Source organism: Cyrtonyx montezumae, unplaced genomic scaffold (assembly GCF_038088225.1).
Source record: "Cyrtonyx montezumae isolate F1298 unplaced genomic scaffold, pur_monq_1.0 scaffold_3, whole genome shotgun sequence".
Taxonomy (NCBI): Eukaryota; Metazoa; Chordata; class Aves; order Galliformes; family Odontophoridae; genus Cyrtonyx; species Cyrtonyx montezumae.
This window is the reverse complement of record NW_027072034.1, coordinates 19,170,359-19,242,447: the sequence shown is the minus strand read 5'-3', so window position 1 is coordinate 19,242,447 and position 72,089 is coordinate 19,170,359. Positions and strand designations below refer to the sequence as shown.

Genomic DNA, 72,089 nt, shown 5'->3' with positions numbered 1-72,089 from the left:
TTGTGTGTTTTTATTTTAGTCGATGCAAACTGCTTCACAGCTTGAACAGCTGATTTACAGCAGACTTATGATTTATCTATAAAGAAGAGTAGCCAAATACAATTGGCATTTGAAACAAACAACCCTCTGGCTATTAAATGACTTATGCATCTAACAATTTCCAGTGAATAAGTCATCCATAGTTTGCAAAAGTAAATTAAATTACAAAATCTATTTAAAAGTTCACTTTTGCCATTTACTAGCAGGTATCCTGTACCTCTTATCTTGCAAATTTGTCTTTGTACAGAATACATCAGCGTGGCTGATAGTTGTAAAGTGAATATGGGTTGAAAATTTAAAGTGAAATTGACTGAAAGAAAATTGTCACTGAAAATAATAAACTGACAGGGAAAATGGAAGGGAAGCAAAACAAAACAAAACAAAACAAAACAAAAGAAATCACAGAAGCAGGAATTAGAATTCTGAAGTATTTTTTTTCTGCTTTATAGATATATCTATGGAAACTAGTCACATGATAATTGGCTGGAAGCAAATGCTGATTGCTTCAGCTGTGGTGTTGCTTTCCTTATATAGTCTTGTAGAAGTGCCAAAAAATAGCCTACCCATCTCCAGAGCTGGCAGAAAAAGTATGAAGGAAATTGAAGGGGAAAATAACAACAACAACCAGCAAGCCAAAGCAATTAAAACTAATCAGATTTTCAAAGATTGGAGCTTGGTTTTGTGATTGGACCAAATTCTGAAAATGACCTCTTCAACCTGATTTCATGCTGGACTTGATGTGGCTTTATTTCTAGGGAATACTGAGCAATTACAGCCTTCTAAGAAGCTCTCCTGGCGAGGATGTCAATTTTGGAAAAATCATGCTTTGCTTTGTTCTGATGTTATGCCGGAGTTGTAACACTGTATTTAAAAGAGAAAGAAATGAAGCAGAAACAATTGAGAGAGCTGCTGTTACTACTGACTAGAGAAGTCATCACTTATAGGGCTGAGTGTCTGTTTAAAAAGTACTAAACTTTCATAAATTTTTCCTTCATAAGAAGGGTCAATATTTTATTGAGTATTGTTTTTTGTTTTTTTTTTTATTTTTTTCTCAGAGGAGGGAGAAAATAGGCTACATTTTCATCTAAAATTTTGACTTCAGGATACTCTTATCACTGTGCTCTCAGTCACAATATTTGGTGGAATTCATTTTAAACTACATTGTATTGTCAAAGATGAACATTGAGCATCTCACTATAAGGAATCTCACTACTAGGATATACAATATATATATTTTTTTTTGCTATAACCCTAAGTGTTAGCCATAGAAGAAAAGCAAACAAAGAAACTTTACACAGCAAGTATATCCATAGCTTTTTTTGTTGATGACAACCCTAAATATGTCTCATTTGGACAGATATATTACTTACAAAGAAAGCAAGAGATGTATATTTAAGCAGAATGTGAAACCACTGATTAGAATGAGAAAAAAAGAATATCAAGTGTCTTCAGAGCAGAAGCCAGTGGATGTTCTCAATCTAAGAAAATGAAGAAATGGTGACTAAAGCTTTAGAAAGTTGTTTTCTCATCAAGGAATAAAAAACACTAGGCTCAGTATAGCAATTTAATCCACAATAAATCATTCCTTATAGTTAAAAATACTGGGGTCAATCCATTGGTAAAACAAGTGGTCAGAAATCTATTACACTTGTCTTTACACTTATGGGAATTTCACATTTGTCATACTTCCGTAACAATGAGCTTCAGCAAGAACAACTATGCTGGAGAATCTTTTTGAATTTTCTAACTGTTAAAAAGACTTTAGAATGGGAAATAACAAAAATTTTAAAAAGCACCAAAAATAGAGAGCTTAAACCTGTTCCTTCAATAATGTAAGCATAACACTATTAAAGTTTCTGGGACCTCACTTTTATGATGCTATATTAACTGCATGGGCCAGCATGTCTGAGAGAAAGTAAGGTTGCAAACCTAAAATAATTCCTGTTTCCTGTGAAGATATTTTTGGAGAAGATACATATACAGAGATATGTACATTATCAATTCTATAGTGCTTGCCTGATGATTGTTCCCAGTGCAACAATTCCTACAAGGCAGAAGTTCAACAGGAAAAATTAATAAAAGTCAGCACAGAATTTCCTATCTCCTTTCTCCTCTGATGTTTAAAAACTGATAATAGTTCCAAGTTGATTACTTTCAAAAGATGAAACTAGTAGCCCAGGAACCTGATTATTTTCCCTGATTTTTATAGCCTTGTGGTAGAGGAAAATACTGCTAAAATACAAATATCACACTTTCAAGTATTTTTAAAGTTTGTAACTATATTATATGGAATAGTCTAGGCAAGACATACAAGACTTTTTGTTTGTTCTGTTGTTTCTTTATTCTATTTACTGTTATGCAATGGCCCAATTTCACTAGAAATTTAACAATTGCTATACTCCAACCTGGTGATTGAGTCATGTGTACTTGAGTATAGAAATTATGCTTGATTTCCTTGGGATGAGCATGCTCAAACCTAGTAAAGCTCTCTGGCTGGTACAATATTAAATACCAGGAATCATCTATACCACTCGTGTTTTGATTTAAATGAAAGGGGCCTGAACATTTTCTTGTTTTTTTTATTTTTTGGCTTTTTTTTTTTTTTTTTTTTTTGGCAGCCCAGTGAAGTCTGTATACACAGACTGTTTTCAGAGCATTATTTGCCATCTGCATCCCTCAGGATATTAAACTCTTGTCAGTCTATTTTCTAATTCTGTTGGGCCTCATCTGCAGAGTGAATAACCTGACTACCCAGATTAGGGTAGTTATATCTATTGCTCCTAAAACTCTTGAGGAAAATTTCTGTTCAAAAAGAGAAGAACCTACAGAATTTAGTTAGCCATTTAATAGGTATCTTCAAAATCACAAAAACCGAACTGGAGTATTTAAATACATTAAAGTTTTTCTTTTGATTTGGCTTGAATATTTTTTAGTGTTAAGACACCATTAAGTTCAGTTTTGGTCCCTTCACCTCCTTTCTGCAGAATAGAATGCTCATTAGAAAACCTCATCTGTTCATTAAGACTGGGTTATTGTAAAATCTGAGTGCTATACTTTAATATACCACCTATGTTCAGCAACACTGGGACTTCTCTGAAGGCAGTCAAGATTTCTGTCAGTAACAATATATTATGAGCTTACTTAATACACGGTACATTTACGCAGTTTTAATGATAAAGAGGAACCTGAGTGACATCTTAGGTGTCAAACACAGCTGAAGTAACTAAACAATTAAATTTTAATGCATAATTATCACACAGTAATATCATTTAATTGAACTGCACTGATCTGCCTTCATCTATGTCAGCTTTGAGTGCTGTTTTTTTTTTTTTAACTTCTGTCATAAAGTTGCATAACTGGAAATCTAATGATATTCACTCAAGTTATCATTTGCTTCTTTAAAGGTGTCCTGTAATTAAATAATTGCCTAAAGGTTTCCAAATTTATTTTTGGACTTGCTCATTTTTAGCTATCATCGTATAGTTCATTAGCATAATATGATTGCTTCACCAGCTTTAATTAATTCATCATTATGACATGTTTATGAGGTAATGGTCCCTGCTTGATACACCTTGAGGATAAGGCCAAATATGCAACACTTACTTGATTTGAAAAATACGAAACAAGTAGAAAAAAATGATTGGATAATTAATTCAAACCACTGGAAATGAAAATCTGACAATTTACAATTATATATAATACAAAATTTTAGGTAATTTTTTGAAAATTATACTGAAAGCCATATATTTTTAAGAAATAAATTGGTGCAATCTTTTCACATACATGGAATAGAGAAAGGATTTATTCTAAGTCATTTTTTTTACTGTTTTAATAATAATATTAACTAATTACAAAAAGCAAAGAAAAAAAAAAAACAAATAGTTATTTCCTCTTCATCCTATATATCATATTACTGTTTTGACTTTGCACAATTTATTTTTAATATTATTATTGTTATAAGCTGCAGTTATGCAATGTTACAATCTTTCTTATTATATTCTACTGTCGTATTTTAGTATGATAGAGTTGCTATAAAAATATATGTAATCTCTTCAAAAACTAGAAGAGCAATTGTTTTCCTACTAGGTAATTGTGCTTTATATTCATTATAATTAGCAATTCTTATTACTGCTAATGTCAATTTAAAAGCTCAGCAAATTTTAATATATTTTTAATAATTCTATCCACACAGTGATAATTGATTAATTCAAGTACATCTTTTCCATCACATTATATATACTTGTTCATGAAAATCATTCTATAGATTTTCAAGATCAAACACTCAAAACGCAAAGCCTAATGAATCATGCGGTGTTGTTCTGTTAGTAGAATCTACTTCTGGTCAATGCTAGAAAAGAGTGGTGGTCAATATTATGACGTATGAGAGGTGAAAGCAGAATAATACTTAACAATCACAGACAGAAAAATCACACAAACAAGTTTACAAATAATCTATTTTTTCTCCTATCTGTTTTTACAGACCAAAATACTGAAATGACAGTACAGTACCAGTCCTAAAATTTTAATTGTATTAGATTTAAAGAACTGCTATGTAATCAACTGAGGTTTTTGTTCAGTCACTAGTTGCTATACTAACTACTGAATTATCAGTATTTTAGAGTCTATGCACATAAATTTTACTTCAAAAATTGCTCCACATAGAAATTAATGTAATTAATGTACATATATGGAGAATAATAACAGAAGACCTTTCAAAGGAAAGCTTATTTACTCCAATTTCTGTGTGTAGAAAACCATATATATATTCATTCTATATATATATATATATATATATATATATAATAAGATATTTTGTTATAGAATATGTATATATGGAATTTCATGGTGATGAAATGGAAATTTAAACATCTATTTTTAATCCTAAGAATTTAGGCAAGGAAGTTGAGTAGATTTTTGGTTTTGAGGTCTTTCAATAACTCAAAAGAAATATATATATATATATATTGTTCTTTTTAATTTGTTTTCAGAATACAATTATTATCCAACACAGGTCTCTGAAGAATCTAACAGAATGTAAGATAACCTGCATATTTGTGTCCTTGCTCAACAACATTGTTATGTTACATCAGGATGAAAAAAGGAGCTATAAATTCCAACAACTCAGTAACTCATTCAGCCTGAAAGATGGCAAGAATGTCTGTGTTTACTAGACTTCATTTGTGTTTACAATTTTATACTGAAAAAACATCAGAAAAACCTCATTAAGAGCACTTGATGCTGAGATTTCAGACATTCTGGATGAGCATTCAATGCACTAATTTGCAAAAACAATACACTAGCTGAATGAACCTTGAGTTCTCATAAGTATAGAGCAAAGGTATAATAAGAGAGAAGATTCCTATTTGGAGTAGCACGGCTCTTTTTTCTCTCACATGTTCATACCTTATGCTAGATTCTTATCTCTAAAAAGTATGATGTAGCCATTTTTCTCAAATTCAGATATCAGTAGAAAATGAGTCAAGCTTCTCTTTTGAATTTTCTAATGATATATAATTTCTCCAAACTGGAAATCTTATGAAACTGAAGAAAAAAACGTCCAGCTTCCACACTAGAATTGAAAACATGCTATCAAGTAGCTTCTGTGCTTAATACTTAAAGTTATATTATTGTGTTGCATATGAGGAAAATTAATATTTAAAAAAAAAAGAGAAGAAAGAAAAGAAAAAAAGACAAGTTAAAGGCAGATTATTAAAAGTCCAGAAGCGTATCTTACAGTCTGCTACATATATGTCAGATATCTCAGTGAGAAAGTTGAGTCTTCTTAAAACGATTTGAGATTCTACTGAAATTGCACAGGACAATAAATCCTTTCTTGGTAACTATGGTCTTGTTTCACAGGAAAATACCAAAGACAAACAATTATCTTCATCTTGTTTGGCTTGAGTGCCTGGGAAACAAAGTTTTTAGTTCAGCAAATAAGATGACGTAGCATAACAACATCTAGATGGTTCATCAACTCCTATGTATGTATTGTTTCTGATCCTTTTAATCTTAGAGTTTTAATGGTCTTAGAGAAGTCATTATCATTTCAGTCCAAGGTTATGTCAGTATTTCAGTAGTGTATCATTTGATCACTCTCTGTTCTTTGTATGCAAGTTATTATGCCCTAGATAATTTAACATGTTTTTGCCTTGTCTCTGAACATTGGATTTCAAAGGCACTTTTGATCTTGGTTGGATGTTAGTTAGCCCAGAGGGGTAAAATGTCTGGAAACCCAGTTTGTATATAAATTATTCCTTGATAAAGTGTTAATGCGCATCAAGTGCTATGTTTAAAGTGATGAGGTTGACATTTTTTCCCAATTTTTTTTATCCTTTTAGAAGTATTCCTTCTTTACATCAGAAGAAAATAACTTATGCATAGGTAAATAGAACAGTGCTCTGTAGACACATGCTATCCATTGCTGCTACTAATGAAGTACCATTTTTCACATAGTTATAGACTGATTTGAGTTGGAAGGGACCTTGAAGATCACCTAGTTCCAATACACTTGCCATGGATAAGGATACCTTCCACTACATCAGGTTCTTCATACAACCTGACCTTAAGCATTTCTGTGGATGGGACATCCACAACTTCTCTGAGCAACCTGTTCCAGTGTCTCACCACACTCACAATGAAAAATTTCTTCCAAGTAGTTAATCTAAATCTACCCTCTTTTAGTTTGAAACCATTATCCCTTGTTCTATCACTATACTTCCTGATAGAGTCCCTTCCCATATTTTCTATAGGCCCCCTTTAAATACTGTAAGGTCACTGTAATGTCTCCATGAAGTCTTCTCCTTTCTATGCTGAGCAACCCCAGCTCACTCAGCCTCCTTTCATAGGAGAGGTTTCCACCCCTCTGATCACCTTCATTGCACTTCTCTGGTCTCAAACAAGTCCACACTTTTTTACACTGAGAATCTCAGAGCTGAACACCACTCCAGCTTGGATCTCACGAGGTCAGAGTAGAGGAAGAGATGCATCTCCCTTGACCTGGTAACTCTACTTCTTTTGATGTAACCCAGGATATAGTTAGCTTTCAGTGTTTCAGGCGCAAATTTCTGACTCAAATTGAGCTTTTCCTGCATCAGTAACCCATTCTCCACAGGACTGCTCTCTATGCACTCATCATTCAGCCTGTCATTCATTTTTGGGATTGTCCTGATCCAGATGCAGGATGTTTTGTACATTGATATACACTCATGAGGTTTACATGTGCCTACTTCTACAGGTGCTCAGTTTGGTGCCACCTTCAAACTTGCTAAGGATGCAGTCAATCTCCCTGTCCACATCACCAATGAAGTTGTTAAATAATTCCAATCCCAATAAAAGCTCCTCAGGAACACCAGTCATCACTGACCTCCATTTCATCACTGAGGCACTGACTTCAACTCCTGGAGTTTGCATGAGCTGTCTATAGACAGCTGTATTGTAACATAGTTCATACTAAAGAGAATAGGCATACAAATGAAAGAATAATGGTTTTATGTTAATTTTATGGTTATGTGTCCCAGAAGAATATTATTGCCTAAAAATTTTGCTTTGCACACTGACTCCTAGAATTTTATTGAGGAACACGGTTAACACCTCAACTATCTCCTTTAAATGTAGCATTAAACTTCATCCACCTTATTGCAATATTAAGACTAAGTTGTTCACATGACCTGTACAGCTGAGTCTGAGTCCAAGTAAGTTCTTGCATGTCCATTCATATTTGCTTTTTTTTGTTTGCTTTTAAAGGATTCAAATTCAAATTTACAGGTAAGTATACGAGTAAATACTTGTCAATGCTTTACAGGCCAATTTAGCCCAGTTCTGTGACTAACAGGGGAGGTGAGACCCATGGACCCACACTCCATGAAAGGGAACAAGGGAAGAGAGAGACAGGCCTAAAATAAAAATTGTGGCAACAATCTTAGGAGGAAAATCTACTGAATAAGAAATCAGAATTCAAGATCACACAAAATAATGCAATGTAATTGGAATTGAAGCTAATAAATAAAATAAAATGAGAGAGTGTCCAAAAACCAAATGCTTTACACTAATGCAGAATGCAAGTTGGCCAGGGAGCATGCACGATGCTGAGACAAGCAGAAAGGGATAAAGGGGACATCTCATGACATGCCAACAGTTCTATCTCTCCCTCTGAATGGAAAACAGGAACAGAACATTGAACAGACCTCTGGGGCATGTAGTTCTACATCTCTTCTGAGACAGGTATACACAGAACTATCAACAATCCACGGAAGCATAGCATTAACTCTTTGAGTTGCAGTGCACTACATGATTATTATCATATTATTATTATTATCATCATCATTATTATTATTATGACGTGGAATACCAATAACAAAAAACATAAAACCATGACAACAATTAAGTGTACCAGTAACAGTCCACAGACCTTGCCAGAAAAAGAAATCTAAGAACATTTTTAAGTGTCTTTGTTAACTTCGAGGGACTAGACATTCTCTACTGAATGTTTTTGTTTCCCCAGAAAAAGATATCAAAATCAGATTTTGTTATAACATATAGCAAGTTACAAGAGCATTACTGAGAGAGCCATAGTAAGTTCTTTGTTGCAGAAACATCAGCAACATGTATTAATGACTGATGTACAACTGCTTTAACTAACCCTCAAACCTGATATAAAATTAGTAACAAATAAATAAATAAATAAAATGGCAGAATATTACAGAAGATTTTAGAATATTTACTGTTCAGTAATGAGACATCAAGAAGTTCATACTGAATAAAGTTTTAATCCTATTGTTAGGTTTTATCACTCAGGCCAGGAGTCTTCTCTCAGAAAGTATATTACAAATAAGATTGTAACTGAGTGGAGGTACCCAGGCTAAGTTAACATTTTTCTCACTAAGCATATCAAATTCAAATACGAAGTCTTAGATTAACCTATGATTTGTGTTTTTTTATTTAATCATTTGAAAAATGCTTGATTTTTATCCCTTTTTTTGGTTTTGTCTTTAGTTTGGGAATTCTAAGCAGCTCTCTTTTGCAAACATTTTTAGAAATAGATGAAATTGTATGCTGCAAATTTCTGTCAAAATCCCACAATATTCTGATAGATAATAACCCCTGAAGCAATAGTACAAAACAAGTAAAAAGAAAGAAAAGTAATAAAACATCTTATGTATGTATGATAATGTAGAAGTTTTTCCACAGTTAGTGAAAAGATGCAGTGTTTTCTCATGGATTTCTGTTTTACATCTCATAACTCAAGGTTCAGTTTTTCATATTGATAGCACTGGTAATGGATTGACTGATCTAATAAGTTTCAATTGTTGACTGAATTTCTCTCTCTGTATTGTATTTCTATATGGAAAAATTACTAACTTTAAGTTCAACCTCTTGATGTAATTACTAAGAGGCCAAAAACAATGCTGCTTCTGTTAGTAGTCATGTTTCCAATTCTTATCTCAGTTAATAAAATATTATGGCATTAATTTTTTTTTACTGCACTTCTGCCCATTTTGAAATATGAAGTTCATTGTTTTTTGTTTGTTTGTTTGTTTTAATAAGAAAAACAGTAAAAGATGTACTGAATTTAGTCTAGATCCTGTGCTTTGACCTGCAAGTCTTAAAAGCAAATTGCTTATTAAATATACTATCAATACGGTAAAATTTAAAGAATTCATTTTCATGTTTAGACTTCCAGAACTATATTTTGTTTTCTCATGTAACTCTGACATATTTTATTTCCCTACGCAAAATGTAGATATGCTTGAAAACTGAAACACTGAATATCTTTTCAGATAATCTAATGCTAACTCTACTGATTTGATAGCATTATGCTTGATTTACAGTAGTGATTGCAAAGAGAATCACGTCTAATCTTTTTATACTACTTTAATGTCGGAGACATTTTCTTGTGCCCCACGTTTTATTTTTACACATTCTCATGCTGCTATCTTTTTCAGTATCTTATTCCATAAGCTGCCCTTCACAGCATGTTGCTGAGGTGGACAAAGATATTTTCATCACCATGTCTTCACCTAAAGTCCTTAAGTGATAGAAGATTGAAAGTTGTGAGATAATTGCTCTGACCTATTTACTGCAGCTTCTTGTCACTGCAGCAGTCATGTCAGCTGCCAGAAATGGGAAAATAAAAATGGAACAAACTCATCAATGTCTCAAAAATATATATACATAAAATTGACATCTGGGGATTAGCAAAGATATAATAAGTGAAGTAGCAAAGACTAAATATTTAGACAGAAACTAGAATCTGTGATTTAGCTAAAACATTTTTAAGTTTCTGCTATCATATTAGGTAAATTACATTTTTATTTACCATGCGCATTCATCAGTGGAGATATAATGAAGCCAAGAATTCTGAATGATGGGTCATTTTTTGGTTAAAGGTCTAAGGTAATAAAAACTTCTGAGTGTTTAGTGCTGCTGGATAGAAAATTTCCAGTACATATTTTCTATTAAATTTTCATACTTATAGTATCTTGCATGTGGTAAATGACAATGCTATCAAGTTAACTCTATTTTAACTAAAACTATTTGTTAGTATCACTTAACACTGTAGTGTGGTAATGCTTCTAACAGCTTACTGCCATATAAACAAATAAAAAATGCTTGTTAACTTATTTTAAGAACTTGTATTTGAGAAAGAAACAAAAAAAACCAAAAAAAACAAAACACCTCTTATTTTCTAGGGTAAAATATAATGTCAGTTATTCTTTATTCCAGAGTAGTGTATGCCTTCAGTTACATTTGAGTAGAGAGGTAAGGAAAGGGCATAGGGTTTATGGAGAACACAGCAATAAGCAGGGCTTGCTGTGAGTGAAAATCAATATAAATACAGTATGAAACAAGGCACACATTGATACACTGACAGAGGTCAGCTGTACACTGGCAAATCAGACGAGAAACAGGATGAGCAGTTCCTCTAACACTTAGCTGTAACAAGAGTGAAGAAATTGTTTTGCGAGCAGTGAAAATAGTGCAGCTTGATTTCCTATAGCTTTCTGTACTCCAGTGACAGAACAAATTCAACTCGCCTGACACATAGGTCTTATGGATATATTTTCACTTTTAGTAATGCCCAAACTTCCCTACATCTACATTGTTTATCTCTGTCCCTACGTACACTGTTCTCAGGATATCTCAGAGTCCTTTATTCATCTATAAATTACCAGTTATATATGAAGCAGTACTTTTTGATCAATTTATTATTGTTTGGTTGGTAAAAGGTCAAACAGGACAAAAAACTAATGAGCTGAAGCCTTTCTCAAAGTGTAAGTGTATGGGCTAACCTTTCCAGCTGCCTAATTGAAACATAAGAAAAATTGTCTTTGAGAGTTCCACTTTTCTCAAATTTGGCAGAAATTAATAAATCATATGAAAAAAAATGTGGATCAGATGACAAACAGATGGATAGATAGCTTACTCATACAAGCTCCATTGCATTAAGAAATTTGTTAAAGTGATTTTATCATAGTGAATTTTAAACAAGTTAGTAAAAACAAGACTCATTTTGTGCATTGTACAATGTCCTTATGAATTCTAAAAATTATGCAGAATTATTTAAAATTCATAATAAATCTATAAATTTTATTTAAGGCCTGATACAAATTATGTAGGATTAACTGAAATCAATGAAAACCTGATAAATTGCATACTGGAAAAAATCCAAACCAGAAACTGGAAACAGTAGGCTGATTAAGACTTCTTGTAAGAAAAGTGTCAGCTAGGAAATTGTCAGACCAGCTGTGTTGTGCACGGGCAGACAGTAGCCACTTATTCTACCAATCTTGGTTTCCTATCTTGCTGTGAGATGGTTTATGCTCCGAATGTTCTTAATTCTATGCACCAATGGAAGAAAGCACTACTTCTACAAGTGCTACTACTTTTAGGCAATTTAGCTACATATATTCTATACTTAATCTAGCTGTTACTGAATCAGTTAGGGTAGAAGGGCCATAATAATAAGACCACTAATATCTCACAATACCAGGGGTAAGTAACAGAGTTCATAAATAGTGATAGGAATATGTTAGCTGCAAGTAATAGGAAAAATGGTAAAATGTATTCAGGGTATCTCATTTTACTGTTTTCATATACCATGTTGCACAGCTTGAAACATCACTGTGACTTCTTTTGCAATTAGTAAGAATGAAAAAGAAATGAATCCAAGCAGAGCTGCTGGAATTATGTTAGATAATAACAGATCGTAATGTGATACTGTAACTAAAACAGAGAAGATCTTTAGATTACAAATATGAGGCTGTCAGGTTAGAGTAGAGAGAGGTTTATCCATCTACATGTATTCCTACTTAGATTACTACTTTGTCTTATCAACATTTCTGGTTACCTGCATGTATTCAAAGACTCACTACTATTTTAAAAAAACATTTCTAATAGTCCAATATCAATTCCACACATAAAATCAACCAAGAAGCCAATTTTCCTATCAATCTGCAATATTTACAGAAGATGTGAGTAAATCTGATTAGATTATAATAATAATAATAATAACCAGTGAGTTAAATAATTGGCACATTTAACAACTATTTCTGAACATTTCCTTGCAAACGGATTACTTGTTTGCACTTTTAGTTTAATATAAGACAGAGCTATACTATTCTATAGCAAGTACTAATGTCAAAAGAGGTTACAGTCAAAGAATACCATAATTGCGTATATCAAATATTGTCTTGGTCTCAGAGTATTCTTAACTAGGATATATTTATGGATGTGCTTAGAGATTTTTATTTGTTTAAGATTTGAACAAAAAATGATAAGCAAGAGAGGGGTGCAGAAACTTCAAGTGAGTGTAATGAGATTCAGATACTTCAGATTTGTATAAATATTACATAGAAAATTTACAAGTTGATCAATGTTGTTATCTGCTATTAGGCACTTTTCCCTGCTGTGAGTGGAACAGAAAGGCAGAGTAGAATAGAAACAGAAGAGCAGGAATTTCAGAGAAGGTCTGATTACATCATACATACAACTGTGTAGGTGAAGCTTTTGCATTGAGTGCGTTAGTGCATAAATTTGCTTTTATATTTTTTAATACATTTTAATAATCAACATAGATATATTCTCTGAATATACTCGTGGTTCATCAGTGTATAATGACAAGTACAAAAATTCTTCAAAAGTTACAATAAAAAGTAACTCTTCACATCTCAGACTTTATTTACACTGTTCACAGTTTTATTGTTTCCATCAGCTACAATATGTCAGTACTATTTCCAGTTAATTTCTTTGCTGGAAGTTAAAGTAGAAAGTCCAACAGTAAACACTGCATATAATAAAAAGTGTAGGCCATAAAGACACTAGCTATAAAACATGACATAAAGCATCTCTTACATCTCTGTGCTCAGCAAAGTTCAGTTTGTAGCAAATGTTTGGAGAGTTATTATCTTACAGTGTGAAAAATTTGGCTCATTGGTTTTAAGACCAAAGAAACACAACATTTCTCTGAACAATAACTGAATGAAAGCAGCTAGAAACACTGACATTTAAGAGATCAAAAACAGTGTTCCAAAGGAAAAGCAGTACACAGTCTTCTAAATTGAACTTCTAGATTTTTAGGGGCAATTTTCCAAAGAAGGTTTCATTACATAAGAGACAGAAACAGCTTGATTACTATCTGCGTTCATTTGGATGGAAGATGATTTTAATGGTTATGAAAGTTTATTGGACACTACTGATTTAAACAGCTTCACAGTAAATAAAGTGTTGCTGGATATCCGCTGCAGACGGATGCAGTGGATGCTCGAGGTCCTGAAATAAATGAAAGATAAGCAGTTGAGGGAATTTGGTTGATCTCACACTTTAATGGTGTTGGTAATAGCTGCAGCGAAACTGAAAATTTATGAACTATTTATTCATAAGCTAAACATTATCCCTACCCTCATAAAATGTATTTTGCTATATATATTAAAATTTTCATACCTATCAGATATGACCATATTGATACCATCAGCTCATTTTTGGGAGCCAATAATTTGCCATGTTTGATGCTGATCATGCTTAATAGTACATTAGAATTTAAGACTGAATTCTTCATTGGAATTATTCATTAATTACAATCTAGACTACCAGATTAATTATCTGGGCCACAAATCATAATTCTCTTTTTTATTACATTTTGAATCTCATGATAACTTCTTTCCCAAAATGAAATTCTATATATAATCTACTCCTATCCTCTTTTTGTACACATTTCCTTTCTCTCCAAGGTCAATAGTGCTTATCTTGCCTAAAGAGAGACATATTGAAATAAAACTGCCAGGATCCCAGACTCATTAGGAGGATTGGAGTGCTCATGTTGGTAGATTCTTTTTCCTTGCTCTTGGGTCCACTTAGGGATATTGTTGAGTGATTTTTAAAAGTGTTTGTTATGACCTTCTTTATTCATAGGTGCATTGTGACAGTTTAGTCACAGATTTTCTGGACTACAACATGCATACACGTGCACATGTAAGATATGTGAGCCACACTGGAAGTAATACATTCTACTTTATTAGACCACGACCTCAGAAGCTGACGTTGGTGGTATGCCAATAGAGGTTTTTAAGACATTGTTTATGATGTGAAATTCAAATGCTTGTATTTGCTTGTAAAGTCATTGCTTAACTTGTAGGAAGGAATATGCAGCGTGCAGTTTGAATATGAAGAATATGAAGTTCTTCATATGCAATATGAAGAACTGAGAGTTTATTTTTCCAAATGTGGCAACAACTATAATCTCCTATTACAACAGTTTGATTCTTGAAGAGCCTGTTTCATTCTCTTCAAATGTAGACATAGATCTTAAAATCATAGATATTAGATAAAAAAAATAATTTGAAAAAAATGAATGCGTAGGAGATTGAACATTTTTTGGATAGGGGATGGGAATATGCTGACATTCAGCTTCACTGCACATTAAGACGAACAGTGCACTCCCACTGGCAGCTTAGCTGAAAACCATTAACCAGGTAAGAAGTTTATAAATATTTAAAGATTTCAAATGCTGTATTTTATTTTATTTTTTTTTGTCACAGAAAAATCAAAGATGATATAAAACTCTATATGACAGTCCTTGTTTTTTCCTAGATTTTGTATTGTACATTATGCAGTGAAATGGTTATAAAAGAATAAATGGAAAATTTAACTGGAAGATATATTATTGTTGTTGTTATTATGATTATTTAAAGCTATACATGCAATATACATTTATTACAATTTTGATAAACAAATACAACATTAAAAATATGCTGGGAAGTCTTTAACAATAAAACTTTTCAGATTCAGAATTAAGCTTGAGGTGCATTAAATTTACTGGAGTGACCAGTTATATCTCACTGGATTACCACTTTTCTCTCTCATACAATTTTATGCAGTCTTTCACGTTATTGTTGATAAGAATATCTATCTCAGCTATTCTTAATCTTTATACTCTTTATTTTTTATCTTTCTGCATTATCTGTTTTTCTTGAGTCAGAATTTTTTGCCAAGTGTATACATGTTCCCATTCAGAAATGTTACCGTTAATGCAATTAATGGTTGAAGTGCAACAAAACATAAACATTTTACATATAGATTATTTCTCAGTACAAGGAATTTATGTTAAATATATATATATATATATATATTACAAAACTTCTGTTTTCCCAGCTAGAGATCTTCCCTGTACATGAGAAAAAATTCATGTTTAACCTTGCTCTACATCTTAATGTAAGTTCTCATCAGTATTTCCGAACTTCGGCAGAATTGAGAAATTATTTAACTAACCAAGCAAATATTTTTGCAGTCTGCTGCAATCTCATACGCACTCGCGACAGTCCATTATCTTTCTAGAAATTCTGTAAATCTTTTTATGGAGAAAAAATTATGTAAAGAACTTATGACTTAGTTGAGTTGCAGATGCTCAGAAGTATTCCACATAGTATGACATCTGAAATAATCTGTTTTAAATAAACGTGATTTTCATTATTTATAGGTACATTATTAAGTGATATGGATATCACTACCAAACATATGATACTCCAGGTGCTGTACCAAAGTTCGGAGAAATAAGAATATCACTGTAAGGTCTTTGCTGCCCACACACTGAATATATTGCCCATTATGATATTGCTTATTCAAATGGAGAAGTGCATACTATTTAAAATCTTAATTTTTTTCTTCTGTTTTAATTGAACACATATTGAAATCTCTATTGGAAATCAGTGTTTTTTTTTTTAATGATATCAAAACGTAGCGGTAATAGAAGGAATAAATTATATTGAGCTAGTCCTTTATGTAAGATACAAATTGAGCTTCAACTCCAAATTGTTCTTTCTATTCATGCTTTTATTAAACTTCCTTCTTGCTCAGTGACATAGAGAGTATCAACAGAAAGGCATACACATAAACAAGAAAAATTCTGTTGACCTTGGAAAATCTTCATAGACTCAAAGATGGGCCAGATAAAATAGGTCACCAGCCAGATATCTGGTTGGAGATTTATTCCCTTGCTTATTTATTTATTTGTTTGTTTGTTTGTTTGTTTGTTGGTCTATGCATACATGCATGCTTGGATTACTGAGTGGTTCCTGAACAGATATTTGTTAACTGTTACGGGCTAAAACTTGTAACAAGTACATAGGAGCAGCTTTCATCATCCACAGAATGAAAAAGAAAATTCTAGCTGAATCTAGAAGAATTTTTTTTGCATAAATACTTTCTATCCCTTGGTCTTAGAAAAATATGACATTTTCTCTGGTCACTTTAGTGCACTATGATCAAAATACCAGATTAGACTAATGACCTTCCTCCATTCTATTCATAAATAGTGGCCGTTAGCAGAAGTAGAGTGTTCAGATCATTCATTTACTGAAGACCTTACAGACCATGAACACAAATTTCAGTACTAAAAAAAAAGCATGAAAATTTTCTCATTTTTTTCTGGACAAGTGGGAAACTAAAGATTTGCTCTTGTGCAATCCTGAATGAAGATGGTATTTATGGACTTTAAAAGAAGTGCAATCTGTTTTCTACAGCCCTAAAATACAAACGAGCTGATATATAGGAAAGCAGTATTGTGAGAGTCCCACAGAACACACACAGACACACACAAAAAAACAAACTACAACTTGATAATCTATTTAGTGCATAGCAAACGTAATGCTGGCATGATCCTATATACAGGAAAAAGTCACTCCTGATACTAACTGATCTTTCATCAGTGCTAACCAGAAGAAATTCCACTTTATATGCTTAGTACACACTGGTTTGGAAGGTAGTGTGAGATCATAATCATGCCAAATCTGTAAGACAGTCAAAACACAACAAATATAGCAGGAGAACTGAGTATCTCAATATATTTGCAGGTATACATGCAGCTTGCACTCTCTTTTCATATATGTTTCATGGTAACAGATAAGCGCTATATTAAATATATATATGTATATTCTCAATAATAAGATTTGTTACTACTTTCAACACTTCCATTTGATTTTATCTCTAGATTTTAATTATCTGGTTTTATCTTTTGCTGCAGCTCGTAGTCCTAAATGATTTGTATTACACTTTCTTCATGCATGACCTCTTTTATACTAACTGTTGCTGCAGAGACCAGCTTCAAGGCAGGTAAGACTGCACTGGGCAAGGGATCTAAAGCAAAAAAGGCTGACCATAAAGGCCTTAGAGCTTTTTTGAAGTCAGCCAAAGCACTGTGCCTGTGCCAGGGCAAGCAGCACGTGGGTGGGCTGCTTAGCTAGCAGGGGTGGAGCTGGCACTGCCCACTTTTTATCTCTTGACCTTGACTTCCTGATGGGTTTTATAAATTCAGATTAAACACTGCCTAACCCTAGATTTGTTGATTTGTAACAGATGTGGAGCTGATCTACTGTATCCTAAAGTCAGTTTTTAAATGAGATCTTACCTGGTATAATAATTTAATTTGTGCTTTGAAGTGATAGGGTAAACTGGCCTGCCTGCACAAATTCCTTTTCAAAACACCTTTAAGAATCAACTGGTGAGTAAGTTGAAAATGCTTCACCAGTCAGCTAACCCTGTTGGTTGCAGTCTGTGATCTGCATATGGTGTGCATTCATGTTGTTCCTGTGAAGATATTGTCGTGTTTTGGCCCAGTTCAGCCTGATTCCATGATTAATGAGGTGGAGGGAGCCATGGACATGCACCCTGAGATAGGTGGAAAAGGAATAGGGAAAAGGAAGAGAGATGGGCCTAAAAACAAAACAGCGGCAATAAGGGAGAAAACTAATTTACTAAATATGATAAAGGAATGTGAGATAATACAATATAACATGATAATTGGAATTAAAGCAAATTAATCAAATAAAATGAGTAAGTGTTCAAAACCAATGGCGTTTCTCTAATGCCGAAGGTGAGACAGCTAGGGAGCACAGACTGCAGAGACGAACAATAAAATAAGATCTCATGACATCCAAGAAATTTTACTTTTCCTTCTGAACAGAAATTGGAAACAGAACAGTGAAAGTCTGGGAGATGTAGCTCTTCCCTTCTGAGAACCAGGTAACCAGAAATATCAACAATCCTTGGAGCTGCAGCATGAACTCTTTAATGCCCAGAACTCTACATGATGTTATGATGTGGAATACTGATAACAGAAATCATCAAACCATGGCAAATAAGTTTAGCTTGTAATGCCTGCAATTGCTTGAAGCAGTTGGAGGAGGCTGAGAGGAAAAGGAGAAAAGGCAGTAGGTAAATAGTACCTTCTCTCTTCCTGAAGTTTTCAGGTAGACAACTGTTGAAGGAAACTTCAAGGGAAGAAAGAGCTTCTATTCTTCTATCCATCTCAGAGTGTTTTCTAGATGCTGCCACTTGCTCTCGTAAATTACTGGAGGAGACCTGATCAGACAATGGGGGATGAGAAATGGACTTTGATGGCTTTCATTATTCCCTTGACTTCACAGCAGCAGCACAAACAACTCTAGTAAGAATTAGGTTCTGCATCCTGAAGCAGTTACAGCGATGAATGCTTTTCATATATCCTTTGCAATAGCTCCAATCTTATGTAACATTCCTTATCCATCAACTCTAGGATTTGGTACTGGAAAATCAGTATACTGGCAAGAAAATCACAGAAAAGACCATCAGGACACAGTAAAAAAAACAGTAAGTTCACTTTAAAAGAATGATTCATTGCTGACAAATTTACATTGACTATATATTTGGCAGAAAATATATAAAAAGGGTGAGTCAAATAAAGAGTTAAAAACATTATAACTAGGACTCTTTGAAAAAGGCAAGATTTATGCACATTGCAAATTGCAATTAAACTGTACTAGATTACCTAGGGATAAGTCTTATATGAAAACACACACACAAAACAAAAAAACAAAACAGAAAAAATAACACACAAAATTCTAGACAACAAACCCTGAAAGAAAATAGCTTAAAAAAAATAGAAGAGTTTGTTTAAATATTTTAACCATCTGGAACTCTGAATACTGATGTGTGCTAAGGCTAGACATCACTGTGAATTCTGTGTTGTTTTTTTTTTTGTTTCTTTGTTTTGGGGTTGTTTTTTGGTTTTTTTTTTTTAACTTTCTTGATGTATGTAAGCTAAAATTGTCATTTATTCTGTACACCTGAAGTCTCAGAAAAAATTAGCAAATACTGGTAGCTTCAAAACTTGAGAAGTTTGAGTGTGTTTGAATAACATGTTATAGTGACACAATTTTTTCTTCTTATCAGTCTTTTTAAATTACAAAGAACTCTCCACTAATGAGTGCACTTAGCTAGTTAATGAATAAAGCTATCTAATGAATAAAGAAGATTTTTGGGACAACAGGAGTAACATCTAAGAATGACATTTTGAAATAAATGAAACCGAGTTCATATGAAATATTGAAAATACAAAACAGTAAGAGAAAGCATTTTATTTTTTTCCTAATGTACTCTTTTAAGCATTGAAGTAAATTCACAACTCATGGACTGTAGAATATTACATCATGTTGATTATCCTTTAGTTATCAAGAATCATTTAAATTATACTTTAATTTAAAAGCTGAAGATACAAGAATATGTTATAAATATATGCTTAGAAATATAGGTATAAAACTATAATGTAAACTGTAATATAAATATACACTTAAAAATTTAAGCAATAGATGTGTTTGTAACAGTAGCTAAAGCAGTTACATTAAAAACTTTTTCGTTTTAGTTATGGTATAAATCTGTGTACTTTGAATATACACTATAGATGAAAATCAATCAAATGCATAGAAGCATGGTGTTTCATGGGTGTAGAAGAAAAGTAATGTTGCTCTTTGCAGGCTAAACTTTAGCCAGAGGTTTTTTTTTTTTATTATCATTATTTATTTTGTTAGGTTCCAGAAAATTATTCTACCTTGTGCAGAGATTGTCCAAGACATTAATGTATTGTTACACCATTCATATAATCCTTTTTTCTTATTGGAGGTCCAAGTGATAAAAAAATAACCCTCTTAAAGCATTTATGTACATTCAGGTGCAATTACTGACAGATTCCTAAGAATTTATCAAGAAGAGAAGAAAAAACAGTTCAGCTTTAGGTATGGTAAGTAACTACACTGTGTCAAAATTCTGCAATGCTGCTCCCTAGTCGTTCTTGTCATGGGGCATATCACATTATTCTTGTATATTTGACAGAGTTTCTTTCTGAAGCAAAAGATTATGTGTGCTTCAGAACATTCATATGCATAAAATCATTTCTTATTTTAACCTACAATAATGTTACTGTCAGTTTGCATAAAAAGAGCAGAAAAATGGGAAGTATTCCTAGGTAGCTAGAGCCATGAATATCTTTGTAAGTGGTGTGCTAGAGGGTATACAAATGTTCTGTTTTTCAAAGGATTGGATACTGAAGACAACATGATTTTTCTTGATCATCAGAACCTTTGGGATTCAGGTACCTGTACATGAATGATAGTGCATAATTGAATTGAACTGCACTGTAAATTCATTCATAATATTTGTTGGGAATAACCATTTAATTAAAAAAAGAAAATCTGAAAGTTTTTTAAAAGTTGATTTTTATTTAGTTCTTTCCCTACTGCAGTAAATGTAATTGACCAGGAACTAGTGTTTTGCATTGAGAACAATTTTTTTTCTTTATATTTAAGAAGATAAATAGATCTGTTGTATCTAGGCAACTGTTCTCATAAGGCTGCTAAAATACTGACATGAAAACAGGACTTAGAATTAAGTAAAAAAATATGATGCAGAAAATTGCACATAATCTTCCAAATAAGAATATTTAGAAGTAATTGATTTTATTTATTGAACAGAAGACAGGAATAACCGAGTACTGATGAAAACAGATTGATAAAGTTGGGGTTTTCAGTAGTCCTCCACAGTATAGAACCTTAATTTAGACAGATTTAATGTTGAATTAAAATGCAAATATGCAAACATGGAGGTAATTTATAATTTGACAAGCTTTTTAAGAAAAGTAAAAACTCATAAGATTAAATGAAAGTTAAAAAGAGAAGGAAATAAGTATAATGCTGAATTGTTCTGAGAGACTGGAAGTTTAGTGATTTATGGGTTTCTCTTAATATCAGAGATTCTTGGAGAAAAAAATATTCTGTGTTAAGCTCAGAGATGTTGATAAATATATAACTCTCTATCAACTTCTGTGGAATAATTAAAGTTTTCTAGAATCAATGAAAACGTATTTCACAATTCCTACTTTGTTGAATTAACAGAAATTAATTTGACTACTTCCTTCTTCCTGAACCATTAAATAAAGTATGTAGAATAATACACTGAGATAACAGTATAGATCTTTTTTTCTTAGGTGTCTATCTGGTGTATCCTTCAACAATTCTTTTTCAGGTCTGTCCATTAACCCAATTTATACTGCATAAGAGGAATATAGTCACTCTGTAACCTTGAACTATAAGAAATTTAACTGAGCAGTAAATTGTGAAATAATTTAGTGGGAAAAATGTGTGCTTGCTCCTCAAGAGACTGATTTTTAATTAGTCACTTTCAAAAATCCTTCTTAATTCAGATGTCATGAATACCAAATAACCTTACTTGGCCTCACTTCTTTTATTTATGCACCATATTCTGTACTGAATTCATCCAATGATGGCTTCAGGCAGAGAAAATTTTAGGTAGTTAGTAAAAGCAGCAGACTGCTAGGGTAATGAACACAGAACTGTTCTGAATTTGCCCTGTACAAAAGCCTTGGAAAAGAAATTGCAGTTACTGCTCCTGAAAGTGTGGGACTGAACAGTGTCTGTTACTGCTGAAAAAAACAGGAGAAAAGAAAGAGGGAGGGTGGTAAGAAGCTTTCTGCTTTACTCCTATCAACACCCCTTACATAATCCTGCTCTTCAGGAGTCTGCCTCTTCACCACCTCTTTTCTCTCTATCTAAAGTGTGTGGGTTTTTGCTTGCTTTTTTTTTTTCCCTTTCCTTTTCTACCTCAGTCCTCCTTGTGCAGCAAAATTTGCTTTTACTTACACAGCAAAGTTTGAGTTGACTCTACCTTAGCTGTTCTTTCATCTGTAGAAATCAGCCGTGTAGGAGTGACTTGATCTGGCCTAGTTTTTCCATTTCCTGCTACTTTAATTATCTATTTTATAAAGTAACTAGCAGGCTCTGTGGTGACCACTGTAAGGGGAGTGCAAGACTTTAGTTTATAATGGATAGCTTAGTGAAAGTATTAGCTCATTGCTCACCAGAAAGAAAACAAACAAACAAAAAAACCCCAAACACATAGGTGTGAAATTGCTACCAAAAACATCACTATCACATTGTGTACATAATGTACACTCAGACTTTGATTGCTCTTCTCTGTGATTCCCATAATTTCAAAGGATAGGAAATTCCCATTTTTTATAAAGGAAAGGAAAATGAGAATGTATGAGAAACCTCATGAAACACTGTTTCTCCTTTAAATGCTTTGCCACTGAGAACAGTAATACAGATTATTTAGAAAGTAGTTCTCTGGGTCAGTCTGTATAATCTGTACATTATTTTGATGGATATGCATTGATAGCTTTCTAAAAAAAAGAAGATAGTATTGGTTACATCTCTGTGAAGTGTATTTGCAAATGCAGATGGGATTTTTTAGTACAATTCATAAATATTGATCTGCTACAGTCAGTCTTTCAAATTCTTGGTATTTGATCACAAATCCTGTTAACTGGCCTCCTTTCTAAAGCTTTACTGAAATCCAACTGCTGTTGCTATTTTTCTTGTTACATAGAGAAACCAATGCAAGCATATGTAAAATCTGCTAGAACACCTGCCACCCCCAACACCACCCACACATGACAGAAGTATAGTGCACAAAACTATAATTTAGATGTTTTATTCGAACCAAGCAGATACTATTTGTATACCTTGCTGTCCATACTAAAAAACAAAAACAAAACAAAAATAAAAACAACACACGCACAGACACAAAGGCACACAAAATCCAAACTAGCTTTCTATTTTGTATCTAGATTCCATATTGATGCTTCTCTTTTCTAAAATTTCCTGGATCACCAGGAGCACCCAAGTACAGAGGGAAGGGGGAAGGAACTGATGTTCTCTTGATAAAATAATTCATACTGTATTTATTCCTTTAGAAAAGATCTTGCATCACAGCAGTAAAATGTGGGAGATAAGATAATGAACTATCTGTACTGTATAAATATAATATTGAATTTCTCAATAAACCAGCTACATTGAAGGATGTGTGGAGGCAAATATTCTGGCTTATGTTTTGATGCTTTTTATTATAAGGAATGCTGTTTATTTTGGCTGCTATGTCAGTGGTTGTATTTATTAAGCTCTGCCAGTAGGGATCTCCCTTGTGTTATATTTGAATTCAATCAGATAATTTTCACTTTAAGTGTATAATCTCCATTTCTGGCCAGTTTTAACCCCAGAATAATAAATCACTAGTTCTATCTGTGAAATCTGTTAGACATAGGATTAGAGTGCCTTTGAATTCAGAGATCTAATAAAAAGCTTCTATTATGTTTCCTTTTTAAGTAATTTGATTCTTCTTTGTGAAGATGTGCATATGTCTAACACGTCTAACTGCAGCATTGCTTAGAAAATTTAAGTAGAGAGCCAGGACAGTCATGTTTGATTACTTGCCACTCAATCTAAAATTCTTAATGTATACATCTAAGAGGTGGAGGTGATCATGACTGCTCCAGTTCTGACATCTTCCTCAGGGTAGGGAGCTGTTCTATCTCTTCTCTGACTCTTTGCTGAGACAAAATTCAGGCACAGAGCACTATTCAGGTTGTGTTTTCCTCAGTCCTCCCAGTAATGAAGAGAGACATGGAAAGAAATAGGTGAATCTAGGTCAGCAGTGTCTGGCTTCAAAATTGGTGCTTCTGCCAGAATTTTGGATTTTATGATCATGGAAGTGTCTTCAACACAAGAGGTAATGAATGCTGAGGGCCTACTGGGACCTTCCTACCTCGATGGAGGAAACATTTATTGGCTCATAACCTGGCAAAAATGATTGAGAGAGTTTTAAACTACAATATACTATGGAGTGGGGTATCATTAAGAACACTGAGGTTAAGCCAAGAGAACCATCTCAGCAAGACTGATAGCAAGACTGATAGGAGCACCTTTGCTGTTTCAGGGAGCACTGAAGAGCACATCTAATTAAAAGCATTAAAAACAAAAACAAAAACATATGCAATATGTGATGAACTTTAGTTCTTACCCAGAGTTATGATACAGTTAGTATTAGAGAAACTTTGAATGAGTTCCATGACTGGAGTGCTGGCATAGAGCTATTGACAGTTTAAGAGGGATAGGCAAAGCAATAAGGTGGAGATGTTCCACAGTGTGTAAGGGAGAGATAATACTGTACATCCCTTCTATTAAGGAATGATACAGTAGAGAGTCTATGGGGTAGATAGCAAAGCAGATACTGTCATGTGTGTCTACTATCAACCATCCTCTCAGGATGGGCGAGCTGTTCTCAAGTAGGAGAGAACATGGAAAGCCTTGTGGGAGAAGTAATGATAGGTGTCTTTCTTAGACACAGTGATCAGGAAAAAATTGAGTTCAAAATTTCTGATATTATGAGAAAAAAGTTCAGCAAAGTTTAAGAGAGCAAACTGTAAGCTATTAAGAAAGCTTGTTAGCAGCGTCCATTGTGAAAAAATGAGAGCTCCTCATTTTTCAGGAATCCACTCCTAAAAGAGCAAGAGCAGGCAATTCCACTATACTGGGAGGAATCTGTCTTGTCTGAATAGAAAAACAAATTTTACGGTTTCTGGAACCAAGGTCTGCCTTTGAAGAGAGGTTGCAGAGCTGCAGTTCATATCTGCAGGGAGAAAACAAGAAAAGCCAAAGCTCAACTTGAGCTGACACTGGTCAGTACGGTGTTAAACAACAACAAAGTCTTTTTAGATATGTATAACCACAAGGGAAAGTAAAAGGAAAACCTGGAACATACATGATTCAGATAGTCACCTAACATTTGAACATGATATTTTCCCTTTGGTGGAGATCTTTTTTGCCTCGGTTTTTGGAACTAATGAAAGAGCTTGGGCTGCTCAGTTCTCTGTGTTGGAGGACCATAACTAGGGGAGCAATGACTTTGCATCTGTGTTTATTGTAAATGGGTTAGCTTTGATGTGGTCAGTCAGTTGACAGTGAGGCAACTCAAATTAAAAGAGAATAACCCTTTCCTAAGTAACTGTAACAGACTGAAGCCCTAGGAGTGGAATATTAATCAATCACTGATTGAACTCCAACAGTAATAGAAGGCTTGATGGAGATGGGTAAGGCCACTGCTCCCATTAAGATCAAGGAATAACACAAGATATTACTGACCGTAGTTGAACTATCAAAAGAATTTTGAAAAGATCAACAGCCTTGAGCTGGCCACAGCGCACTCATCACTTTCTAGCAATTGAAATGCCTATTATCATGATGGTGAGTATACAGAGCAGCTATAGGAACTGTATTGGTACTGGGACTTAAACATATATGGCAACTGCTGTGTTTTGTGTGTATAGTAATTTCAGTGCGTTGCTGTATCTTTTTTTTTTTTTTTACTGAAATGCTGTGTACCTGTATTTACTAAATTCTTCCTCTAAATATGATTTTTAATATTGAAAATGTCACCATCCATACATGAAATAACTAAAAGCAAATACTTGTGGACTCTTCCGATATTTACAAAAGCTGAAAGTATGCACCAAATACTCTTTTAAATACTGTGTGTAATATAATGCAACAAGTTAAATGAACTAAGACTTAAACTAATTCTGAATCAGTATGCGGTCTAAAGATCTTTAATTCTTTGGGTTTTGTTTTAATTTCCTGTCACAGATAATATCTGCAAGAATATAATAAATAAATAAATAAATAATGCAAAATAACATCAAAAAAGCTATTATACAGAATTTCTAGATGTGAATGAAACCAGAGCAGAAACACTAGATTTTATTATTATTACTCTGTTACTATTCAAATAAAGCAAAATAATAAGCAATACAACATTTTCAGTTTTTCTAGTGGAAAGAAATCTAAGTTTTGATTAACTATACACATGTATTCAACCAAGAGAAAGCCTAGTACACTTTGCCTCATGACTTTTTGACCGTGAATATTGAGAATAGGCTGAATGACATTGATCAAAATGAGATTCTATGTAAGTCACAGAACTATATAATGTATCAGACAGCTCTAGCAGTAACCAAAATGTGGAGGGTTAAGAATTTTTATTTAATTTTTCCCCTCACCACATTAATGTCAAGATTTATTTATGATTCTTTTGGTCGTCTCCCAGTTGCTTAAAGGCCAGCATGCTATATTTAAAGCAGTAATTAAAAAAAAAAAAAAAAAAAGAAACAAAACCCAAAAATTTCCTAATAAATTTTATTTACGAACCAATCTTCATTGTAGAATAACTAAATGATTTATAAAGACTATCTCAATAAAAATAATGTAATCATTTTTTAAGGAAATACATGGATAACTGAAGGTGTAAATATTGAAACTGTGGATGGAACATAAAACAAGTAAATTAATATGCCCTTCTGATCCTATTTTTAACTTCAGTTATTTGTAGCATTTTTGACAGTATTTTATTTTTGCCAGTACAGTCTTATGTAAAAAGTGATGTATGTTTGTATGAGTAAATGCATGATCAGTAAGAGTTTGCATGCAAAACTACGTGCTTTCTGAAACACTAGTTTGCCAGAAATGAAGAGGGAGAACGTTTTCAGCCAGAGAATGCCATGTAAATGTATTAAGCTTCTGTTTTACTGTATTAAAACAAATAAACGAACATGTCTTTGGTTGGAGAAGAAGAATCTAAGGAAGTTTCATAATCTTAATGTATAAATTCACAACCATTTGAATAATAGAATCACCAAGGTTAGAAAAGACCAACAAGATCATCCAATCCAACCATTCACCTATTACCAATAATTTTCACTAAACCATGTTCCTCAGCACAGTTTCTAAACTTTCCTTGAACATCTCCAGAGTCAGTGACTCCACCACCTCCCTGGGCAGCCCATTCCATCACCTGACCACTTTTGGAGATGTAGTATTTCCTAACGTCCAACATGAATCTTCCCTGGTGCAACTTGAGGCCATTCCCTCTAGTCCTGTTACTGGCTACACGAGAGAAGAGGCCAACACCCAATTCACTACAACTTCTCTTCAGGTAGTTATAGAGAGCAATATGGTCTCTCCTGAGCCTCCTCTTTTCCAAACTGAACAATCCAAGCATATCTGCCAGAAATTTACAGAGAATTGTGGATGATATGAAAGCTATAATTTTTTTATTAGAAATGAGATACCTATGCAGCTAGTTTGATTAACCGTCCCACTTATCTGCCCACAGCTTTAATAACATGCTTTTTACCACCAGAGATCCGGATAGTGATTGTTTTTTCTTAAGTATTTATTCTTCAAGTGGCATGCAATTGCATACAAAATGCAAACCAATTTGGAAAATACTTAGTATCAAGAACCTACAAATCTATCACTGATAAATGACAGAAGAATGGTATTTAAACAAAAATTTTAATAGTTGAAAATATAAAAGCTGTAGCTAAATTTGTATCAGTTCTACAGAATGGAAAAGTTACCACCATACAGCATTGGCTCAACAGGTTATCTCCCAGCTTCTCAAGCAGACTCAAGTTGGTATGTATATTCTGCCACACTGTCATGGTTTTATGATTTTTGGTACTGGTATTCCACATCATAACATCATGTAGTGCATTTAGAGTTAAAGAGTTAATGCTCCAGCTCTGTGGATCATCAATAGTTCCAGGTATACCTGTCTCAGAAGAGAAGAAGAACTCCATTCCCCAGAGGACTTTGCGATGCTTTGCATTCTTACGTGTTTATGCTCAGAGGGAAAGATAAAAACTGTCTGCGGTCATGGGACACTCTCTTTCCTTTGGGATCGACTCAACAGTGTGTGCTCGCTGCTGTCTCACCTTCAGCGTTAGCGTAAGGCCTTCGGTTTATCGGACACTCTCTCTTGCTCATTTTATTTGATTTATTAGCTTTAATTCCAATTATATTGTATTATAGTGTTATTTTGCTTTCTGATATCTTATTTAGTAAATTAGCTTTCCTCCTCAGATCGTTGCCACTGTTTTGTTTCTATGCCTGTCTCGCTTTTCCCTTTTCCCTTTCTCCCTTTCCCCCTTCCCCTTTCCTGGGGCGTGGGTCCGTGGGTCCCCCACACCAATCGTCACGGAACCGGGCCGAACCTGCCCATTGAGAACATTGATTACTTCCACGGGCAAAAAGAATAAACTGAACTAAAATAAAATTACCTTATGGCAAAATAAAACAGATTTGAGTGGTGAGAAACAAATACAAAAACTAAACTCCACCTCACCCCTTCTTCCCAGACTTAACTTCAACAACTTCATTCCTTCACTCTCAGCTCCTCCACTACCTCCCCAGTCTGGGCTGCTCAGGAATAATGGGGTCATCCAGTCAGTTCATGACCCTTAGGTTATGCTGCTGCTTTCTCCAGACTTGGGTTCATTGCAATGCCAGCAGGAACTGTCTGTGTCTGGCACAAAGTCCACTGGCTTTTCCTCATGTAGGATACCCTTGCAGACCCCACTACTAACAAAAGCTTTCCATGTAAAACCAATAGAATAATGTCCTGTATAGTTTCACACTTTCTTTCTTTTTGTTGTATATTTAATATATGAATTGTTGCTAAATACATGTACAGCTTCTGATGACATTTTAAGATATACAAAATTTCAAATCAACAAAATAAAATATTACATAGAACGCACACAATGTGTATTACTCAGGTCATTCTGAAAGTAACGATTCCTATTCATTCCCATGGAAATTACATCAGGTACAAAGAGCATAATAACACTATTCAATAGAGAACATTCTCAGCTACAGAACGCTGGTTTTCAACAGATACCACCATTAGCTGTATCTTTTCAGTAACAAGGAGGAGGATCTGCATTCCACAATTGTAAAAATCTGCACCAGCAGAGATGACCCTCTGTAGATGTCACCATTGCTGAAATGCACTGCCCACCACCTCATATATCCATTGGTTGGTTGTCGCAATCCAATTACTGGAGGCAATGGTTCATAATACATATACCCAAGGAAGATTAAGGCAGCAAACAAATCCAAATGCTGTCTAATGATTTTTTACAAAATCTAAGTTAATAAGGCATGAGGGGAAGTTAGTAAAGATAGTAAAGAGAGAAATTCTAGCAAATAGTTTCCAAGTCAGGGATAGTCACCACCATAGGCAGGCAGCGAGTCAGTCAGCGATGTCTCATTGACCTGCATGGCTGCAGTTCGGTGGAGAGCGTACCTGTTCTTCTTTGTAATTCTTTGGGTTTTTATCCTCACCAGCAGCTGGTTGCTAGGGGCACTCCTGCCTACTTCAATTATCAGGGGCATCATGTCCTGTTCATCATGCTGACAATAGCTGTTGGAGTGCCCACATTTTCTTCAGGAGGAACAAGGTTGTCCAATTGCCACCGTCTTCATGGTAGGTAACCATTAACTTGTGTTCTTACGTGTTTATGCTCAGAGGGCATAAAAACTGTCTGTGGTCATGGGACACTCTCTTTCCTTTGGGATCGACTCAACAGTGTGTGCTCGCTGCCGTCTCACCTTCAGCGTTAGCGTAAGGCCTTCGGTTTATCGGACACTCTCTCTTGCTCATTTTATTTGATTTATTAGCTTTAATTCCAATTATATTGTATTATAGTGTTATTTTGCTTTCTGATATCTTATTTAGTAAATTAGCTTTCCTCCTCAGATCGTTGCCACTGTTTTGTTTCTACGCCTGTCTCGCTTTTCCCTTTTCCCTTTCCCCTTTCCCCCTTCCCCTTTCCTGGGGCGTGGGTCCGTGGGTCCCCCGCACCAATCGTCACCGAACCGGGCTGAACCTGCCCGTAAACCATTGACATTTTTGGCACCCAACATGGGGCAAAAACAGCTGCCTTAGCTGGGCAGAGACATACTTTTAGAGTGAATCTCTGTCTCTCGTTAGCAGGCTTATCTGTACTGCAGGTGCTGTACGGCAAAACATGACCTTGAAGTCTGGGCGTACTGCCAGTTGTCCTGGGATATTTGTAAACTTTTTTGGGTACTGCCAGCTAGTTTTAGTAAAGAACAAAAAGAAAAAAAAATGCTTTCTCTTTTTAAACTGGTCTTTAAGGGACTGCATTTCATCGTTTTTTCCCTTGTAATGCTTAAAACGTACTGGGACTTTTTCCCTGAGCACCTGCAAGATCTGGAGAACTTAAGCAGGTATTTGAGACAGGGATGTTGCGGCTCTAACAGATCTGAGGAGGCCCAAATTATTTGGGGTCTGGCTTATGCTTACCGGGCCTTATTCAATACTATCCCAGAGAGGCATAGAGATTTTGAAATAGAGCGAGAGAGTCTCCGAGCTGAAAGGGACAGTCTCCTGATCCAGAAAGAGAGTCTTTTAGCTGACAATCAGATTCTCCAGTCCAATCTAGATGCCCTCCAATCCGAGAGAGACGCCCTCCAGACCAAGGGAGACACCCTCCAGACCAAGAGAGATGCCCTCCAGTCTCAACAAGAAGTTTTCAAATCCGAGAGAGACGCCCTCCAGACTGAGAAAGACACCCTCCAGTCTCAACAAGAAGCTCTCCAATCCAGCACGGACACTCTTCAACCTGAAAGAGACGCCTTCCAGTCCAAGCGAGACATCCTCCTGTCTGAACAGTACTCCTTCAGAACTGAGCTAGGTACCTATCAGCCACAATAGCCCCTGCCCCCAGCCAAGGGGGGGAAAGGGATAATAGAGTGTATTGGACTGTGTGGATTCGATGGCCTGGCACATCAGAACCACAAAAATATAAGGCACTGGTGGACACTGGTGCACAGTGCACTCTAATGCCCTCGAGTCACCAAGGGACAGACTTAATCTATATTTCTGGGGTGACTGGGGGTTCCCAAGAGTTAACCATGTTGAAGGCTGAAATAAGCCTCACTGGTAAAGACTGGCAAAAACATGCTATTGTGACTGGCCCAGGGGCTCCATGTATACTTGGTATTGATTACCTCAAAAGGGGATATTTTAAGGATCCCAAAGGGTATCGATGGGTCTTTGGAATAGCTGCTGTGGACACAGACAACGTTAAGCAGCTGTCTGCTTTGCCTGGCCTATCAGAAGATCCATCTGTTGTGGGGTTGCTCCATGTGGAGGAGCAACAGGTACCGATTGCTACAAAAATAGTCCACAGATGGCAGTACCACACCAACAGGGATTCCTTGCTCCCCATTCATAACCTGATTTGTCAGCTAGAGAGACAGGGAGTGATCAGTAAAACTAACTCACCTTTTAACAGCCCCATATGGCCGGTGCGTAAAGCCAGTGGAGAGTGGAGGCTGGCAGTAGATTACCGTGGCCTGAATGAAGTCACAGCCCCATTGAGTCCTGCTGTGCCAGACATGCTACAACTCCAGTACGAACCGAAGTCAAAAGCAGTCAAGTGGTATGCCACTACTGACATTGCTAATGCCTTCTTCTCAATTCCGTTGGCCACAGAATGCAGGCCACAGTTTGCCTTCACCTGGAGGGGCGTTCAATACACCTGGAACCGTTTGCCCCAGGGGTAGAAGCACAGCCCAACTATTTGCCATGGGTTGGTCCAAACTGCATTGGAACAGGACGGTGCTCCTGAGCATTTACAATACATTGATGATATCATTGTGTGGGGCAATACAGCAGGGGAAGTTTTTGAGAAAGGAGACAGAATAATCCAGATCCTTCTGCGAGCTGGTTTCGCCATTAAGCGAAGCAAAGTGAAAGGGCCTGCACAGAAAATTCAGTTCCTAGGTATAAAGTGGCAAGATGGACGTCGTCACATCCCTACAGATGTGATTAACAAAATCACTGCCATGTCTCCACCCACAAGTAAGACAGAGATCCAAGCTTTTTTGGGTGTAGTGGGCTTTTGGAGAATGCATGTTCCAAACTAGTCTCATTATGAGCCCTCTCTATCGGGTGACGTGGAAGAAGAATGATTTTGTGTGGGGCCCTGAGCAGCAGCAGGCTTTTGAGCAAATTAAGCAGGAGATAGCCCGTGCTGTGGCCCTGGGGCCAGTGCGGATGGGACAGGATGTAAAGAACATCCTCTACGCTGCTGCTGGAAAGGAAGGTCCCACTTGGAGTTTGTGGCAAAGAGCTCCTGGAGAGACCCGAGGCCGACCCCTTGGATTCTGGAGTCAGGCGTACAGGGGGTCTGAGGAGCGCTACACTCCAAGGAGTGAGAAGGAGATCTTAGCTGCGTACGAGGGGGTTCGAGTTGCTTCTGAAGTAATCGGTACTGAAATGCAGCTCCTTCTGGCACCTTGACTGCCAGTGCTGAACTGGATGTTCAAAGGAAATGTTCCCTCCACCCATCATGCTACTGATGCCACCTGGAGTAAGCGGATTGTGCTGATTACACAGCGAGCTCAGATGGGGAGCCTCAGTCATCCAGGAATCCTAGAAGTGATCATGGACTGGCCTGAAGGTAAAAAGTTTGGAACAACACCAGCAGAGGAGGTGTCACGTGCCTAAAGTGGGTCCCCCGCATCAGTCATCATGGAACCGGGCCGAACCTGCCCGTAAACCGTTGACAAAAGCGATCTTTAGGATCATCTAGTTCCTATCCCACTGCCACTAGCAAGGCTGCAAACCACTAGGTCAAGAACTAGACCACGTTGCCCAGGACCCCACTGAGCCTGGCCTTGAACACCTCCAGAGACCACAACCCCTCTGGGCATCCTGTTCCAGCACCTCACTATCCTCTCTATGAAAAGCTTCCCCCTGATATTTAATCTAAATCTCCTCTCCTTTAGTTTAAAACCATTTATACTTGGCCCATCATTATCTACTTGTGTAAAAAGTTGATTTCTCTCCTGTTTATCTCCCTTTAAGTGCTGGAAGGCTGTAATGAAGTCTTCCCTGAGCATTCTCTTCTCCAGAGTGAACAAGACCAGGTTCATCAGCTAATCATAGAATTACAGAATGGTGTAGTTTAGAAGAGACCTCTGAAGGGCATCTGGTCCAACCCTTTACTTAAACAGGGCCCCTCAGAGCATGTTGTTCAGGACCATGTCCATATGACTCCAAAAGAGGGGGACTCCTCAACCAGGCTGGGCTACTTGTGTCAGTACTGAGTCACCCACACAGTAAATAAGCCCTTCTGATGTACAGATGAAACTTCCTCTGTTCTGATTTGTGCCCTTTGCATCTTCTGGCACCAGGTACTGGTGAAAAGAGCCTGGCTCTATCCTCTTTCCACCTTCCCTCCAGATATTTGTAGACACTGAGTTCATACTAAGAACTTTCTGTTCTCTAGGGTAAATAGTACCAGCTCTCTCAGCTTCTCCTCATAGAAATACTCCAGGTCTTTAACTGACACTGTGGCCCTTTCTTTGGTCTCTCTCCAACAACTCCATGTCTCTTCTGTTTCTGGGACCCGTAACTAGACATGATACTCAGTGGTGTGGCCTCACCAGTGCTGAATAGAAGGAAAGGATCATTTCACAATCAAGAACAGTGCTAAATAATAAAATCCAATTGAAGTAAAGAAAGAAAGAAAAAAATTCACTCAAATCTTCAAGGAATATTAATCAGTAATAAGAAATTGCTGGCTATTTTCTAAAAGCTGGTTCTATTATTAGGATGCAAAAGACAGCTAGGAGATGTTCAAGTTCTCTGCTGTTGTGCTTCTTGCTCTATTGGGAGTAGGATTGCATATGGTTCTGCTAAAGGATTAGAAACCTATTAATACATTATTTCCTTAGTCCATTCTATAACAAAAATTTCTGTCTTACACAAAAGCTCATTTTCTTTCAAAGACAGAAAGAATCCATTAATTTCATTCATAGCTTCTTTTTCAAATGAGTCTGAAATTAACAAAAAAAAAAATTTCAGTATAACATGAGAGAAACAAGGGTGATTGTTTGCTTGCTTATTTGCAGTGGTTTTTTTTTTCTTATTCATTTTATTTTTAATGTGAATAAAAGGGCTAGTATAGACATAAAAATATAGTATAAGCAGTGTTTTCTATTTCTGTGAAGTGCTTTGAATGAAATTCTTCACATTTGTGAACAGCAAAGTAGTGAGTGAATTTCTGGTGTCACAAATGAAGTATAGTTCTGTCATCTGTCTTCAAGTGGTAGATGCAGGAAACAGAAAGATAAAGTATAAGTAGACAGTCAGACCTGGACCAATTTTACACTGTTCAAGAATAAATTTAACTTTCCCCTAAATCTAATTCTTCTATATGCACTGTGAGAGTTCTACTTCCGAGTCTAACAATTTATGTGTCAAAAGTTTCATAACACACATAGTACTTAAACAATACCAAAAGCTAGTCAACACATCCACATACACAACTTCAATTGAAAATTCTACAGACTTTCAAAATAGCCAAGATAGTTTATTGAAATGTATTACTATTCTGAACATATTACTCTAGAAAATCCGTAAAATTTATCACAGTGCTATTGGATTTGCATAGGCTTCATAAATGATGCAAACAAAGAACTCCAACAAAAGTATAAAAATATACCAGGAAACAAAATGGAAATAAAACTCTTTTTTATGTTTGTAAGGTTATTAAATATCTCTAAAAATATTTTATGTTTGGTAATTTATCCTCATTATTTTTGTGTTAATAGAAACCTCATTTCTTCATGTTAATTCTGTTTCAGTTCTGTGTAACATTTCTTGGTGTTCTTTCTCTGTCTCTGCCTTTTTTAACATTTTCTCTCTCAATATTTGAATACTATCTTTTCAGTTTTCTCAAATATGTATTATTGATTCATGCAAGAATGTAATATTTTAAGTCTGTTCTGTCCATTTTAGATAGGGGAAACTGCAGTGCATCTAAGTAGACTTTCCACTGTCTGAGGTGATCTTTATTTGCTTCACGTTATTAAAAAAACAACAACAACAACAACAACAACAACAAAAACCCCACAAAAAATCCAGAAGAATTCAAACCCCTTCTACTTTTACAAAGTAACCTGTGAAACAAAAGAGAAAGATATTTTTTCACATACTGATTCATATGAGAAGTTCAAAAATAATTTTTTACAGTATTTTATTAATGAAATGTTTTGCTTTACTAGTAGGATTATAAAAGCCCTAGCATCATTATGGTGTAGTGCAATAGTAATCTGATGTGATAGAATAATGCTAATGGAATGCAAAATTAATAATGTGATGTGATGGACAGTCATATTTGTTCACATGTTTTTGTTTTTTTTGACAGGCCAGACTAAATCACTGGTGTTTTGAAGGACATAGTTTCAAAACACACAGATTGCGTAGTTTTTCCTGAAACTTCAAGACATGATTAGTGTAATCAGCTTACTGTTTTGTACTTGCTGGAAGCTGTTTGCTGTTTCAATGAAAATAAGCTGTTACATTATCTGAAAGAATTTAAGATGAGATTGCATCAGAATGAGAATACTTATTTGTGGAGTTTTTATAAGTTTGATATATCGACATAGTATAAACAAAACCAGAAAAAGATATCTTCTGAAATTACATATTGTTTCAGGATTATAGTAAAAGAATTCTTATGAGGAGCTATTTTGGAACTTAGAATCAAAGTCTAGCTTGAAAAGGATCTCCAAGACTATCTAGTTTCAATAAGTAACTTAAATCTCACCTGTAACTGTTTAAAATAATTCTCCATTCTCCTAACACTATCAACCCATCCTGTTTATACGTTCCCTTCAAGTACTGGAAGGTCACAATGAGGTCTCCCTGAAGCCTTCTCTTCTCCAAGCAAAACAAGCCCAGTTCCCTCAATCTTTCTTCATAGGAGAAGTGCTCCAGCCCTCTGATCACCTTAGAGGGCCTCCTCTGGACCTGTTCCAAGAGCTCTGCATCTTTTTTGTGCTGGGGGCCTCAGGCCTGGATGCAGTAGTCCAGATGGGCCCTCACGAGAGCTTAGTTGAGGGGGACAGTCACCTCCCTCTCCCTGCTGGCCACTTCTTTTTCTAGTGCAGCCTAGGATATAGTTGGCCTTCAGTGCTGCAAGCATTCATTCATAGAATCATAGAATCATAGGATCACCGAGGTTGAAAAAGACGCCATGATCACCCAACCACCCATCACCAATAGTTCTCACTAAACCATGTCCCTCAACAAAAAGTCCAAACGTTCCTTGAACACCTCCAAGGTCAGTGACTCCACCACCTCCCTGGGCAGCCCATTCCAATGCCTGATCACTGTTTCAGAGAAGTAGTATTTCCTGACGTCCAGCCTGGACCTCCCCTTGTGCAGCTTGAAAGCATTCCCACTAGTCCTATCACTGGCTACACGAGAGAAGAGGCTGACCCCCAGCTCACTACAACCTTCCTACAGGTAGTTATATAGAGCAATGAGGTCTCTCCAGGGGCTTCAAATCCAAGTTTTATGGCCTCAGTGAGGGGTCCAAAACTGGACACAGTACTTGAGGTGTGGCCTAACCAGTGCTGAGTACAGGGGGACAATTACTTCTCTGTTCCTGATGGCAGCACTGTTTCTGATACAAGCCAAGATGCCATTGGCCTTCTTGGCCACCTGGGCACACTGCTGGCTCCTGTTCAGCTGAGCATCAATCAGTACCCCCAAGTCCATTTCCTCTACATGTCTTCCAGCCACTCTGCCTCAAGCATGTAGTGTTGCCTGGGGTTGTTGTAGCTAAAATGCAGGACCCGGCATTTGGTCTTGTTGAACCTCATCCCATTGGCTTCAGCCCAGCTATCCAGCCTGTCTAGATCCCTCTTTAGGGCCTTACTACCCCCAGACAGATCAACACTTCCAGCCAACTTGGTGTCATTCACAAACTTGCTGAGGGTGCACTCAATGCCCTCATCCAGGTCATCAATAGAGATATTGAAGAGGACAGACCACCAAACCCTGGGGAACACCACTTGTTACCAGTCTCCAGCTGGATTTAACTCCATTCACCACCACTCTTTGGGCCTGGCCCTCCTTCCAATTCCTTACCCAGCACAGAGTGTACCTGTCCAAGCCACAGACTGATAGCTTCTGGAGGAGAATACTGTGGGAGACAGTGTCAAAGGCTCTTTTGAAGTCTAGGTACACTACATCTTTCCTTCATCCACCAGGTGTGTCAGTAGATCATAGAGGGAGATCAGGTTGGTTGCTCTTTGTGAACCCATGCTAGCCTGGCCTGATCCTCCGGTTGTCCCGTAAAAGCTGCTTGATCTCCCTCAAGACAATCTGCTCCATAATGTTCCCTGGCACCAAGGTCAGGCTAACAGGCCTGTAGTTCCCCAGATCCTACTTACAACCCTTCTTGTAGATGGAAGTCACATTAGCAAGCCTCCAGTCTTCTGACACCTCACCAATCAACAAGGAGTGCTGATAGATGATGGAAATCAGCACGGCTATCACCTCTGCCAGTTCCCTCAGCACTCCTGGGTTAATGTCATCTGCCTCATGGACTTGTGACAGTCCAGTTGGTCTCTGACTGTGTGAATCGTGGGGGGTTTTGTCTGCTCCCCAGCTGAGACTACCAGGCCAGAAAGCGGAGTATCCCGAGGATAACTGGTCTGACTTTTAAAGACAGACATAAATAAGACATTCAGAATTTAGCCTTTTTCTTATCCAAGTGGTCATATTCCCATTGCTGACTCATGTCCAGCTTCTTGTCCACCAGGATCCCCACATTCTTCACCATAGGGCTGCTCTCCAGGAGTTCTTCCCCAGTTTGTATAAATACCTGGGATTGCTCCAGCCCAAGTGCAACACTTTGCACTTGGCCTTGTTGAACTTCATTAGGTTCTCACGGGGTCAATTCTATAGCCTGTCCAGGCATTTAGCCAATCACCAAAATGCATGTTGTTTTTTTCTGTTTTCCCAGAATGTCAGTACAATTTATGTCATCTTTGAATATATTTGTATTTACTATGTTGGAAGAAATATTTCACAACTAATTAATCACTCCACCAAATGAGTTAATATTAGCATGTGATAGCAAGTTTTATTAATCATATTAATATACAAGACATTTAACAACAACAACAACAACAAAAAACATAAATATGGAGAAACAAAGCATCATTATTTCATTATACCATATGAGACATGTAAATTGGAATTTCGAAATGCATCACTTCACACTACAGATGTACTACTATTGGTCTTCCTGGATTTCCTCCTGTGCCAAATACCTTTATAGTGATTATATTTACAAATTTTTAAATTCTATGGCAATATTCTTCCCATAATATTTTTCTAAGACCCCCAAAATCTATACATTTAATATTAGTCGATATTATACCATGGTAGGTAGTATTTTCTAGACACAAATGCTCAATTCACTCAATAAAATATATTTCTAGATTTCAAGATTGTCAAGGCCAAGTGAAATAGCTATTCTTGATCTTTTGTATGATACTTCCTTATTTTGATTTTTGTTTGAACTGAAATACAGCATCTAGAAAAACAGCAAACTAACCAATCTCCTCCCCTTCTTCTCACCCCAAAAGTGCACACAAATAGCAACCTCAGTTTTCTAAAAATTATCCAGTCATAACTATATACCACAGCATTAATGTTTTTGTTCAATATTAAGGAGTCATCTCTGATAAGGATTTACCAATTTTTTCTAGTTTAAATTAGACTTAACATAACAGTCACTACACCCAGTAACAGATTCATCTATCAAACTGTAAATCAAAGTTTTTCTGTATTTAAATGTCCTTATCTTTTGTTTATAATCCAGCAACCATGCTTGTTCTCTTTCAAGTTTCCATAATTAGCATAACTGCTTTTGTATTAGAGCAAGTAATGTCTATGTATCTATGAGATAAACTTCATGTTCTTCACTCAGGTCCTGTAGTTATGTTTTCTTCATATATTCTGAATATATCCCCACATACTCTGACATTAGTTTGCTTTTCCTTAGCTGTCAGTGAATGTGAATTTGCTTTGTCCAAGTTCATAGCTGTCCAAAGGAGATATAATTGCTAACACAAGAGTAAAAATGAACAAAACAAACAAACAAACAAAAAAGATAAACCAAAAACCTCCACAAGACAAAACAAAGCAAAACAACAAAACCATGAGACAAACAAAACCTACAGCTTGTGTTAATAAACCCTTCCCCTTGATAAGGTTTGTTATACTCTGCATTTCATTAATTCTGTCACATGACTTTTTGGTATACATAGAATCCATGCACAGCAAGCTATGTCTTCCCAGCACGTATCACAAAAGGAATATGTGTTGTATGCATAAAAGGCATCTTGTGTCCATTAAGAGCTGAAATATGAGTTTTCTGTGTATCCCAAAAGCTATGTTGTGCATCATGGTCTATTATATTTATTTATACAAATACATCTATGCATATTTGAGGCCAGAGTAGGAATTTTTCTCTTTTCATCATGCTAACCTGAGGAATTCATTTATAAAGTACATCCCTTCTGGCCTTCGTTTTGATAGCCCTAAGCTTTTAAATTCTTTCTGTAAATCTCTCAATTTCCTCAGATTTTACAGTACTCCTTTTCATTCCAGTTCTAGCTTCATTTAATCTTTCATTAGCATGGACAAGCTCCTACAGATGCTTGTGTTCTGAAATATATCTCTACTTTCACTGGAAGTACATTTACAGAAATAGTCTGATTTATTTTTTTACTTGTCTGAGACACTGTTATTCTGGAAAAATGCCTGTATTTCAGCATATGTAAAATGACACTAATACTGGAACTTTTGCATCTAAATTCAGTGTAGATATAGAATTATGGAATGGTTAGAGTTGGAAGGGAATTCTAGAGGTCATCTAGTCCAAGCCATCTGTTCAATCAGGGGCAACCAGAACTGTTTGATCAGGACCCCACCTTAGCAGCTTTTGAGGATGTCACCCACAGAGAAAAGGAGTATTTTCTCATGTTCATTTGGAGTCTGCTGTTCCAATTGTCACACTCCAATATAGAGGAGGGAGACAAGGTTCTTAGATTATGTGTATACCCAGCGAGAGATTAAGAAACAACAGTTCAAATGTTGGTCCGGCCAGTTTATTACCACTATAAACCAGGGAGATGGGGAGGAGGAAGGCGGACACTGCTACATAGGGGATAATGGCCTTGATGGACCTTGAAGAAAGGCCACGGGGTGCTTAGGAATTATGAATTTTGGTTTAGGGATTTTTTAATCTTCTGTGGAACTGCATGCTGTTGCTGATTGTCCAGTCCTCCAATGGATCTGGATCCCCACACAAGGCCTCTTGTCCTTTTGGAGAATGAACAGCAGCTCCCAGCTGAGTCTTGTCAGCGAACGTGCTGAGGATGCACTCTACTTTTGCATCCAGACCAATCCTGTGAGTTCTGTCCTTTCTTGACACCACAAGCTGCAGTGGGACAGTCTGCACCAGCGTGATTCTCCTCATGGGCTGCAGCCTCCTTCAGCACCGATCCAGCTGCTCGCATGTGGACTTCTCCAGGGGCAGGTCCCATTTGGAGCCAGCTGGGGTAGTCTCTACCCTGCTATGGGATAACTCCCAGGCTCTCCTCCATCTGCTAATGCGTACAGCCCACTGCTACACAAACCTTGCAACTCAGGAGTACACAGAGTGAATGACTTTGTTTACTGATTAGATTCATCTTCCCCAGAGCAGATGGTTTCATGGTGCTAGATGAACAGTTCCATGAACCAGTTCCATATTGTTGCCAGATGCATTTCACATCTCAGCATCAGGATTATCCCGGCTGCCAGGGAATGGACTGCCAGATGGGAATCATCTTCCAAAGGCTGAAAGGCTGCAACAAAGGGAAACGAAGCAGAGATGAAACCCACCGACCTGCAGAGATCCACCCGCATCTCCTCCGGACCATGCCATCCGGGTCAACACTTTTCCAGACCAGGAGGATTGTGAGAGACTGAGGGATCAGCTGGAAACCGTTGCTTGAGGGTGCCCCAATGCTCCAGGAATGTTCTACTGCCTGTGCAGCATTTCCTTGCAGCAGGGCAAGGCACAGCTGCACACTGTCCACACTCTGCCCCCTGTCCTCAGCCCCAGCACACACAGCGCTGCCCTCACTCACCACTGCAGATTTCATTCAGCTTTTCCTCCCTTTGGTCCCAGTAGTGCCGCACAGCCAGCCCTAGGTAGAGAGCTCCTGTCAGACCCCAGCTCCCCAGCATGCTCCCAGGAGCTCAGACTCCCATCTGGGCCAACCTAGCTGGTTCCCCTCCGGTGCCCCAGGCAGGGACAATGCCTGAGGGGGGACTTGATCAAGGCACCCATCGGGGCTACTGTCATGGGCAGGGTGTATCTGTGGGGTGTAGGGCTGTGCCTTGCAGCCAGGGCAGGGCTTAAAAAGGGATTCAGGGGCTGGGCTCACTGGTGATTTCATAGCCTTGCATTGTCACTCAAAAACATGGAAGAAAATTCTCTAACTTCAACAGACAGAAAATAAAAATATTTTATTATGTCCTCAGTTTAAAACTATTAAGGAAAAACAAGATTGTTCACCCATTAAAGCTGAAATTGAAAGTATTAGTTATGGATTCCTTGTGCTAAACTAATACATTGGTTCTTAAACTACTGCACTAATCCTTATTGGTAAGCATGCCAACGTATATCAGTATTGCAGAAAGGCCTGAGAATCCTTCAGGTACAGCACGCTCTGCCAAAGGTACTCATCCACCCTTCTCCTGCTCTGCTGCAGCTGGAGAAGAACACAGAGGCACTGGGCTTGCAGACTCTCCCCAGCTGCTTGTGCCTCTCCTTCTGCCAGACATCCCCTTCCTCAGTAAGTGGACAGGGGCTGCGTGACTGTCCTTACCAAACAGTTGTTGATCTCCATGTTTTCTTTTTCTGGGCCTGGCTCTTGAGCTCCTCCCATTTCAACTTGCACAAGCAATGAGGGCTTCCCCAGAAGCCTACAGAGCAACAAATGCTGAGAGATGACACCACAGACACACATCTCAAGAGCTGGGATGCTTGCCATCCTTGCCCTCAATTCCCACACCACTCCTGAGGTGTCAGCACACCCTAGCCTGCATACTGGTCAGATCTGAAGTTTGTACCTGTGCAATGCTTGGGGTCTCATCACTCACATGAAAAAACAGAGGGAGCAGGCCCCTGCACATGTTCCTCTTCATCTTTCCCATTTGCCACCACATCACGGCCTCCATCAGATCTTTGAAGAGGTGTATGGAGTACTCTGGCACTTTTCTTGACACTTGAGAGAGGAGAACAGAAGGAGCTCAGGAACACATTCTCACGTGATGATGATGAGCAAGAGCATAGGTGTGGCTGATGTGAAAGGAGATGCTTCGGAGTGACGCTCTGCACACAAGGTGCTCATGTGAAAGCATCAGGCAGTTGTTCAAAGCAGCGCAACAGGTTTCCAGCATGGGGTCCTTGTGTCTCAGTGTGCTCCCTCAGCCACGCCACCAGGACAAAGCAGAGCTCACTAGGCAGTGGACCAAGGAGGAGACAGGGCTGGCTCTCAGCCATGCGTCTGAGGCACACGTTGCCTGCCTGGCCTCCATCTCTGTGCTGAGGCACGTGAGGAGAATGCCTGGTGCTGGTAGCAAAGGAAGCACTCGATGGTCTGAAAGTAACCCTGGGCAGAAGATGCTCTGCCCTGGAGCCAGGCTGGGCCCCAGCACAGGGGCTTTGCAACACCAACAACCAAGATGCCAGGGACAAGGCTTGTGGGGCTGCAGAGCCCAGAAGAAATCCCATGAGTGTCCAGAGGAGCAGAGAGGAGAAGGCCCTCCTGCCCATCACCCGTCCACAGAGCTCAGCCTCCTGCAGCAGACTTACATGATTAAAATGAGGCAGCAACTTCTTAGACAGCTCCAGAGCAAAGGGACTGCTCTCTCTCTTCCTCAGATGAGTCACCATGTTATTCAAAATATTCAACACCATCAGAACAGTGTTCTTGTTTGTGAACTGCAGGGTCTCCATGACATCTGGCAGCAGGGCCTGTATTTCTCTTGCCTGTAAAGAACACACAATTTCCTTTTCATCAAGAGGACAACAGATACCTGCAGCATAAAGCTCTGATTACAGAGCACCAGCCACACACTGTGCCTCCTGGCAGCTGCCACAGACATGGCAGTAGCAGACAATGAACAGGTGGTGACCATGGGCACACTGATAGGGATGGGGGGGGTGTAGACAGGAGAAGGAGGGCAGGAGAACAAGGACTCTGTGTCCCCTGCTCAGCCACCCCCTTTTTCCAACAGGCCCCCACAGAACCCATCTGGAAGGCTCCTGGAAATCTCCTCAGTTAGCCACTGGGCCCCACCATGGCCCCTCTGATGTCCCACCCCAAATCCTGAGTCTCAGAGGCAAGGGCACGGCTGCCCACCACCCTACCACCAAGCTGCCAACAGGGCTTAATTTGTCTATGTCCTGCTCACTGTCTCAGGCCTCTGAGCACCAGCCAGAATATTGGCAGGCTTTTCGTCTTTGGAAACCTCTGCTGGGTTACACAACACTTTCAGGTTCTCTTCTGTGGGAGGCATCATCTGAAACAAAGGCAGCGGTGAGAGCCAGACAGAGGCAGCAGGACTCCCCACACCCTTCAGCTGCTGACTCCTCTAATAGTGATGAGGTCTCCCCGGAGCCGCCACTTCTGCAAACTAAACAATCCCAGCTCCTTCAGCCACTTCTCATAAGACTTGTGCTCCAGACCCCTCACCAGTTTTGATGACCTTCTCTGAACATGTTCCAGGGCCTCAAAGTCTTTCTTGAAGTGAGGGGCCCAAAACTGAACACAGCCCTTGAGGTGCTGTGATCCTTTGGATGCCATGCACATGACATGAGATCTCCCTCAAGATCATCTGCTCCATAACTTTCCCTGATACTGAGGTCAGGCTGACAGGCCTGTAGTTCCCCAGATCTTTCTTATGGCCTTTCTTGTAGATGGGAGTCACATCGGCAAGCCTCCAATCTTCTGGGACCTCTCAAGATAAACAGGAACACTGATAGATGGTAGAAAGTGGCTTGGCAGTAACATCTGCCAGCTCCCTCAGCACCCTAGGTTGGATCCCATCTGGACCGTGAACGTACTGCAGTCTAGATGGAGAAGGAGGTTTCTGACTGTGTCTGTGTGGACCACAGAGGGTGTATTCTGAGCTCCATCCAAGTCTCCCAGGTCAGGGCAAAAAGTACCTTGAGGATAACTGTCTTTTAAAGACATAATAAATAATAAATGTCTTTTAAAGACAGGTGTAAAGAAGGTGTTGAGAACCTCAGCCTTTTCCTTATACTCAGTAGTCACATTCCCTGACACATAAAGTAAAGGAGAGAAATTCTTAGCTCTTCTCTTATTGTTAATGTATTTGTAAAAGGATTTTCTGTTCTGGCTTTGAGCTGTTTCTAACTTCCTGCCTACGTATCTTGGAAACTTCTCTGTAGTCTCCCCAATTAGCCTGTCCTTTCTTCCAGAGGACGTAGACTCTCTTTTTTCTCCCAGAGACTCAACAAAAGTTCCCAGTTCATCCAGACTGGTCTTTTTACCTTCCAGCTTGCCTTACAGCACTCAGGGACAGCCTGCTCCTGTGCCTTTAAGATTTCCATCCTGAGGAGCATCCAGACTTCCTGGAACCCCCCTACCCTTCAGATGCAAGTCCTAAGGGACCCTTGCAACATGAGTCCTGAACAGGACAAAGTCCACCCTCCGGAAGTCCAAGATAGCAGTTTTACTAGTCACCCTCCTGACATTACCAAGAATGGCAAACACTACGATCTCATGGTCACTCTGGCCAAGACAATCACAAACCTTCACATCTCCTACTAGTCCTTCCCTGTTAGTGAAAAGTAGGTCTAGAAGGGCACCTCCCCTGGTAGGTTCTTGCACCAGCTGTGTCAGGAAGCTATCTTCCACACAGTCTAGAAATCTCATGGAATGCTTCCTCTGCGCAGTATTATATTTCCAGCATATATCAGGGAAGTTGAAGTCCCCCATGAGAATGAGTGCTGACGATCTTGCAACTTCTACCAGTTGCTCATAGAATGCCTCATCTATATCTTTATCCTCACCTGGCAGTCTACAACAGACCCCCACCAAGATGTCACCCCTACAGAACATCCCCCTGATCCTTATCTATAGACAATTGACTTTATTGTTTCAATCCTCAAGCTCTACCACATCAAAACACTCTGTAATATAGAGAGCTATTCCACCACCCTTTCTTCCTTATCTATCCCTTCCGAAGAGTTTGTAGCCATCAATCCCAGTACTCCAGTTATGGGAGTGGTCCCACCATGTTTCTGTAATAGCAACAAGGTCGTAGTTAGCCTGCCTCACAATGGATTCCAGCTCCTTGTTTGCTGTCCATGCTGTGTGCATTGGTGTAGATGCACTTCAGCTGAGACATCTGCCTCACCTCCAGCACTGTTCCCCTAGGCTGTTCTCTGGTGAGCCCTGTTTTATCCCTTTCTCCCATCATAGCTAGTTTAAAGCTCTCTCGATGAGTCCTGTTATCTCCTCTGAACTTATGAACTTATGAACTTATGAACTCCTGTGCTAGGATTCATTTCCGCCTTTGAGACAGGAGCATTCCACCAACAGACAACAGGCCAGGTGTAGTAGAAAATACTGGGATGGTTATAGATGTTAGCTAAGCATAGACGAGCAGAATATGTAAGCTGAATATGTGTGGTAATAGGATAGATGGATAGTATGGTGTGTGGCATAGTACTATAGGATGCAGCCCTAGTGGGCATGAGCATAGATAAAGGCAATAGCATATAAGTGAGCGCCTCAGGCATTAAAAGTTAGAACTGTTTTATCACACCATATTGGTGCAGGCTTGCTTATCTTTGGGTCGGGGACGCACCGTCACTACAGAGTTCTCAGAGAGTGACAACAATTGGTGCCCCATGTAAGGAACAGTGTCTGATGCTGTGTGAGGTGTGGTGTCCGGAACTGTGTGAGGCACTTTGCGGTGCGTACTGACCAGCTGTGACACGGACACAGGAGCCCACCGCTGTGCAGGGGTGGAGGAGCTGGAGGGGTTTGGCCGACCCTTGAGGCTTAGGTACAGACTGGAGCCTTCGGTTCTTGCGGCGTTCAAGGAATTGAGGAAGACGGGGAGGGGGGGGGGGGGGGGGGGGGAGAGATATCCCTGGCGACCGTGATGGAATCCGTGATTAAGGTATTGCTTCAGGCTTGTAAAACACACTGCGGCAAGTTTGCCCCTTCTAAGAAGGAGGTAGCTTTTGCAGAGGGAGAGACTGCTGTCCTCCCTAATGGGGATTTATGAGCCCAGGAAGTAGGACCTGCTAACCTCTGCTTTATCTCAACATGCTATGTCTACTCAGACACTTGAACTTGGGGGGTTTGATCTTAAGTGCTCTTAAAGCAGTTCGGGAGAAAAAAGAAATTTCATCCGCCACGCATGTTTTGTTGGGCTTGGGGGGTACAGGGGGTTGTACAGGGGGGGTGTACAGGGAGATGTACAGGGTGGTGTACAGGGGGATATACAGGGGGGCTGGGCAGGGAGGGCTCCTTTTGTTCTGCAGATGTCAAGATGGCGCTGGAGCCCTGTACCCCACCCTGGGAACCACCAGATAAGAAGACAGCAGTTGACTCCTTATCTCACACTTCAGGACAACATAATGCAGAAGCTTCGTCCGTGCTGCCCCTCGGGAATGCAGGCCAGTCTCTGTATCCTACCTTAATGCAGGGCGGAGGCACACCCCCAGAACCTCCCACATACAGTCCTCCACCCCTACAGGGGTGGCTCCCAGCCACAGGGTGGTGGATAAGGAAGCCCTACCCCCCGCTTATCAGTCGCCTTGGGCTAAGGTGGGGGAGGAGCTCCGGGAGGCAGGAGTATCTAGTGGTGCCGTAGTTTGTCTTGTTGTGATAGGACTGGTGGGACCGCACTGGGCCCCTTTGGACCCTAAGACAGTGACCTGCCTCGTTATCACAATTAAAGAAAAGGGTCTGAGATCTCCTCTTGTGCTCACAAGCCTTGAAGCGCTGACGGCACCGGGGCTGATGCTCCCCTACAACATTGAGACGTTGATGAGAATGATTCTCGACCCAGTGCAGTTTACACTATGGAAAGATGAGTGGCAACTGCAACTGAGGTTGGTGGTGGCAGCAGCAACACGGGATTCCAATCACCCGGATAATGCTAATGGGGATGGTGCCACCTCGATGATATGTCTGATGGGCCTAGAGGATAGAATAATTGGAGCCCAGAAATGCAATTGTGACTTTTATGTCCTGGAGAACTGTTGGCATCATCGGAGGCTGCAATGGCAGCTTTCCAAAACTTTATAAGAATAGCGGAGCCAGCGGCTCCATGGTCAGACATCTCGCAGGGTCCAGTTGAGTCATTTTCGGACTTTACCAATCGGCTAATAAAAGCCGTTGAGGGTTCTGATCTACACAGGACTGCCCAAAATGCAGTCATTTTGGACTGCTTGAAATAAAAATCCCATCAGAATATTCAAGATAAGATCCTGGTGGCACCCGGAAACCTGAATATGCCCGGATCATTAAGTATGTACCTGACAAGCAACATGCACCTTCCCCTACATCTGAGGGTTTGGCTGCGGTCCTAACATCAGTTATGTTGCTTGTCCAGCAGAACCCCAATAAGGGACCTTGCTTGAAGTGCAGCCACACTGGGCATTTTTGGGCTCAATGCCCAACAAAAGGACCAGCTGGGGGTACCTGTGACCATGGCCCCACTTTTCAGGCTTGTGGAAACGCTGGGCATATGGCACAGCAATGCAGAAAATTCAAGCTTACGCCGCAGGGAAATGGGGTGGGGAGGGAGCCTTCGGCCCAGGGCCCCTCCGTCCTCAAACCAAATGGGCCATGGGAGGCAAGAACGGCATAGAATCTACGCCTGTAGTTGCACTTACAATGGGCTTGGGTAGCAGACCACTAGCGAGGGTGATCCTGACCAACACAGGATACCTCCCACCTGAGTCCGCATCCCCCCACACAATTCTCATCATGGCCTTAGTGGACTCAGGTGCTGACATTACGGTCATTGCCACTGCTGATTGGCCCAAAGATTGGCAAACAACTGCATCAATGGTAGGGGTTTCTGGAGTTGGTGGCTCTGTGCCGACTAAAAAGGCAGTTGATGAGATTGAAATATCAATCGTCAATAGGGATGGTACCCTAGAAGGTCAGCACCTTATGAGACCCTTGGTGGGACCGTTTGAGGGTTCGGTCTTGGGAAGGGACCTCCTTGCAGCATTAGGAGCAAGGATTACAGATTTATTGTTAGGGCCACTGTCTACCATTTAGGCGAGCAGTATGCTATTCCTCTGCACTGGAAACAGGACAGACGTCCTGTTTGGGTAGATCAGTGGCCCCTCCGTTCGGACAAACTCAGTGCGCTTAAACAAATAATCCTCAGAGAAATCCAGGCAGGACATTTAGAACCTCTTTCTGATTGGAACACTCCAGTCTTTGTCATCTGTAAATCCTCGGGGTCTTAACGCTTGCTGCACGATCTTCGTGCGGTCAATGCACAACTGGTCCCCTTCAGGCCTGTACAGCAAGGGGGACCCTTGCTGTCGGCAGTGCCTAAGGAGTGGAAAACAAGGATGCTAACTGATAGAAAAATTATTTCTGGAAATAAGAATTCCCCAGAGATAAAGATCCTGCTGATTCACACTGAATGCATTACACAACACTGACCAGTGATTAAAAGGAAAAATATTTGCAGGTCCTAGTTTTTCAATAGTTATGTACTCATAATCATATGCCTGTCCCTACAGCTCGAATCTCAGATGTCAGATGCAGTCTTAAATCTTCTCTTCTGCAAGCCCATTATATGTTCTACCTTACACTGTCATTTAGGTTGGATATTAGGAAAGAATTCTTCCCAGAAAGAGTGGTAAGGCATTGGCACAGGCTGCCCTGGGGGGTGCTGGAGTGATCAGCACTGGAAGTGTCCAAGAAAGCTGTAGATGTGGCATCTGGAGATGTGGTTCAGCGAGCATGGTGGAGATGGGCTGGTGATTGGATTTGGTGACCTTAGAGGTCCTTTTCAACCTTAATCATTTTATGAGTTTGTGATTTGTAAGAGACTAATATCTTATACTCAAAGGTTGCTGATGAACTTGTCCGAACATGTCCAAGCTTGTCCTGGGCAAGGGTTGTGAAATCCCTTGTCTATGGGACAAGCTGATGGGCATGTCCTGGGGCAGCCTAAGCTGCAGCTCAGTGGCCATGGAACACTCTTTTGTGGAACTCACCTCCAGGGGAAGATAACCATCTCAGGTGATACCCGCCTGATGCCCAAGCAGGAGGGGTTCGAGGGGTTCGTCACGTAGACTGGAGTCGCGTAGACTGGAGAAATCTGGGAGATAAATAGAGGAGTCCTGCAGCCACGAAGTTGGAGGGTTTTCTCTGGAGTGGCTTCCTCTTGGAGAAGCTTTCTCTTAGTAGAGACCTCCCGAGCTGATCACTGCCTGCTGCTTCCTGGAGAGGCCTTCTCTTTGGAGAGACCTCACGAGCTGATCACTGTTCGCTGCTGCCCCTCCGGGGGTTGACCCCTTGCTGCTTCTCCTGTGCTGACCCCGCACCCCTCCTCCTGTGCTGACCCAGTGCTGCTTCTACGGACAACTGCTTGCTGCTCAGGGCTGCCCGTCGCTGCTGCTGTTCTCCCCGCTTCTGCCGCCCCTGCTCTTCTGCCTCTTCTCCCCTGCTCTGCTGCCCCTGCTCTTCCCTTCCCCATCACCCTAACAGTTTCTGCTTTCCCCATCTCCCTGGTTTATAGTGGTAATAAACTGGTCGGACAAACATCTGAACCGTTGTTTCTTAATCTCACACTGGGTATATACATAATCTAAGAACCTTCATCGCCCTCCTTTATATTGGAGCGTGACATGATTCTATGATCATTACCTCCATATTTCATGAACTATATACTTAGTTCAGTGGCTTAGTTCCATTGCCTGTGGCAGCTGGACAAAAACTAGTTTGAGTCCCTGTTCCTGGTGATTCCTTACATCCTGGCCACACTTCCCCACTCTCACCCTCTCTGTGGTGATGTAGTTAATTTAAAGTTCAGAGTCTGAATAGTCGGTATACCTAAGTATGGACTTTATCACGGAATCTACATACTTAATGACAGTCTGTGAGGATAATAAAAAGCAGGTAGTTTCCATTGCCAGGCTTGATATATCTAAATAATACGTATATACTGGAGGAAGCAACAGGATTTTAACCCTGTCCATTAACCCTGCCTACCACTCGAGACCTGTGTTTTTCATGTTGTGGTGGCTGAATGCAAAGCCATTTAGATGGTGAATTCAAATCTAGCTTTGTTTTAAACATGCCTCACACACCAAAGCAAGCATACCATCACTCCTTTTCTCTATACATAACAGTGATTCACATGTTCTTGCTTCTGCACAGTATCGACCACTGCAGAATGAAATGTGTTTAACCTTCAGAAACTATGATCTCAAATGCTTTATTTCTGAACATTTTATAGACTCATACAATTAATAATTTGGATACAGTTGGACTAGATGATAATCTGGATACAGCCCTGTACAGCAATGATCCCCATCAAGTGACAATAATCCCCATCAAATATATCACAGTAGCATATATTTGTGATGTTTAATTGGAACAGTGTTCCAAAATGCTCAGTGTGTACCATGTGATGATAATTTCACATCTGACTACTTTTTATGGAGACAAATATGATTGGACTTACTGTCTGACTGAAATATAATTAGAAGTATTCCTGTAGTTCCAGATGTAGAAATTTGGGCTTCCAGATGTAGAAATTTGTGCTTGCAAATGATCATCAACAGAAATACATGATATTATTGACTGCACAAAGACCAGACAATGGCTCCTTACCAGTGTGTTTCATATAGGCTATACCCTCACCACTAAGCAGTCTTTTGAACTAAAACGGAGAGACATAGACATCAGGCTTCAACGTTTCTTTTCTTCAAAACAACTGTAATTTCTACGTAGAGTACCCATCCCCCTCAAATGCCTTCCAGTACCATTGGAAAATATTATTGTCATTGACTTTTCCTGGCTGGAGACTGTCATGGTGTTATCTGTGACAGTGACACAATGGAAACTGAGAAGGGAGACAGACAAAAGAAATGCACCGTCAGTAGCCATGCAGCCGCCTGAGCAGAGCTGCGCACTCCGGGGTGGGGGAATGGAGGGAATAGATGGATCTACAAAAAAAAAAACAACAACAAAACGGCACGATTTGAGAAGGAACGGTAACTTTACTAAATCTAATAAAAGTGAACAATTGAGAGAGACAAAGTTTCCAAACCAAATCTGAGAGTTTACGTTAGGGAAGAACTGCAGGAAAAGCACACGTGCTGAATCTCCGCTGCAGCTGGCTGAGAGAGCATGCCAAGAGAGAAATCTTGGCGTTCGGTGCAGAGCTCCAACCCTCTGCTGCTCCCCAACAGTATTAACTCCTTAACTGCCTGTGTGATGTTCTGATGTGTAATACCGGCATCAACACCACAACATTCCACCCCTTATTCCACATCATCACATCATGCTTAACACGTATCTATATAGAACCAAAACAGTAATAACATGAATTACATACAGACATATCTATACATATATATACATGGAATCACAGACTGCACTCTCCCAGAATCAAATTCCCTTGTGGTACACACTGGATGTCCCCATTTTTATCCATTACCCACCAGGTGCACCCAGGTCCCTGTGCGAAAACAGTTCCTTGGAGGGGTTTGCCCTTTCCAGAGGCTGGAAGGACCCACACCGCTTTTCCCAACATGCTCCTTACATGTACCACAGGAACCTTATCTCCCTCTATGGTCTGTAGGGAGCTGGACTGTGTAGGACCAACTCGGTTGACTGATCCCCTAGTGCTGACCAACCAGGTGGCTTCTGCCAGATGCTTCTCCCAGTGCTTGAATGTCCCGCCACCCATTGCTCTCAACATGGTTTTTAACAACCTGCTATCTTCCCAGCAGCTGGTGCACAGTAGGGGACATGATAGATCGATTCAGTGCCATGATCTTTGGCCCAAATACCCACAAGTGAATTTTTGAAATTAGTAAAATTATCGGACTCAATTCTTTCTGGGGTTCCATGTTGCCACAGGATTTTCTTCTCTAAGCCTAAGATGGTGTTTTGGGCGGTAGCATGGGGTACTGCGTATGTCTCAAGCCACCCAGTGATGGGTCTACAAGAAGACAACAGCACGATCTGAGAAGGAACGGTAACTTTACTAAATATAATAAAATTGAACAATTGAGAGAGAGATAAAATTTCCAAACCGAAAGGTATGAGCTTACATTAAGGAGGAAAATGCAGGGGAAGCACACGTGCTGAACCTCCAAGGCAGCCCAGAGGAACGCGCCGCCTGGCATCTGGTGCGGAGCTCCGCCCCTCTGCTGCTCCCACAGCATTAAATCCTTCACTGCTGCATGATGCTCTGATGTGGAATACCAGCATCAAAACTACAAAACCACAACATTCCACCCCTTATTCCACATCATCACATCATGCTTAACACACATCTATACACAACCAAAACAGTAATAACATAAGTTACATAGAAACATATATATATATACATACATACACTCGTAATTACAGACTGCATTCCCCCAATATCAAATTCCCTTGTGGGACACACTGGATGTCCCCATTTTTATCCATTACCCACCAGGTGCACCCAGGTCCCTGTGCGAAAACAGTTCCTTGGAGGGGTTTGCCCTTTCCAGAGGCTGGAAGGACCCACACCGCTTTTCCCAACATGCTCCACATGAACCACAGGGACCTTATCTCCCTCTATGGTCTGTAGGGAGCTGGACTGTGTAGGACCCTCTCGGTTGACTGATCCCCTAGTGTTGACCAACCAGGTGGCTTCTGCCAGATGCTTCTCCCAGTGCTTGAATGTCCCGCCACCCATTGCTCTCAACGTAGTTTTTAACAACCCGTTGTAGCGCTCGATCTTACCAGCAGCTGGTGCATGGTAGGGGATATGGTAGACCCATTCAATGCCGTGTTCTTTGGCCCAGATATCCACAAGAGAATTTTTGAAATGAGTCCCATTATCGGACTCAATTCTCTCTGGAGTGCCATGTCACCATAGGACTTGTTTCTCGAGCCCTAAGATGGTGTTTCGGGCGGTAGCATGGGGTACTGCGTATGTCTCAAGCCACCCAGTGGTCGCCTCCACCATGGTGAGCACATAACGCTTACCATCGCGAGATCGTGGCAAGGTGATAAAATCAACCTGCCACGCCTCCCCATATTTGTACTTTTCCCATTGCCCTTCCTGCCAGAGGGGTTTCATCCTCTTGGCCTGTTTAATTATGGCACATGTGTCACAGTCATGGATAACCTGTGCAATAGCACCCATAGTTAAGTCCACCCCTTGGTCTCTAGCCCACTTATAGGTCGCATCCCTTCCTTGATGGCCTGAGGTCTCATGGGCCTACCGAGCTAAAAATAGCTCTCCTTTGTTCTGCCAGTCCAAATCTATCTGAGACACCTCAATTTTGGCAGCTCGATCTACCTGATGGTTATTTTTCTGCTCTTCAGTAGCTCAATTCTTGGGAACATGAGCATCTACATGACGCACCTTTACAACCAACTTATTTGTTCGGGCAGCAATGTCTTTCCACAGTTCAGCAGCCCAAATAGGTTTACCCTTCCATAGCCAGTTGTCCTGTTCCCACTGCTGTAACCACCCCCATAAAGTGTTTGCCACCATCCAAGAGTCAGTATAAAGATATAGCATGGGCCACCTCTCCCGTTCAGCCACATCTAAGGCCAGCTGGACAGCCTTTACCTCCGCAAATTGGCTTGACTCTCCATCTCCTTCGGTAGCCTCTGCAACTCGTCGTGTGGGGCTCCACACAGCAGCCTTCCATCTGCGATGCTTCCCAACAATACGACCCAATCTGTCTGTGAACAGGGCATATCTCTTTTCATTTTCTGGTAGTTCATTATATGGTGGGGCCTCTTTAGCACGTGGTACCTCCTCTGATGGTGATGTTCCAAATTTCTTGCCTTCATGACAGTCCATGATCGCCTCTTAATATTCCTGGGCAGCTGAGGTTTCCCATCCGAGCCCGTTGTGTAATCAGCGCAATCCACTTACTCCAAGTGGCATCGGTAGCATGATGGGTGGAGGGAACCTTTCCTTTGAACATCCAGTTCAGCACTGGCAATCGAGGTGCCAGGAGGAGCTGTGTTTCAGTACCAATTAGTTCGGAAGAAGCTCGAACCCCCTCGTATGCTGCCAAAATCTCCTTCTCAGTTGGAGTGTAGCACTCCTCTGAACCCTTGTACGCTCTGCTCCAAAATCCAAGGGGTCGGCCTCGGGTCTCCCGAGAGGCTCTTTGCCACAGACTCCAAGTGGGACCTTTCTCTCCAGCAGCAGTGTAGAGGATGTTTTTCACATCCTGTCCCAACCATACTGGCCCCAGGGCCACAGCACGGGCTATCTCCTGCTTGATTTGTTCAAAGGCCTGCTGCTGTTCAGGACCCCACGCAAAATTATTGTTTTTTCGAGTCACTTGATAGAAGGGGCTTACTATGAGGCTGTAGTTTGGGATGTGCATCCTCCAAAAACCTACTACACCCAGAAAAGACTGTGTCTCTTTCTTGCTAGTGGGTAGAGACATACTGGTGATTTTGTCAATCACATCTCCTGGGATGTGATGACACCCATCTGGCCATTTTACTCCTAGGAACTGAATTTCTTGGGCAGGTCCCTTCACTTTGTTCCGATTAATAGCAAAACCAGCACCCAGAAGAATTTGGATTATTTGCTCTCCTTTCTCAAAAACTTCCTCTGCTGTATTGCCCCAAACTACAATGTCATCAATATACTGGAGGTGCTCAGGTGCCCCACCCTGTTCCAGTGTGGTTTGGATCACCCATGGCAAATGGTTGGGCTGTGTTTCCACCCCTGGGGCAAACGTTCCAGGTGTACTGAACGCCCCTCCAGGTGAAAGCAAACTGTGGTCTGCACTCTGTGGCCAAAGGAATAGAAAAGAATGCATTGGCAATGTCAGTAGTGGCATACCACTTGGCTGCTTTTGACTCCAGTTCATATTGCAGCTCCAACATATCTTGCACAGCAGCACTCAGAGGGGGTGTGACTTCATTCAGGCCACGGTAATCTACCATCAGCCTCCATTCTCCACTGGCTTTAGGCACTGGCCATATGGGGCTGTTAAAAGGTGCGTGAGTTTTGCTGATCACTCCCTGGCTCTCTAGCTGACAAATCAGGTTAGGAATGGGGAGCAAGGAATCCCTGTTGGTGCGGTACTGCCGTCTGTGCACTGTTTTTGTAGCAATTGGTACCTGCTGCTCTTTCACTTTCAGTACCCCCACAACAGATGGATCTTCTGACAGGCCAGGTAAAATAGACAGCTGCTGAATGTTGTCTGCATCTACAGCAGCTATTCCAAAAGCCCATCGGTATCCCTTGGGATCCTTGAAATGTCCCCTTCTGAGATAGTCAATACCAAATATGCATGGAGCCCCCTGTCCAGTCACTATGGGATGCTTCTGCCAGGTTTTACCGGTGAGGCTTATTTCTGCCTCCAACACAGACAGTTCCTGAGAACCCCCAGTCACTCCAGAAATATGAATCAATTCTGTCCCTTTATAACTCGAGGGCATCAGAGTGCACTGTGCACCAGTGTCCACCAGTGCCTTATATCTTTGTGGCTCTAATGTGCCACGCCATCTAATCCACACAGTCCAATACACTCTATTATCCCTTTCCCTCCCCTGGCTGAGGGCAGGGCCCCTCTATTGGTTACCTGCAGTGACACTACATCCTGTCCCATTCGTACTGGCCCCAGGGCCACAGCACAGGCTATCTCTGCTTAATTTGTTCAAAGGCCTGCTGCTGTTCAGGACCCCACGCAAAGTAATTCTTTTTCCGCATCACGTGATAGAGGAGGCTTACTATGAGACTGTAGTTTGGGATGTGCACCCTCCAAAAACCTACTACACCCAGAAAAGACTGTGTCTCTTTCTTGCTAGTGGGTAGACACATACTGGTGATTTTGTCAATCACATCTCCTGGGATGTGATGACACCCATCTGGCCATTTTACTCCTAGGAACTGAATTTCTTGGGCAGGTCCCTTCACTTTGTTCCGTTTAATAGCAAAACCAGCACCCAGAAGAATTTGGATTATTTGCTCTCCTTTCTCAAAAACTTCCTCTGCTGTATCACCCCACACTACAATGTCATCAATATACTGGAGATGCTCATATGCCCTGCCCTGTTCCGATGTGGTTTCAATCAACCCATGGCAAATGGTTAGGCTGTGTTTCCACTCCTGGGGCAAACTGTTCCAGGTGTACTGGGCTGTTAAATGGTGAGTGGGTTTTGCTGATCACTGCCTGGCTCTCTAGATAGACGAATCAGCTTATGAATGGGGAGTAAGGAATCCCTGCTGGTGTGGTACTGCCACCTGTGGACTGTTTTTGTAGCAGCAATAGGTACCTGCTGCTCTTTTACTTTCATTACCCCCACAACAGATGGATTTTCTGACAGGCCAGGTAAAATAGACAGCTGCTGAATGTTGTCTGCATCTACAGCAGCTATTCCAAAAGCCCATCAGTACCCCTTGGGATCCTTGAAATATCCCCTTTGAAGATAAACAATACCAAATATGCATGGAGCCCCCTGTCCAGTCACTATGGGATGCTTCTGCAGGTTTTACTGGTGAGGCTTATTTCTGCCTCCAACACAGACAGTTCCTGAGAGCCTCCAGTCACTCCAGAAATATCAATCAATTCTGTCCCTTTATAATTCGAGGGCATTAGAGTGCACTGTGCACCGGCGTCCACTGGTGCCTTACATTTTTGTGGCTCTGATGTGCCAGGCCATCTAATCCACACAGTCCAATACACTCTATTATCCCTTTCCTCCCCACCCCCCCCAGCTGAGAGCAGGGCCCCTCTATTGGTTACCTGCAGTGACTGGAGCAATTTCGTTGGTGGTTGATCTTTGCTGTAATTCTCTCACCCGTGCTTGCAGTGCAGGAGTGGGTTTTTTACGCCACTTCTTCATGTCCTCTGCATTAGCTCGTAAGAATTCAACGTGGAGTTACTGCAGTCATTTGCTCGAGCAGGGAGGCATTTGCCTTTGGTGGCTGAGACATTCATCAGTTGTAGTAGTTCCTTCATCAGATTCTTTGGGTCATAATTCTCTTCATCAGGTGTTTCTGATACTGACACAGGTTCATCCCTATTAATCTCTAGGGACAATTCCTCCAGTATAATTTCCTGTGTCTCCTTCATTTCATCTACTTGTTCTGCTACCGTTGACACAGCTGCAATGGAAACATGTGATGGCAGAAGCTGTTGTTCAAAGTTTTGAAGTGTAATAATCAATTCATAAACGGGGAGTCTTCTGTCTCAGTCCTCATATCTATGGAATGTTGTTACCAGTGTAGTCGCGTACCTTTCTGGTGTTGTTTTTGAGAGCTTCCAACGTACACTGGGTGTACACCTTACCTTCTCAGGATCATGGTCCCGGCGTGTGTTGTTAGGGACAAAATTGGGACCATACAGCATCTCCACTACAGTTGTTTCTCTCAAAAATTGGATGCCTTTCTCCACAGTATCCCATCTTTCCACCCTAGGCTCCAGATCGTCTTTGTAAGGATGTCTCCCTTTTACAGCCACTAGTACTCGTTCCCAGAGGGTGACGACTCCATTCAGACATCTACTAGTCCCTCTGTCAATAGCTGGGTCTCGAGCAATGCTTCCCAGTTGGCCTCGTTGCCATCTCGGGACTTAGATTTTAGGTGGTGGTGGTTTTGAGGAAGGCCCCTTGCCTGGATCTTCCTCTTCTTTCTCTGCTTCTTCTTCTTTCCATTCTAGGCGCAAGGGCACCCGTTTCCATTTCTGGCCTTCCACAGGGGCAACCGACATTGATGCCAGTGCTTCCTGTGATTGGTCACGTCTCCTTTGAACCTCAGTTTGGCAACCATTTCTCTCCAGAATATTAATTATAGCTCGATAAGCACAAGCCAAACCCCAAACAATCTGTTCCTTCTCAGATCTTCCTGAGCCACATGATCCCTTACCTAATACTTACTGAATTTCGCAGGATCCCACAGGTGCTCAAGATCAAAATTGCATAGCACCGGGGGTCCCCATGCTTCTAGGCACGAGGCCGATAACCCCATCAGTGCACTGAAGCAGCTGTACACAGACATGACTCCGGTGCTGAATATAGCGAGCTTAAAAAGACACTAACATGCTCGAAGGTACATGAAGACCCTTAGTCCTCTTAGCACCAGTTTTACAATGGAGTATAGATCCTGCATTGCCCACTTTCTCCAACACAGTGACGCAAGGGAAAAAGAGAAGAGAAAGAGAGAAAATAAAAACACAAAAAAGTGGCCACGCAGCTGCCCAAGAAGAGCCATGCACTCCGGAGGTGGGGGGGGGATGGGGAGGAAATAGATGGGTCTACAAAAAAAACCAACAAAACAGCATGATTTGAGAAGGAACGGTAACTTTTCTAAATCTAATAAAAGTGAACAATTGAGAGAGACAAAGTTTCCAAACCAAATCTGAGTGCTTATGTTAGGGAAGAACTGCAGGAAAAGCACACGTGCTGAATCTCCGTGGCAGCTGAGCGAGTGCGCCGAGAGAGTGGGCCCGGCATCCGGTGCGGAGCTCTGCCTCTCTCCAGCACAGCATTAACTCCTTCACTCTCTGCATGATGTTCTGATGTGGAATACTGGCATCAAAACACAACAGAAATATACTTTTGACCATGACCTCAGAGCAAGGTAATCAGGAAAAAAAAGAAAAAAGTCTAGATCTTCCTTATTAAGCTGCTACTTCTATACCTATGGAAGTACCATGCCTGAATGGCAATGAGGCCCAACAGTAGCATTCTCTCTATCATCAAATTCTTCTGGGATTTCTGTTAGTATTTAGTTGCTGTATTGAAGTATATCAGTTGGCATTTAATCTTCCAAGTAATTCACGTTTCAAGAGTTTAAGGAAAAGCTGTTCTTCAGCGCCTTTTTTTACTGGAAATATTGCAAAGATTCTGAGCTCAAGAGCCAGTAATGTTGCCTTAGCTACAGCTGAATTGGGCACAGAATGTTTCTGCACTTCATCCGTGACCACTGCTCACATGTCACCTGCTCCCAGTATCACTCCAATCCACTAAAACAGGCTGGTTCTTTTTCTCTTACGTGCTTATAGGAAGTGATGAGCAGGTCAACAAAACCCCTGTCATGAGAGTAGGAGGTTAGTAAGCAACACATTTACCCAGAGTCTTGAGAAGGGTAAAAGTCTCAGCAAAATGGAGACTGTGGAAAAACTCTTGAAATGACGCAGAGCTGGCTTGGGCCATGAGTAGAAGTCAAAGAAGTTCCATCCTTTATCTCTGTTAGGACAAAAGATTTAATGAAAAGTAGGAATGGGAGAGAAGAGTCAGAAGCTGAGGCTCACATGTGGAAATTACACTGATTCAGGTGAAAATGCTTACCCTCAGGAGAAGTCCTTCAAGCAGCAAGGAAATACTCTGAAATTAATGAGCCACAGAAAACTATCGATCAACTTGCGAACTTCTGGCCCCAAAGAACAAAGCTGCCAAAATTAATATCTGCTGTTAGAACAGAGAATTCTTGTTAAGATGAGAGGCAATGAGTCACAAGGAGTGGAAATGCAAGCTTGTTACATCATTACTACTTCAGTGTTTGCTTTAGAGCACAGCTATATGTTTGTAATCTGAAAATAAATACAGTGACAAAAACCACGGGTGTGATTTGCAAGGAGCACACAGCTTATCTCTGGGGATGTGTCAGCTGAAATGTAGTAAAGAGAACCAGTCATTAAAGGTAAGGCTGCAAGGCAAAATGCCCTGTTGGTGTCACTCCACGTACTTCAGAGTTGAAGGGTGTGGAGCACATCCCATATATGAAAAGATAGAGTAACCTGGGTCTGTTCAGCCTGCGGAAAAGAAGACTGAGAGGGGAGCTGATTGATGTTTACAAATATCTAAAGGGAGGTGGGATGCAAATGGAGGAGGCCACGCTCTTCTTGGTGCTGTGTAGCAACAGGAGTAGGAGAACTGGCCTAAAGCTTGTACATAGGAAGTTCCATATTAACATGCAGGAAAACTTCTAAACGGTAAGGGTGACAGTGCAATGGAACAGGTTGCCCAGTGGTGTTGTGGAGTCTCCTGCTATGGACATATTCATGACCCGTCCGGATTCCTACCCTACTGTAGGGTACCTGCTTTAGAAGGGAGATTAGACTCAACGAGCTCATGAGGACCATTCCAAGTGCTGTGACACTGTGATTCTCCCTACGACCTCATTTCCCTTTATTCAACGTCTTTTTTTGTGTGTGTGTTTTCCTTATTAGAACTTATCTGTCAGCAAAAAAAATATTAGGAGAATCATTCCTTTCCCAGATTTGAAATGCAAACTCAAAATGGAAGATCCCATGCGTGCTGAGAGCAAATGGAGGTACTCTCCAGATGTGCAGAAGATTAAGTACTACCTCGAAGATTAAGCACTACCTATTTCTGGGTCTCCAAGATACAAAGGAAGATGTTTCTGTTTTTTTCCCTTGAAATGAAAACCCATTTGTCTTATTGCACATGACTCTCATGCCCAAGCACAGCACATTACTGAGCAAGCAGGACCATTACTTACTGGTGGTACTTTGCAAGAAGTTAGAAGAACGCTTAATTTCTTGCAGTGTATCTGTCAAAGGCCTGGCAAAATGAGCCGATATGTAGCTCTCATCAGGGCCAGCAGCGCAAAGCTGCAAGCCAGCACCGTGCAGATACCGCCTGCTCTCTTTGCTCTCTCAGTATCATCATTGTCTTTACTGCCAGGGAACAGACTGTCACATGGACATCATCTTCCAAAGGCTGAAGGGCTGTAACAGAGGGAAATAGCAGAAGTGAAAGCCACCAGCATCCCCTCCGGACCATGCCAGCACCACCCATCACTTTTCCATACCAGAAGAAGCACATAGACTGAGGGAACAGCTGGAAGCCACTGCCCAGGAGTGCCCCACCTGCCTGAGGAGTGTTCCCCTCCCCCTGCAGCATTTCCTTGCAGCAGGGCAAGGCACAGCTGCACACTGCCCACACTCTGCCCCCTGTCCTCAGCCCCAGCACACACAGCGCTGCCCTCACTCACCACTGCGGATTTCATTCAGCTTTTCCTCACTTAGGTAAGAGCAGTGCCGCACAGCCAGCCCTAGGTAGAGAGCTCCCATCAGGCCCCAGTTCCCCAACATGCTCCCAGGAGCTCAGACTCCATTCTGGTCAGCCCAGCTGGTTCCCCTGCTGTGCCCCAGGCACGGACAGGGCCCGATGGGGAACTTGAGCAAGGCACCCATCGGGGCTACCGGCATGGGCAGGGTGTATCTGTGGGGTGCAGGGCTGTGCCTTGCTGCCAGGACAGGGCTCGAAGAGGGAGCCGGGGACTGGGCTCACCAATGAATTTGATAGCCTCGCATCGCAAAGAGGACTGAGAATCCCTCAGGTATGGCAGGCTCTGCCACAGATATCTTTCCACTCTCCTCCTGCCCTGCTGCATCTGGAGAAGAACACAGAGCCATGAGACTTGCAGACTCTCCCCAGCTGCTGGTGTGGCTCCTTCAGCCAGCATCCCCTTCCCCAGCAAAAAGGTGGGGGCTGTGGAACTGTCCTTACCAAGCACTTCTGGATCCCCTCTGTGTTCTCCTCCTGGGCCTGGTGCTTGAGTTTCTTCCACTTCAGGAACTTCGCACAAGCCACGAGGGCTTCCCTTGAGGCCTACAGAACAACAGATGCTGGGAGGTGGCACCACAGAAACACATCCCAGCTCTTGGGGGATCTCAGGCAGCTCTTGCTGCCCTACCCTCAGTTCTCGCACCACTCCTGAGGTGTCGGCACACCCTAGCCTGCATACTGGCAGGTCTGAAGTTTGTACCTGTGCAACACTCGGGGTCTCATCACTCAACCGAAGGAGCAGAGGGAGCAGGCCCGTGTGCACATTCTCCTTCATGCTTCCCCCGTGCTGCCACACCACAGCCTTCATCAGATCTTTGAAGAGGTGGATGGAACACTCTCGCACTTCGCTTGACACCTGAGGGAGAAGAATAGGAGGAGCTCCGCGCCACATTCTTGCTGCTCAACGTGAGCATGAGCGTAGGCATGGCTGATTTGAAGGGAGATGTATTCAAGTCCCATTCTGCATAAGGACACTGTGCCATCATGCAAAGCAATGCAACAGGTTTCCAGAACGAGGTGCCTGTGTCTCAGAGAACTGTTCCCCCAGACACCCCACCAGGTCCAAACAGGTCGCCAGGTATTGGCTGAAGCAGAAAACAGCGCTGGCCCTCAGCAATGCCTGTGGGGCACATGCTGCCTGCTTAGCCTCCACCTCCCTACTCTGGCACACAGGAAGAATGCCTGGTGCTGAAGCACAGGGGCCTCGCACTGCCAAGAACAATCAAGCTCTCAGGGACAAGGCCTGCTATGCTGTAGAGCCCAGAAGATATCCCACAAGAGCCCAGAGGAACAAAGAAAGGAGAAGGGTCTTTTGCTGAGCACCAAAACATGCAGCAGACTTACATGATTAAAAAGAGGCAGCAGCTTCTCAGACAGCTCCAGAGCAAAGGAACTGGCTTTTCTCTCCCCCAGATGATTCAGCATGTTTCTGAAGACAGTCAGCAACTTCAGAGCAATGTGTATGTTGTCAAACAGCAGGGTCTCCATGATGCCTGGAACCAGGGCCCGTATTTCTCTTGCCTGTCCATAACACACAATTTCCTTTTCATCAAGAGGACACTGGCCACCCTGGCCTAAAAGTTCAGGTTACAGAGCAGCAGCCACATGCCTTGCTTCCTGGCAGCTACAATAGCAGACTCTAGGTAGGCGGTGGCCATGAGCGTACCGGTAAGGACATGGGGAGAAAGAAGAAAGGAGGGCAGGAGAACAAGGACTCTGTGTCCCCTGCTCAGCCACCCCTTGTTCCAACAGGCCCCCAAGTAACCCATCTGGAAAGCTCCTGGAAATCTCCCCACGCCCCACCACAGCCATCACTCCTGAGTCTCAGGCAAGGCCATGGCACAAGGATGCCCACCGCCCCACCGCCAGGCTGCCAAGAGGGCTTCGCTTGACTAGGTCCTGCTCACCGTCTCAGGTCTCTGTGACAGCAGGTCAAGGCCTCTGAGCACCAGCCAGAGTATTGGCAGCCTTTCAGTCTTCAGAAGTCTCTGGAGCACTGCTGGGTTACACAACTCTTTCAGGTTCTCTTCAGTGGGAGGCATCACCTGAAACAAAGGCAGCGGTGAGAGTCAGACAGAGGCAGCAGAACTCCCTGCACCCTGCAGCTGCTGGCTCCTCTGGCAGCTCAGGGCAAAGCATTGGGGCAGCACAGCCTTGCCTGGGGCAGCAGTGCCTCTGGAAGGCGGTCCCTCTGTGCCCCAGGCCTAGCACTATGCAAAGGATGACTATTTTGGCATGCACATCCTGCCCTCTGATCTTCTAAAGCCTTCAAGGAGCACCTGCCCAGCAGAAGCTGGTGTAACAAAGCCTCTGGACGTGGGTGGCCACGGACACTTCAGCCTGCTCTGCCTGCGTGGAGGCAGTGGCTCTCCCCAGCCCCAGCCATGGCTGTGCCTCTGCTACAGTCCTGCACCAGGGAGGGGAGCAAGGCAGGGGGAGACAGGGAACTGGGGAAAATGAGTCCTGTAGGAGAGCAGGTACCATGTCCTGTAACTCACAGTCAGTTGAAGGAGATCCAGCTCTACTGTGGTGATGTTAATTATATCACAAAACACTTGGTCCTGTAGAGCACAGGTTTTGTCCATGTTTCTTGCTGATGTCTCTCTCAGGGTAAGTATTCTCTTCCACATGTCCAGAGTAATGCTGCAAATTAAGATTAATACTGTGATAGCAGGATTGCTCCTCAGGGATTTCCTGCTGCTCTCCGTGGCTCTGGCAGCCAGAGCATTTCTGAGTCACACTCTTCACATGGAACTATACTGTGGGGCTATCAGGGCTGGTACCTGTCACACTGAGGAAGATCCATCAACATACTCTTCAGCACATCTCTGAGAAACTTGCGGGTCAGTATATCCAGCAATGCAAACAGAGTCTGCTGAAGTGAATTGTGATTTTCTTTCTGGTTTCTGTGGATGGACCCCAGAATCTCTGGCATCTGTTGGGAGGACACAGGAAGAATATTACTGCTGCTGTACTGCAGCCATTTGCTCTGCCTCCAATGATATTAATGCCTTTCCCATTGCTCTATGCTGGCCACAAATGGTGTCAGATGCCCGAGAGCTGTGGAGAGCAGGCCATAGCACCAGCATGGCTGATGAAAGGGAGATGCTCCAGGGTCACAGTCTGCACAAAGGCTCTGTGGGCCCAAGCAAATCAGTGCAGCAGTTTCCAACACGGGGTGCCTGTGCCTCAGAGTGCTTCCCTGGCCACCCTACCTCGGCAAAGCAGAGCTCCCCTGGCTCAAGGCCAAGGAGGAAACAGATGGCCCTCAGCAGTGCCTCTGGGGCACTTGCTGCCTGCTTAGCTTCCAGGGAGCAGTGGAAGGTCAGAAAGTAACCCTCGGCTGTAGATGGTTTGTTGTACAGAGCCTGAGCAGGTCCCCAGTACCTGGGCCTCACATCACTAACAACAACAAAGCTTCCAGGGACAAGGCCTGTTCCTCCTTCCCCTGGGCCAGCACAGCCTCTTGCTCTCACAGCTTTGAAAAAGGATTGACTTTCAGGAGCTGGCACAAACTTGGTACCAGACATGTGTGGCCACAGGCTCTTCTCCTCAGCCCTGCAGCCTGCTCAGTCTGTGCAGAGGCCACGGCTCTCCTGGAGCCAGGCATGGGCTCAACTCTGCCTCTCCCCTGCCTCAGTTTTCCTGTCTGGGGAGCAAGGCAAGGCAGGAAGAGGCAGGGAGCTGCAGAAAGAGAGCCCTGAAGGTCAGCAAGGGGCATGGTCTCGTAACTCACAGTCAGGTGAAGGAGTCTGATGGCCATTCTGGGGATCTGGTTGAAATCCTTATTCTCAAGCCATAAGAAGAGCCCTTCTAAGACCCTGCCTGATGACTGTGAGGAAGAAAGCATACTCTTCCAGATCTCCAGAGTAGTGCTGCAAAAGACGATAAATATGTTGTCAGCAGGCCTGCCCCAGCAACAGCACCATGGCTCAGGCAGGCCCAGCAGGTCTGGGAGGCTGTGCTGCGGCCCTGGCCCTGCAGCCGTGCATGCTTGGGAAGGCCGGGGGACTCGGAGTGGCTGTGCAGGAGGGGCAGAAATGGCCTTTCCCGAGGCACAGGGCTGGAGCCTGATGGGGAGCTCTAGGCCACCTTTGTTGGCTTTGGCTGCTGCAGCCTTGAGCAGCCCAGCAGCACTGGAAAAACAGTGGAATGGAAGGCTTGCTGCTTTGAGATGTCCTGCAGCTTTCCTTGGATCTGCCAACCAGAGAGTGTCCAAGCCACACTCTTCACATGGAACAAGCCCATGGGGCTGTCATGGCTGGTACCTGTCACACTGAGGAAGATCCATCAACACACACTTCAGCACACTTCTGGGAAACTTGCTGGTCAGTATATCCAGCAATGCAAACAGAGTCTGCTGAAGTGAATTGTGATTTTCTTTCAGGTTTCTGTGGATGGACCCCAGAATCTCAGGCATCTGTTGGGAGGACACAGGAAGAATATTACTGCTGCTGTACTGCAGCCATTTGCTCTGCCTCCAGTGATATTAATGCCTTTCCCATTGCTCTATGCTGGCCACAAATGGTGTCAGATGCCCGAGAGCTGTGGAGAGCAGGCTGTAGCACTAGCATGGCTGATGAAAGGGAGATGCTTCAGGGTCACAGTCTGCACAAAGGCTCTGTGGGCCCAAGCAAATCAGTGCAGCAGTTTCCAACACGGGGTGCCTGTGCCTCAGAGTGCTTCCCTGGCCACCTTACCACAGCAAAGGAAAGCTCCCCTGGCTACAGGCCAAGGAGGAAATAGGGCTGGCCCTCAGCAGTGCCTCTGGGGCACTTGCTGCATGCTTAGCCTCCACATCCGTGCTGTGGCACATGGGGAGAATGCCCAGTGGTGTAAGTAAAGGGAGCAGTTGAGGGTCAGAAAGTAACCCTATGGGGCAGATGCTTTGTTATACAAAGCCTGAGCAGGTCCCCAGCACAGGGGCCTCACATCACTGAGAACAACAAAACAGGCAGGGAGCTGCAGAAAGAGAGCCCTGAAGGTCAGCAAGGGGCATGGTCTGGTAACTCACAGTCAGGTGAAGGAGTCTGATGGCCATTCTGGGGATCTGGTTGAAATCTTTATTCTCAAGCCATAAGAAGAGCTCTTCTAAGACCCTGCCTGATGACTGTGGGAAAAAAAGCATACTCTTCCAGATCTCCGGAGTAGTGCTGCAAAAGAAGATAAATGCGATGTCAGCAGGCCTGCCCCATCAACAGCACCATGGCTCAAGTAGGCCCAGCAGGTCTGGGAAGCTGTGCTGCGTCCCTGGCCCTGCAGCCGTGCATGCTTGGGGAGGCCTGGGGACTCGGAGTGGCTGAGCAGGAGGGGCTGAGATGGCTTTTCCCGAGGCACAGGGCTGGAGCCTTATGGGGAGCTCTAGGCCACCTTTGTTGGCTTTGGCTGCTGCAGGCCTGAGCAGCCCAGCAGCACTGGAAAGCACAACAGAGTGGAGAGCTTTCTGCTCTGGGATTTTCTTCAGCACACAGAGTGTCTCTGAACCCATATTTTTCATGGAACAAGCGTGTGGTGCTGTCAGGGCTGGTACCTGTCATTCTCTGGAAAGTCCCCCAACACACTCTTCAGCACGTCCCTGGGAAACTGGCTGGTGAGTATAACCAGCAATTTTAAGACAGTCTGCTGAAAGGATCCTTGATTTTTTTTCAGGTTGCTGTGGATGGACCCCAGAATCCTTGGCACCTGTTGGGAGGACACAGGAAGAATATTACTGCAGCTGTACTGCAGCCATTTACCCTGCTGCCACTGATATTTTTCCCATTCCTATTGCTCTTTGCTGCCTTTAAATGGCTTTGGATGCTCAAGAGCTGTGGAGGGCAGGGCATGGAAATCCAGGCTCAGTCTGCTTACATCCATCAGCCAGGTGACAGGGTCTTTCAGAACCATCTCCAGTATAATCCTGGCATACTCCCTGTCCTCAGTGCTGCAGTTTCCAGTAATCTTTTCAAGTGTCATGAGGACTGTGTCTGTCCTTTGAAATGGTTGGGGGAATTTTTTTAATGGCTGTGGAAGGAAGGAAAAAGGGAGGGAAGACGTGTCAAAGAGAGAGAGAGAATGTGGTCTGGTGGGGAAGACAAGAGGAAAAGGAAGGATTAAGATCCTTCCTTCAGGGCAGAAACACGCTGAGGGCTCCCAGCTGTACCCAAGCTCGTCTCACAGGTACCCATGAGCTGCCAGCTGCTCTGGGATGCAGAGGAGGGGAGTCAGCATATCTGGAATGTTCCTGGCTTCTTACCATCAGCAAGAAGTTGCTGACCATGAAAGCACAAAGCTTCCAGGTCCGCTCGATGGCCCTCTCTCGCACAGTTTTGCTCTCGGAGGTGGTGAAGGGGAGCAGCACCTGTGAGGAGAGGAGCTGCTGGTTTGGTTTCCCTGGGAGCTGCTGGTGCCCACTCCAGCAGTGGCAGAACGGCTGAGCTCCAGCTAGAATCACAACATCTATCCAGGCTTCCCCTGAGTGGGAGCCAAACCCTTTACGAGGCTACTGCCAATGAGGTCACTTGCAGGCTCCTGCTGCTGCCCATGGCATTCCTGTGGAGAGGACTCAAATTCTACCAAAGAGAGCTCTGGGGGCAGAGCTGTGCAATAGACAGACCTCCAGAATATCCCGCAGCTCCTTTCCGTCAGAGGTGTGATGGTTGACCAGCCATATCTGCAGCATTCTGTCCATAGCATACAGGGTCTGTAAAGACAGCAACAGGTTGTGGAAGTCTTTCAGAGGGCCCTCTCACCCCGAGGAAGCTTCCGGGAACACCTTTAATTATAAGAAAGGACACTGGCAGGTGCCTGCCCAGCCCGGGAGAGGCTCCACTGCCATAAAGATGCTGTGCACAGACCAGGTGGTCAGTGTCAGGTGTTGCTAGGCCCATGGCAATAGTGAGAGAAAAGGCGTGGGGGAAGTAAGGCCAAGACCCTGCCTGCAAGGATCTTTAGTAATGTCTGCACATTAATGCAGATGCATGGGATCTTCAGTAGTTTACCAGTACGTACGTGATTGTAAAGTTCAATGTTCAAGTCCTCTTTTGGAGGAAGGTAGAAGACGGATTTGCAGCACGCATTTAAAAGAGGTATTATTTTGTCCTCAGAAACTGCCTTCACTTCACTGAAAATAGAGAGAACTTGATGTTGGACAGGTCCTCCACTGGACAGGGCTCCCTGCAAGGGAAGTGGAGCCCTGCGGTGAGGCACCTCCGCCATGGGGCTGGCCCACGTTGGAGGACAGTCCTGATGCCTCCTGCTGTGGGGCTAGAGCCAAGAGCCTGCAGGGAGCTTCAGAGATTTCTCCAACGTCAGGAGATGTGCAGAGCAGGGGAGAGCTGAGGGCCTCCCTGCTCACATGGGGGATGCCTCCAGGATAGGTTCAGGGCCACCAGGATCGTTATCTGGGGATGTATGGGCAAAAGCAAGGTTGGGCAGATACCTCAAAGCGGCGATTGCAAGCATGGCTTTGCGCATGTGCTCTATGGGCTCATTTTCCAGCAGTTCCTGTAGAGCAAAACCAGGATATCTGGTGATCCCCAGCACCCAGCATCAGCAGACCTGGCAATAGTCACCAGGGCCAGAGGAGCCTGTGTGCCCCCAGCCCAGCACCAGAACGCAGAGGCACCTCATCAGTCCCACTGCTGAGATCTCTGTGGCACCTACATCCCCCAGTCACCCCTGCCTCACAGCCCCTGAGTGGCTCTGCTCCTCACAAAACCCCTTATATTGACCCTTCACCTTGATTTTCTCTGCCAATTCTCTTCGATGGCAGAAAATAGACGGGCTCTCACTCAAGGCCTTCTTTTTCCTGAATTTGCAAAGGCTGCAGATGCTTTCCAGGGACGTCATTGCTAGCATCCCCTCCTGGCCACCACAGAGAGACAAGGAGGAAGCGTGAGCTGGGAGAGCCGTGTCCTGCAGGCCCAGAGCACTGCAGGGTGCACAGCAGCACGGCATGCCTGGAGCGCAGCAGCTGTGTCCAGCCAGCACCCCTCCTGCAGCCTGGCAGCAGAGCCGGAGGGACTGCGTGGAGTTGCAATCACAGCTGAGATGGAGATGGCTGTCATTACCTTTTCAGTCCTCTTCATGTAGGTCTCAATGCAATCTAAAGCCTCCTTTTCCTCTTCAGACACAGGCAGCCAGTCAGCATCTAACCAAGGAGGAGAGTGAGCAGCACTGTAGAGGGGCTGAAGGCAGGCGTGAGAAGAGGAAGGAGGAGTGCTCTCGCAGCCCTGTGCCCGCTCCCCTGACACAGCGTGATGTCAGGACAAGGGGCCCTGGTGTCAAGCAGGGGGCACACACTGCCCCAGCTCTGCCCGCCGTGCTGGGGACCCTCACTCACCGGCATGCAGCGGCTGCACCTCGGTCACCTCGTAGGGCTCCGGTGGAGGTGTTTTTTCCCGGGGAGCCCCACTCTCCTCCCAGGCCACCCTGGAGCAGCTGGGGGGTCTCTCCTCCATCCTGCGGGATGAGGACTGAAGTTTGGAAGGGGCAGCCTTGGGGCTGCCAGGGGTAGAGAGAAACGACTTGGGCTGCACTCAGGGGCTCCTCACCAGACCCACACACTCCTGCCCTGTCCCCTCACTGTCCTTCCGGGCACTGTGGGGCCAGCTATCCCTGGGTGTCACAGGATTGGGTCACAAAGGGCCCTGCTGTGACATGCTGCCCCACGCGGGCAGGGCTGGTTCCAGGCTCTGGGTTGTAATGGCTCAGACCAAAGTTACACAGCGGGAGGGATGTGTGCGCCTGTTTACCTAGAAAGCTTTGCACATTTGCCTGAGAGCAGCAGGACTGCCCAGGCCCTTGTGCTTCTGCTGTGATGTTGGAGACAGCTGCAGCAGGACAGAGGGGGAAGACAGAGGCTTGCTGTCAGCTCGGCATCTGTCTTGCTCATGGGCCTGTGAGCTCCAACGCATCCGTTCCTGAATCGCAGAGATGTAAAAGATGAGCTTCACACAGGATTTGTAGTCCTGCGCTCTTATTTCTGATTAGCTGACAATATACTGTCAGATAATTGGTAGCAGTGCAGTCAATTGGTTATGGGCCAGTCCAGCCCAATTCCATGACTCGTGGGGCAGGGGACACACGGACCCACATCCCGGGAAAGGGGAATGGGGAAAAGGGAAACGGCAGTGAGATGGGCCTAGGAACAGAACAGCGGCAACGATCCAAGGGGGAAAATTAATTTTCTATAGAAGATATCGGAATGAAAAATGACATGATTTAATACTATATAATGAGAATTGAAGCTAAGAAACCAAATAAAGTGAGAGAGTGTCTGAAACTGAAGGCGTTAGGCTAAAGTTGAAGGCAAGACGACTAGGGATCTTTCACTGCTGAGACGACCAACAAAAGAGGACGTCTTGGGACTTGCATGCAGTCTTCTCTTCCCCTCAGGGTGGAAAATTGGAATGCAAAGTCCTCTGCGGTATGTAGTTTCCCACACACTTTTGAGTTAATTAGCAGTTCTTTGAACTTAATTTCATTCCTGTTGCATGGCCTAGGATAGGTATCAGTCACTAGTAACTTACAACTTGTTTTTGCACTAGAAGGCAACAGGCCGAGGGGGAGACATAAACAGAAGCACAGTAGCATGCAGAGTTTCTGTCCTTACCAATTGTTATACGTTAATATTTATATATAAATCACAATTTGCATCCTGGTTGGCAATTATTCTTAACTGGCAATGCCCCTCCCAGATCAAGCACTCACAGAATCATGTATTAATTAACAGTAGCGATAGCACAAGACAGTATTTCAACAGGTCATTCTTGCTGTCTGTGCTTATTTGATCACACATAGGGACAGTTTAAAAATTTTGAAGGGGACAGATGCTCTTCTCTAGAATAAAACCAGCCTGCAGTTATACAGCAAAGAGCTCTGGATATACAGTTTGAAGGTGGAATGCTTTCCAGATTTCTGGACCCTGTGAGCTGGAAATCCTACAGGTTGCTTTTCCTAACTGAAGTAGAGAAATTCTAAAAGTAAGCAATATATGACATTATCTGTCTTCACCCATCAGCACTTTTTTCCTCCTGTGCTCAAGACTGCCCTGTTCCTCGAAGGAAAAACGCATAGCCTGCCTCCTTGCCTTGCTTTCCAGCTGTGGGCCTAAATGTCCACGTGTGCTTCCTGCAGTGACCCTTTTCTGGAGTTAGCGAATTGTAGTTAACTGAAAGATTGGAAAGAGGATGTGGCAATCTCCAAATTGCAACAGGACCCCGCAGGAGCCCCTTGACTCTTGGGAAACCATGGTAACACTGTCCTGAAGATAAGAGAGGAGGGCAAGTACATGCCACACATCCATTGGGTAGAAATAACCATAGCATAGGTGATTGATAGTATTGTAATGTAGAAAGCTATAAG

The 72,089-nt window shown here is 42.0% G+C and overlaps 1 protein-coding gene across 1 annotated transcript; it reads right to left on the bottom strand.

The window, feature by feature from the left end:
- Positions 1 to 41,565: 41,565 nt before the first annotated feature.
- Positions 41,566 to 62,533, bottom strand: LOC136053277 (maestro heat-like repeat-containing protein family member 7). The gene is made up of 4 exons (XM_065744003.1): positions 62,443 to 62,533; positions 62,184 to 62,285; positions 61,965 to 62,067; positions 41,566 to 41,633 (listed from the first exon to the last, which is right to left on the bottom strand). The coding sequence occupies exons 1-4, from the start codon at positions 62,515 to 62,517 to the stop codon at positions 41,566 to 41,568; spliced, it is 348 nt and encodes a 115-aa protein (XP_065600075.1). The 5' UTR covers positions 62,518 to 62,533.
- Positions 62,534 to 72,089: the final 9,556 nt, after the last annotated feature.

Coding starts and splice junctions, on each gene's coding strand:
- LOC136053277 (XM_065744003.1), bottom strand. CDS start 62,517: ATGAAGGAGAATGTGCACACGGGCCTGCTCCCTCTGCTCCTTCGGTTG. Junction 62,286..62,442: donor AGACCCCGAGTGTTGCACAG/GTACAAACTTCA, acceptor GTTGTTCTGTAG/GCCTCAAGGGAAGCCCTCGT. Junction 62,068..62,183: donor AGGGGATCCAGAAGTGCTTG/GTAAGGACAGTT, acceptor GTTCTTCTCCAG/ATGCAGCAGGGCAGGAGGAG.